At 34.3% G+C, this 60,948-nt stretch overlaps 1 protein-coding gene across 1 annotated transcript; it reads right to left on the bottom strand.

Moving 5' to 3' along the window:
- Positions 1-8,268: 8,268 nt before the first annotated feature.
- Positions 8,269-51,683, bottom strand: LOC142871916 (putative uncharacterized protein ENSP00000383407). The gene is made up of 7 exons (XM_076005102.1): positions 51,660-51,683; positions 46,032-46,160; positions 28,758-28,798; positions 26,059-26,096; positions 23,923-24,009; positions 17,104-17,183; positions 8,269-8,364 (listed from the first exon to the last, which is right to left on the bottom strand). Exons 1-7 carry the CDS (start codon positions 51,681-51,683, stop codon positions 8,269-8,271), a joined length of 495 nt encoding a protein of 164 aa, XP_075861217.1.
- Between the last annotated feature and the right edge of the window lie 9,265 nt (positions 51,684-60,948).

Below are 60,948 nucleotides of genomic sequence, written 5' to 3'. Positions count from 1 at the left end.
GTAAATAGCTGTATTCTGTTATATTAACAAGATGTGAGGTAATACATATGAGAATACTTCTTTTTCATCCAGAGAGCTCTGGACTCAGAAATATTTCTTCACTTTTTGTCTCATTCTTTTCAATGAACCACTGATAAATGACATGTGAATAAATACTGCAATTTTCTAAAGGCCAATGATTTGCTTCCTCATTAATGTTTGAAGGAGGTGTATTTCTAATAGTGCTCTCCAATCCTTTGACAGAAACTATAAGCCCAAGAAAATGTTTGGAAGTAAAGGCTATATGGTATGCAAACATTTCCAATCTTTATACTCAACTTTTATTTTTGGTCTTTAAGAATAACTTTGAAAACTTAATATAAACTTGGTGTTCTGTCTCTACGTAACAGCACCTAAGTAGAAAGTGTGATGTTTTGTCAGAGTAAGCCATACCTGGTTGCATTAAATAAATGAGAAAATATTGAAATCACTTTAATCTTTCAGAAAGGACTGCAATGAGATATTCTTAGATATGCAAATTCCTCCCTCTCTTTCCAAAGGTCATGCTCAATTCAACACAATTTTTATTGCTGTTTATTTTTTGTATTATTTTCTCTGTATTCCTTTCCAGTGCCTTCTGAGTTATTTGGTTTTATAAACCTCTTACAACTCAGGAAGAGCCCTTTTCTAATCTTTAGACCATTCCAGAAGGGATAAGCTGACATTGCACAACCATTTTTTTCTTTGCTGTGCCTCGTTTCTTATGGCAACTTCTTCTTACAACCAAAGCTTGATTGTTCCATTGAAACATTGGCATCAGAACCAGCCTTCTTTCTCTCCCTTCTTTATGAAAATGATTTTCACTTGATTTGGAGAAAGGTGTTACATACCCGGGAAATTGAACTTCATATTAATGACTTGCCACCAGGAGGAATGGAAGCATTTGGAAGGTGTCTAAATTCAAATGAGTGAGATCTCATGGCAATAAGCTTTTAAAACCACCTAACCCTTCATTGTTTTGTTCACACTCTATTATTTAAAAATTTAAAAACAATATTGTTAATATTTGTATCTTTATTCACTTTATCTTTGAGTTACTAGACATCAGTCTACTGTATTTTATTCATTTTTTAATCCCATGTGCCTAGGATAGTGAATGGATTAATAAATGTTTGCTGAATGTAAATGCACTGCTAATTTTATATGTATGTTTTATATAACAAAAGGATTATCTAGAGTACATTTTTGATACTAGACTAGCTAGTTTCTAACAGCAAGTAATACTTTGGGACAACTTCCTCTTGCTATTAGGTAGATATACCTGAAGGATAAAAATTAGAGCTATTATTATTTCATAAGAGACACAGAATCATTAAGACTATGTATCAAAAAGAAATCCTCTAGAAAATGTTTAAAATAATAACCTTATTTATCTCAGTTCCCTAATTTGTTCCCATATATTTGTGCTGAATGTGATTAAAACTTATAATAATGTGCCCCTTAATTTCTATTTTTTTAATTTCAAAGTATTATGGAGGTGTAAATATTTTGGGTTACGTGGATCACTTTTGTAATGCTTGAGTCAGGGTTAAAAGTGTGCCCATCACACTCAGATAGTGTTCACTGTACCCATTAGGTAGGTTTTTGCCCATCCCCTCTTCCCCCCTGCTTGATTTCCTTTAAGATTTACTTCCTTTTATGCACATGTGTGCTCAATTAGTTCTAATTTGATAGTGAGTACATGTGGTGTTTGCTTTTCCATTCTTTCACTACTTCACTTAGAATAATGGTCTCCAGTTTCATCCAAATTGTTGCAAAAGGCTTTACGTCATCCTTCTTCATGGCTGAGTAACATTCCATGGGATCTATCTATCTGTCTATCTATCTATGTATGCGTGTATGTGTACACACACACACACACATACCCCACATTTTGTTAATCCGCTCATGAACTGAAGGGCATTTGAGTTGATTCCACAACTTTGCAATTGTTAATTGTGCTGCTATAACCATTCAAGTGCAGATATCTTTTTGATAAAATGACTTCTTTTCTTTTGTATAAATACCCAGTAGTGGGATTGCTGGATCAAATGGTAGGTTGGCTTTTAGTTCTTTGAGGAATCTCCATGCTGTTTTCCATAGAGGCGGTACTAGTTTGTACTCCCATCAATGATGTGTAAGAGTCCCTTTCTCTCTGCAGCCAATTTCTAAATGTGTTCAAAGAATACTGGTCCATAAATTAAACTTAGCATTCAACCAATCTGTAAGCTTTTATTGAGCACGTACTATATACCAACCACTATCCCACATTCTGGGGATATGGCATTGAGCAAGTAAGATGAGATCACTGGTTTCATTGAGTCTACGTTCTAGAGGGAGGTGGTAGACTATGAACCTATAAACAAATACATAAAACAAAAAACTGTGAAACAACAAGTGCTCTTCCAAGAATTAACAGGGTAATTGGGTGGGGATGTGAGAGGGCATTTATTAATATAGACTGAGTGATTTGGAAGAGCTTCACTGAAGATACTAAAATTCAGGTCTGCCTGATGAGAAGGAACCAGACATGTGAAGATTTATAGATGGTTTTGGATTCAACAGATAGTCAGGAAGGATGTTTCACCTGAGACATGAAGGACAGAAAGGGGTCAGCCAGGCAAGCAGCAGAGAGAAGAGAAGTCCTGGAAGAGGATACAATTTGTGCAAAGGTTCTAAAGCTAGAATTCCTAGAAGAATTCTTATTGTGTGCCTAGGAAGGGAAAGAATGAAAGAGTACCATGAGATGAGACCAGAGACCACCTGGTGTCCCTCAAGAAGGCTTTTGTAGAGCAGACTGAAAAATATGTAATATTAAATCAGGGGAGTGACACAGCTTGGTTTACATTTGTGGTCATATTCTCTCTGTGTTAAATTTTGATTGTCTTCCCAATAGCATTCAAATGTGCTCTGATCTTATCCATTTTCACTATCTTTTATTCACCACTTTTTCTACTCCCTTTTCTAAGCATGCATCTTAAAAAAATTAACTGTGTACTTTTCTTTGAATTTAATTCCATTAATTTCCTATCCTTTCAGCCCACCTCATCTACTCAACAATCAGTTTTGTCTCTACCATGCCTCTTAAATTGTTTTCGTGGTCCAATAAACAATTTTCAAACTGTTTTACTACTTGATATCCAGCAAATGTTGACCACAATGAACTTCTGGAAACATTTTCTTTTCTTGGCTTCTATGACAATATGTTCCTCTGATTTTTTTTTTTTTTTTTTGTCTTTTGTGGCTGTTCCTTCTTTAACTCCTATTTGGTGATGCCTTCCTTTTCTTGAAATTAAATGCTTAAATTCCTTTAGGATTAGCTCTGGGCTCTCTTCTTATATCACCAGCATTGTCTTATCATGTGCATACGTGCTCACACATACCACTTTTAACACTACTTATATGCTGATGACTCCTAATTTATTTCTTTATCCAGGCTTCAGACTCACAACATCCAACAATCTGTTTAAAACCATCGATAAATACAATCAGGACCGACCTCTGGACCTTTCCCCAAATCTGATTCTCATCCAGTCTTCTTCAACTCACTAAATGCCATCTTCATCTACCCAACTCCACATTCCATATCCTATCTCTAAAATATATCCTGAATTTATCTTTCTCCGTCTCCATTGTTATCTCCTTAGTTTAATTTACTTTTATTGAAACTATTGTCAAGTCTCTAATTGGTTTTCTTTTTATTTTTGCTTTCTAAGCTAAAGTCCTCTTTGAAAGTTGTGAATCTCCATCAAAATGGTAATTATATGGGACTGTAAATGTAATTTTCATATGCATATATAATATGCATATACTTTATCTTTTATATATTTATATCTATAAATGTAAATATCTTTACTTCATTTTGCTCACTCATCCTTAAATAATGTAAAAATTTCATTAGAAGTTCTAGGTTAAATATATCTCATTTTCTTACATGTTGTTTGACTATTAGGAATATAAAATAATTTTTAGACAAAAAGCATCAATGAATTGTTGAACTGAACTGTTCTTACAATCATATTTTATGAGCCGGGATGGAAATTACTGGACATTTAGTCTACCAGCCTACTTTAAAAAATGAGAAAAATACAAAGAAGCTAAGTGTCCTACTCAAAGAAAGATAATTTATTAATAAGAGAGTGAGGATGAGAATCAAGTATTCTTACCTTTAATCCAATGTTCTTTCTTACAAGATTTTTTAAAGCCAGTTAATTACTAGTTACCTAGTATTGACAGCCATATTAAGACCAACAAAATTCAGGGATTTGATTTGTAAGTCAAATATGGTTTTCTCATAGGGAGGATGAGCATCAGGTTGACACTCTCAGATTTATAAGTCTATCTATCTATCTATCTATCTATCCATGCACACACATACACACACATATTTGTGGAAGGGCATTTAAATCTTTTATGATTTTATACCTTTTTTTCACACAGGAAAAACTTTGGCTTATGGGGACTAATTAAACCCAGATCGCCTGTCTGTCTGAATTATGTTCTCTTTACTACATTAATGAAAACGAAGCTGGAAAGTAACATGACAGACCTTGAATGAAGTTGAATAAAATTCCCTTTGTTCTTTCTTTTGTTCTTAAATTCTGATTTAAAAAAAAATTCCTCTGTAGTGTCATCTTTAACAAGTATTCAAATAGAAAATCCTGATCAACTGATGTCTGTTTTACATAATTTCTTCAATAGGAGAAATGGAGATTTTTCTAAAATTAATTTTGGTTGATTTTTAAAGAAAGCTATAATGAAAACCTTGAAGTGAAACTTCAGGTAGTTTCAGGTGTTTTGCATTGACAATTTTCACTGAGCTTCCTGGTCTTATGACTCTGCTTGGTTATTAAAAATTTACCAATGTACAGAGCTTTAGAAATTACTTTTTATGCTCACAATATATTAAGCAAAAATCAGAATAAAAATTTATATAAAAATATAAACACCACTATAAGTGCCTTTTCCCCCCTTCTTTATATACTGTGTACTTCCAAGTTTTCTACAATGAAAATGTATTATTACTTCTGCAATTGGGAGAAAGTCTATAATTTAAAAAATGTATTTAGAATGCAGGTTTCAATAATTAAACCTGTCCCTGCCAAGAAGGACAGAAGTACCCAGTTATTCTACTATGAATTCTTTTCTAGCCACTTGAAAGGAAAAGTACCTAGAGACTGGATAGAAAGGAGAAAGCTATTTTCATGGTAAAAACAAAAACAAAGAATAAGCTTTAAATAGTGAATTATTAAACCCCCAAATCTGTATCTTCATTATCTTCTATACAAAAATGACTAGTCTCTATTCATGACCTAAAACATACTCTAAAGAGATAATTTGTAAGGTCAAAAAGATCAATCAACATTTGGTATGTCAATAGACAGCAATAAAACCAACAGGCTTGTGAACTAGAATCAATCAATGCAAACACATGAAAACAAACACATTTCATTTCATAGGTTTATTTTACTGCTTTCTTGTAACTATGACTAATTAAAAAGACAATTTGAAAATAATTCAATTATGTAAATGAAATATTGATTGAAGAAATAATTACAGTTGGTGGGAAAATTGCCATGTTGATATTAAATATTCATATATAATTATAATTGCAAAATTTATTATTTTTTTCAGTATAGAAACTGAAATTAAATTAAGACTACACTAGCACTTAAAATAGAGGTAGGCACAATTTAAAAAGTTATTGAATGAATTAATTAATAAAAATCAAATATATAGGTTTGATTATAAGACATTGACTTATTCTTTATCATGTATTTATTTACTGAGCACCTAATCTGTGGGAGATGCAAAGGAGAATGAGACATTTTTGTCTGCCTGTGATGCTCATTGCTTAAAACGAGAGCTAAGAAAAACAGCCATCTATTTCTGTGGCTATCCACTTCTGTAGAAGGTGAGCTCTTTGGGGTTCCAGCGCTGTTTTTTCATCTCGACTCCTAGCATTAATATGTTCAATAAATATATTTGAACTGAACAGTTGGCCAAAAATACATCTGGAGGAAAAGGTTAATGTATGTCATATGAGACATATAAATAAAATTCAATGATTATTTGCAGGAAAGAAAGGCTGCATCAGGTTTAGGTAGGGAGGGGAAATATGTTTGGCTAAATGATTAGCAGGCATTAAAAAGCTAAGCAGTATAATTTAGGATGTCCAACAAAGCCATTTATGTAAGAATCTTATCCTGCTATGTAAATATAAACCACCCACTCAAGTCCTAATACAGACTTCTAGCTCCTTTTCCTTTTTTTCAAGCAGATTCTGAGGTTCATAATTCTAATGTTGGAATAATGTGCCCTCTGGGAATGCAATAAGGATGGAAAGGGGTTTTCAGAAGTCACACAAGCCATATTTTCCATGTCATAAAGAAGTTGCAACTTCATGGCCATCTCTCCATATTCCTGTAGAGGAAACCAAGACTTCTTTTTGCTCATTGACCCATAGATTGAGGTCAATCTTTTAATATGGAGATACCACCAAGCCAGCTGGAAGTTTCCAGGATTACACAAAACAGAGATGCAAATGGCGGATGTGTTGGTTTAAGAGGAAAGACCACAGAAGCAACATCTTTCTGACTTCCTGTGTAATATCTGCTGCAATGAAATTTTGAAGAAGTTTCTAGAACTGATCATAGGAACATTTCTTTTTATGGGTACATTTCCTAGCTGACCAAAAAAATATGGACCATAGAAAATGTAAGAGCCAGTACATAAATTAATTAATTTTTATTAAGCACCTATAGGATCCCTAGCAACAGGAGTAGCTATGGGTGTGGAAAATTTCATGGTAAAAAAAAACAACAAAAAAATAAAACAAACAAACAAAACAACCGTTGTATGTAAGAGTTATCATTTAATGTACACACAAACTTTCAGGAAAACCTGGCATAAGAACCAGCCCTGGGCTGCAGACAAATGACTATTCTGCTTTGAAACTCTGCTTTATGAGCAGCCGTGAGAACACTTTACTTCTCCACAATTCAGCCACTTCATGTATAATATGAAGAGTTGGATCATAGGAATTTCATTGGTCTTCAAAAAAGTTTTGGGACATTAGACTAGACAAGTATCTCCTTGTTATTTTACATAAACTCACGGACCTTAGAAAAGTATCAAGGAAAAAGTGGGAATGAGTTACTGTAAATAATAGATTATCAGAGTTTGAATAAATCTTTTCTAGTCCAACTCCTTACTTCAAACGAAAAAACTCAAACACAGAAATGTGAATTGAGTGGCCTAAGTGCATAGTCAGTGGTAGTACCAGGTCTCTTGATCTAGTTCTCTTGCTTATAAATAAGGTATTTCCTAGTTTTCCCAAATGCATAGCTTTATTTTTATATGGAAGTCCTTTTGGTATTCATTGAGATCCATTTTCTTTTTCCCTCAGCTCTTTGATATTTAACTCGTTATTAAAAACTCAAAAGGCATGAGAAATAGGAAAGACAGAGCTCAATAAATATTTTAAGAAATAGACGTAATATTTAAATAGTACCTTTCCATCACCTCTTCCTCCTACCTAGCATAGCTCAGACATCTCTTGGACAAAAAAGTATAGCTGAAAAGAAAACTATTTTACAAACTTAGATGTTAATAACATGTTAATTATCTTTGGGAAAAAAGCTATAAATAAAGATATGGAAACTATTATATGCATACCTACATAAAGAAACATAATTTGTTGAAGGTAGTTATTTGGCACAAAATCTACAAATCTATATTACCATTACATTGTGAGAAGCAATAATCAAATAAGTTGTGCAATTTAGCTTGCAGTGTTCCCCAAACCTGTCTGGAACAAGAATTACAAAAAAGACTTACAGTTTATTCAAGGCCATAATGCTGTAATGCTTATCAATGTACATGAAGTCCTGGAAACCTGCCAGAACTTCTAACACATGTCCTCTCCATAAATCTCTGTTTAGCAATGGATCAACAAAGAAATGAAAGGCAATTGATGTGATTTGAGGATTTTAATACATAAGGGAGATTTGGCACACAATGAAGGTACACCTTTTAACATTATAAAATTTTTCCTATCTCAGGATAAATTGCTAAATTTTATCAAAAAATTTTTACATAATGACCTATATTTCTTTGAAGGAAATGCTTTATGCTTTTCTTAGGTCAAGAGACCTCTCAGTAAGGACAAGTCTCTTTTTATATTCTTTAAAAATACTTTAAGAACTACGGAAAACAGTAGTGTGATTGGGAAAGAGATGGAAAACCCACTTAAATAGTCATATGTGGAGAGAAATTTGTCGGCTTTTCACGAGTAGGCCTAACATATCTTTGATAGTGAAATGGACTCCAACATTCAGAGGTCACCTGTGTTAGCATTAGAAAAAGGAAAGGAGACAACTGATATTAACATTCTTTAAAAAGCAAAGCAAAACAAAAAAATTCCACAAAGCTACCAAAATAATTGGGAAAGGATCCATTGTCTTAATTAGAAATTATCTTGTTATCAAAGTATACTGATTATTGTTGCATCAGTGGCTTCATCTGTACATACATACATATAAAGATAAATACAGAATTTACATATATGTTTATATGTATATATGGTATATCTATGTATATACGTTTATGTATATAAAATGTGTATCTACTCCCCAGATTCACTCCCCAGACTTCACATACTCTAATCCCAATCCATGGTCAAAAACCTAGAAAAAGGTTGGATTAATGGAAAGAGAATTAAGATCAGGAAAATGTTTTATGAAGTAGTCCCCTGTAATCTCTTAGTACCCAACATTGTGTACATCATGGGCATCCATTTCTCAGACTCTGATTGAGTTTAAATTCAAACCAAATATACATTTGGAATTGGGTAATAATACAAGACATAGCTTGGGATATCTTTTATTACATTTGATACCTGTGAGTGTAAGCTCCTTGCTGTCAACTTCTACTTCCTTTGGAAAATCTACGTACCTGGTATCAAACACAGTTTCTACCTAGGGTATGTCAAGACTGCAGCAGAGGGTATTTGATGGAGTTTGTAACAGAATGTGTTTACTAGCCATTTTCTGAGTTGCATAATTCCTTTTAAAAAATGAGTGATGATAATGCTAAGGAATACCATAAAATTCCTCTCAACCTTTTAAAGAGATCAAAAAAGAAAATACCTGATTTTCGTGAGTTCTAAGTATATTCTAGTTATCAGTCCCTTATCGGATGCATAGGATGCAAAAATTTTCTCCCAATCTGTAGGTTGTCTGTTTACTTTCATGACTATTTCTTTGGCTGTGCAGAAGCTTTGTAGTTTGATCATGTCCCATTTATTTATTTTTGTTGCTGCTGTGATTGCCTTTGGGGACTTCTTCATAAACTCTTTGCTCAGGCCGATGTCTAGGAGACTGTTTCCAACTTTTTCCTCTAGAGTTCTAATAGTTTCATACCTTAGGTTTAAGTCTGTTATCCAGCGTGAGTTGGTTTTTGTGAGAGGTGAAAGGTGTCGGTCCTGTTTTAGCCTTATTAAAAAGTGGGCAAAGGACTTGAACAGAAACTTTTCTAAAGAAGACAGAAGAATGGCCAACAAACATATGAAAAAATGCTCAACATCTCTAATCATCAGGGAAATGCAAATCAAAACCACAATGAGATATCACTTAATCCCAGTGAGAATGGCCTTTATCAAAAAATCTCCAAAAAATAAATGCTGGCGTGGTTGCGGAGAGAGAGGAACACTTCTACACTGCTGGTGGGACTGCAAACTAGTTCAACCTCTGTGGAAAGCAATATGGAGATACCTTAAAGCGATACAAGTGAATCTACCATTTGATCCAACAATCCCATTGCTGGGCATCTACCCAAATGATCCAATGACACTTTACAAAAAAGACACCTGCACTCGAATGTTTATAGCAGCACAATTCATAATTGCAAGGCTGTGGAAACAGCCCAAGTGCCCATCAATCCAAGAATGGATCAATAAAATGTGGTATATGTATACCATGGAGTACTATTCAGCTCTAAGAAACAATGGTGATATAGCACATCTTATATTTTCCTGGTTAGAGCTGGAACCCATACTACTAAGTGAAGTATCCCAAGAATGGAGAAACAAGCACCAGATATATTCTCCAGCAAACTGGTATTAACTGAGTAGCACCTAAGTGGACACATAGGTACTACAGTAATAGGGTATTGGGCACGTGGGAGGGGGGAGGGGGGCGGGTATATACATACATAATGAGTGAGATGTGCACCATCTGGGGGATGGTCATGATGGAGACTCAGACTTTTGGGGGGGGGAATGGGCATTTATTGAAACCTTAAAATCTGTACCCCCATAATATGCCGAAATAAAAAAAAAAAAGAAAAATGCCCACATATATTAGGAATAAGAATTTGACCAGAAAGTATAGTTTATTCATCAAATTCATTTGTTATAACCATTTTCTCTTAGAATAAAAGTTAAAATGGAAGGTTGCTTAAACTATTTTCCTTCCTTTATAAGGGAAAGTGCCCTTATCATAAATGCAGTATAACTTTGGACATGGAAATGAGAAAATCTAATATAATTTTAATTTCACTTCACCAGAAGCAAAAGATGTGGATTCCATATTAACATTCTATATTTCTTTAACAACAACAACTAAAGCCACTTTTTAAAGTCTTCTACTTTTAAAGAGAGATTAGATTTTCTTACTAGATAATAAATATAGTCCTATTTTTTTTTTTCTGTCTAGAAAATGAGTTATAATCTTGCTCTTGAGAGGTAGGAAAACTCCTCTATCTATAACCTCAATATATTATTAGTAGTTTTAATGGTTTTTACATATGCTCACAAATTCTTTCTAATTTTTAAATTTTCAATTATTATGGGTATATAATAGTTGTATATATTTATAAGGTACAAGTGATATTTTGATGCAGGCATATGATATAAATTAATCACATAAAATTATTGGGGTATCCATTACCTCAGGCATTTATGATTATTTTGTGCTAGGAACATTCTAATTCTACTCTTTTGGTTATTTTAGAGTATATCCTAACTTATTGTTGATTATAGTCACTTTGTTATGCTATCAAACATTGTTCATTCTAACTGTATAACTATGTTTTTGTACACTTTAACCATCCCCACATTATCTGCCCCTCTCTGCTACCCTTTCCAGCCTCTGATAACCATCATTCTACTCTCTGTCTCCATGAGATCAATTGTTTTTAATATTTTGCTCCCACACATGAGTGAGAACTGAGAGATATGTCTTTCTGTGGTTGGTTTATTTGTCTTAACATAATGTTCTCCATTTCCATCCATATCACTGCAAATGGCAGAATTTCATTCTTTTGTGGCTATATAATATTCCATTATGCATATGTATCACAATTTTTTAATCCATTCTTCTGTTGTTAGATACCTCGGATGATTCCAAATCTTGGCTATTGTGAATAGTGCTGCAATATACATGGAAGTGCCAGTATCTTTTTGATATACTGGATTCTCCTCCTTTGGATATATATACCCAGCAGTGGGAATGTTGAGTCATATGATGGTTATATTTCTAGTTTTATGAGGAACCCCCATACTATTCTCCATAGTGGTTCCCACCAACAGTGTACAAGGGTTCCCCTTTCTCCACATCCTTGCCAGCATTCTCGATATTGACTATATATGGAACCACATACATAAAAGCCATTTTTACTGGGGTGAGATGATATCTCATTGTAGTTTTGATCTGTATTTCTCTGATGACTAATCATGTTAAGCATTTTTTCATATACATTTGATCATTCGTATGTTTTCTTCTGAGAAATGTCTGTTTAGATCCTTTGTCCATTTTTTAATCAATTAATTTGACTTTTTCCTATTGAGTGTTGGAGCTCCTTATATATTCTAGTTATTAATCCCTTGTCAAGTGGGTAGTTTGTAAATATTTTCTCCCATTCTGTGGGTTGTCTCTTCACTTTCTTGATTGTTTCCTTTGCTGTGCAGAAGCTATTTAATTGGTGTGATCTGATTTGTCCAATTTCACTTTGGTTGCCTGTCCTTCAAGGGTATTATTCAAGGAGTCCTTGCCAAGACCAATTTCCTGAAGTATTTCCTCAATGTTTTCTTTTAGTAGTTTCATAGCTTCAGGTCTTAGATTTAAGTCTTTAATCCATTTTGATTTGATTTTTGTATATGCTGAGAGATGAGGGTCTAGAAGTTTCATTCTTCTGCATATGGATATTCAGTTTTCCCAACACCATTTACTGAAGAAACTGTCCTTTCTCCACTCTATGTTCTGGGCAGCTTTGTTGAAGCTAAGTTCATAATATCTGTGTGGATTTATTTCTGGGTCCCCTATTCATACATAAGGACTATCCTTTGGTTGACACTTGCAGGTACTCTTTGAATATAATCTGTCGTCTGGTTCTCCTTTTTTTTGTTCTCCCGTTTTCCTTTTCTGCCTTATTTATTGTTCACACTTTTGTTTAGAACCATCCCAAATTTATCTGATAAAACCTAGTGAGGTTGTCTCTCCTGATTGTTAACAGATCACAGCACAACCTTAAAGTATTTTCCCAGTGACCCATTGACAGGACCTTACTTAAGCTCAGCTAAAAGCAGTTTCATTTGGGTCCATATATCCTAACAATGAGGTGCTCCACTGGATATAGTTTTAAGTCTATATATAGCCAATGGGCTGTAAATAGCTAATATTTTGTTAATAATCCAATTTTCATTTTAGGGACTAAATTACCAACTCTAGATGATTACACTGCATGTGAACTGAAGGAATGTGAACTGAAGGAAGTTAGTCTAGGTTGCACAATCAAAGGTGAGTCTAGACACCATCCAACTATGTGGACACAGTTTTTTTCTGATTGCTTAGCTACAGCAGTTAGAGTTTAGCATTAACAGAAGTGATTGTTTTAAATATAAGATGTATTGGTTAGGAATGTATTCAGCTTTGAGAAACAGAAAACCCAACAGTAGTGGTTTAAACTTGTATGGGGCTTACATTTCCATAAAATTGAGCTGCAGACATAGGCAGTCCAATGCTGGTGCAGCTCCTCAGGACTGTCACTGTTGATCCAGGTTCCATGTATTTGCCTGCTCCACCACCTTTCATGGGTGCCTTTTGCCCCATGGTTGGAAGATGGCTGCCAACTTGTCAGGTATGACTTTCAGCTCCAAGCAAGGAGGGCAAAGGACAAGCTTTACCCTCATGAGACTTTGACTTTTTTTTCAGGAAAGAAAGTCCTCTTTGGAATTTCTGCCTATATTTCATTGGCTAAAACTGGTTTCCATGGCCAGCCCTAACTATGTGGAGGCTGCGAATTCAAATAGTTAACTTTGCAGTATCCACAGTAAAGGACATCAAGAAAGAAATTGACTGAAATGTATCTGGAGTGATCTAAGCCTTCATACTTTAATGGCTTCCGTACAAGGGAACCTCAGGGTTTTAGGGCATATATATATATATATATATATATATATATATATATATGTACACATACACACATATATGCGTTTTTAATTATTTGATTCACTCAGTGACACATTTTCTCCATTAAAGGAGCTCAGGGAGAAAATGTTTTGTTCAGTCCTAGGTAGGTGTGCTTGACAGTGCTTAATATCACCAGCACTGAAGGTAATAAATGTTATCCTTTTTTTCTATCATGAATATGAATGACACTCTGAAGGCTGAATGCAACCTAAGAATTTACGTGAGAAATGAAGCATGCAACATTTTTGAAAATATATTAGCCCGAAGTCTGTATTACTGCATATTTTATACCCTTTTCAATATGCTACAAAAGGTTTGAGCCATCAACTGAATGCTGCCAGAGAAGAACAAACATGAACAAGGATACAAAAATAAATGCTGGGAGATGAGTTTTCCCAAGATGTTCTTTATGGTTGGTGTAATGATCACAGTACTAAGCAGACTGCTTTCCTTCAAACTCTCCCTATCAGCACTTCTCCTGCAAACGTGGTTCTCCAACAAGTTTATCCCAGTCCAAGTATGCAGATATATGCATGCAGCAGAGCAAGTCCTGGAGAAAGCATCCCATGAACATCTCCTGCCCCAGTTGTTTGGTGCCTTGTACCTTCTTCCATGCCTGAGACCTTCTCTCCCATTTCCTTTCCATGAAGGAAACCCATCTTCTTGAGTACTTTCTGATTGGAAATCCAGTTGTTTAAATCTTTTATTCTGAACATTTTTAGTGTCTAAAATATATTTTGTAGGTAGGTATGTTTGTATGATAATTATAGCTACTAAAATGATTTATGTTCTATGAACTTTATACCATGTTACTAATATTCAGAAAATGGCCATGAGAAATTATTTACCCTGAGACATTATTCATTCTTTTAATCCTTTCTACTTTTGGATAGTTTTTAAAAGAATTCTATAATGAATATATATCATTCCCATAATAAGGAACAAAAATCAACGTCATTTTTTCCAGGAGGCTGTTGTTTTCCAGGATCATACCTGAGTCAAGTTTGGACTTGTAAAGTGAAAATGCATGGGGCATCACATCTGTGGACAAGTGCCCATGGCTATGGTTTGGATGTTTGTCCCCTGCAAACCTCATGTTGAAATTTGATCCTCAGTGTTGGTGGTGGTGTCTAATGGCAGGTGTTTGGGTCATGGAAATGAATCCCTCGTGTGTAGATTAATGTTTTCCCTCAGAAGTGAGTGAGTTCTCACTCTATTAATTTCCAATAGAATTCCCCTAAGAGCTGGTTGTTAGAAAGAGCCTAGCACTCCAGGTCTCTCTCACTTCTCTCTAACCATGTGGTCTCTGCACAGGTCAGCTCCCCTTCATCTTTCACCATGATTGGAAGCAGTATGAGGTCCTCACCAGATGCAGATGCCCAATCTTGGTCATCAGAATCATGAGCCAAATAAACCGTTTTTCTTTATAAATTACCCAGTCTTAGATATTCCTTCATAGCAACACAAAACAAAGTAAGATACCACCAACTGTCTCTATTCCAAGAGTTTCATGGTTCATGTACTGAACACCATCCAGAGATTCACATAACAATACCCATTCCCAGTCATGGCAATTCAGGTAGAGAGGAGTGAGGCACAGAAGTCTGCATTTTTAACAAGTCCTCCAAGTGAGTCTGATACAGACAGTCCCCAGGTCACACTTGGAAAAACACTGCTCTGATAGTTATTTGCCCACTGGTGGGAGGCCAAGGTCAGTGCCAAAGTCCACTCTAATGCCCACAGACAAGCAAGTTTCCTCTTTACACCAGACTTGCCTCTCTACCTGAGAATGGTTCCCTTCTTCCCATCTTTTAAAGGGTAAATTGCATCCACTTCTTCTCAGTCAGAAGGAGTTATTAAATCACTATTTTGTATAATGCTTCTTGTTAAACCCAAGTATTCTGTCATACAGATGAATGTTTCTTAAATTCAATTGAATGCCTACTATGAATAAGAACGGAGTTATTAAAGATAGATACGACCAGTGCCTACCCTCAAATGATAATTTCTAGATTAGAAGGCTTCTGCTTCCCTGTCACTGTGTATGAATTCCTTTAATTGTTAGTGATAAACTATATGGCACAATAGAATGGCTACCATTCTAGAAGCACCATTTTTTTTTTTGCCAATTAAAACTTCCAAAAGCACTGGTCTCAGGGTAAAGACGTGTCTTTCTTCTAAGAACATTCTACATGATTTTCTTCTTTCAAGAGATGGTTCTATTTTTCTACTAACCACCTAAATAAAGATTTCTTTTGGTATAAGGCATATCTGGGGAGTTCTTCTTGTAAACCAGCCATTATTTTTTCCTGGCTATCAGACAATGCTTCACTTAGATATTATATCTGAGGTCTCATCTGAATTTAGGAAAATGAGACTGCATATTTCACAGATATATTCAGCTGTGCTTGTGAAAGTGTCATCAAGCCTATGCAAAGAGGAAGAGGAAGAGGAGGGGTAGGGGGAAGAGAAGGAGAAAAAAGCAATGACAACTGAATTTCTTTAACCATCCCCTAAATACCAGACATGAAACTCAGTGCTTTAATGAAATATCTAACTGAATACTCATGAAAGCCCTGAGATAGAGGTTTCTAATAGACCTGTCTTACAGATGATGAAAACTGAGGCAGAGGGAGACAAGATAAATTGCACAAAGTCACAGAGGTACTAGGAGCCAAACGAAGATTCAAACTAATTCGTGTCTGATTACAGAGCTCTCATCCATGCACTCTGGGAGAAGCCACTGGAGGTGGAGCTCAGCCAATGTGTTAGCATGCTTTGTCACATGGGGGATAATCCTGGCAGCATCAGAGCAACCAGCGGCAACTGAAGCCATAGTGGATCAAAAGTTATGTTCCACTGTCTAATTCATCAGAGACCTTCGACAGCCTCAGAAATCAGGTTGGGTATAGGAATGCAGGCTCTCTATCCTCTGCCTGTAGATCAATCTACTGCAGCAAGGAAGGTCAGTTATAAACTTTCTAATAAAATATCAGAATGATTAAAGTGATCCTCATGGCTGTCAGAAAAATATCAAAAATCAGTCTGATTCCTGAGTTGGCCCTATTAACTCATTTACTCTTTCTTGTTACAGGATGAATAGCAAGTGTCTGGCAATTAATTAATGTTATGTTGTTGTTATTAGGGAGCATCAACATTCAGGTAGTCTTAATTTCCCAAATTCCTGGGATAATTAATGTAATTTTTAAAGGAGTAGGTCAGGAATCACAGTATAGGTTTTTATATCGAATGTAAAAGCACAAGACATGTGCCCCACACTGAGGGTTGCCATATAGTTCTTAGCACTTAGCCTAAGTCTAGTCAAAGAACACCTCAGTATGTTAATTTAATAGGCCAGAGTTACTTATCAAAAGGCTGTAGAGTACAATGTTTTGCATAATCAACATGGTTTATTGTCTCGTCATTTGAATTTTTTTCATTCATATTCTAATTCACAGAAGCATGAGCATATCAATTATAAAACAACCTATAATAACTAAATACAAAACAGATACAAGGCTGTCTAAATGTTGTACAATACATATAACATATTATGGAGCTCATTAACAAGATGATTTTCACAAAGCACCATGTGAAGGTTGATTATTCATATTACCTGATCGGAAGTTCTTTGCAGTTTTTTTCCTTGAAGGGTATGTATGGTATTACTCAAAAGAAAATCATCATCATTCTGATCTATGAAAAGAGATAAATGTTACATGCAGATTACCATATATTACAGGATTTAGGAAGTTCAGATGCCATATAATACTCATTATATTTTTATTTACTCTATTAAGGCCTTATATTGGCTAGGTCATAAATGTTTCTTTTCTTAAAGATTTGATTTTTTATGTAAGAGACAGATCAAAATAGAAATAGAAATTTAACAAAACAAAAACCAAGAATTCCACTGACCAGTAGTGTCCCTGAGAAAGTCATGGAACCTCAGTGGGACTCACTTTCTCTCTTGCTAATAAAAGGATAGCGTATTACCTACAAAAGCCACTTCTAACTCCAAAGTGCTATGATTCTATGTGGTTATCACCTCACCTGTTTCTGTTAAACTAAGCTTTCCATCTCTGGCATTTTGAGCTTCATTAGCCTAGGTCTCCTCAACATGAATTATTTATGTCAAAATTGCTCTATACATGCTTTAGTAAAAGCTTTGGAATGTGGCATCCGTGTGCTTGCAGCTAAATGAAACCTTTTCAAAAGCAGCACTTCCTTTTCAGCTCCTGTAAAAGGGGGTTCATTATTTAAATCTGATCCATACATTGTGTTAAAAGAGGAAAAACCTTTATGGATCACTCAATTCAGGCCTCTTATTTTATAGATGGTTATACTGTGACCCACAGAAATCACCTGGCCCCCAGTCCAATGACTTTTCCTTCACTTTCACTCCTTTCTACTTGCAACCACTGCTTCAATTATCCACTCTTCTTCATTCTCATATTATGTGGGAGAAGAAGGGATAGGCAAGGCCTATCCTTCATGCATGGTGTAAAATAGGTTCAAATATTCCTCTAAATCCTCATCACAGGTATGTTTAAAATATATGCTAAATTCACAGCTCAGACTATGAGTTATTTGTATTAATAACTTAATATTTAAAGTCAGAGTAACCATGCTACAGGATTTTGGAAAGTACTTAAATTTCAAAATGAGCTGGTTTTATGATATTATTCTTTGAAACAAGATCTTTTATCACAAGGTCAGGCTGCTAGGAGCTGAGTTTTTGCAGCTTGTTTTTGTTTTTAGTTTTTGTATTTAAAAACAAATTTATTTCCTCTCTTTTTTTTATTTTCCATCTCTTCTCTTTTTTGATCCCTTTAACATGAATTTTGGATAACCCTTATTATAGGCATTCATGTAAGTATAGAAAAAGAAGGTTAAAGCGGCCTCCTATGCTCTAGAATCTAGAATTGAGCTGAAGAAATAAGATATGAATATGTACAGTGCACTTCTATAACAACACAAAGCAATAAAATGAGTGATTCAGACACAACTCTGAGGGGAAAGATCATTATGATCCAGAGAACTTGTAGGAGAGGCAGGGCCAGAATGGAAGCCTGAAGAATGGAGATAGTTTGAAAAGGTAGAAGGAAAAGAAAAGGTACAAATATAGCAGCAATGCTATGTACACTAGCTTATAGTAGAGAATAAATGGAACATGTTTAATTAAAACTAGTTCAACCTCTGTGGAAAGCAATATGGAGATACCTTAAAGCGATACAAGTGAATCTACCATTTGATCCAGCAATCCCATTGCTGGGCATCTACTCAAAAGATCCAATGACACTCTACAAAAAAGACACCTGCACTCGAATGTTTATAGCAGCACAATTCATAATTGCAAGGCTATGGAAACAGCCCAAGCGCCCATCAATCCAAGAATGGATCAATAAAATGTGGTATATGTATACTATGGAGTACTATTCAGCTCTAAGAAACAATGGTGATATAGCACATCTTATATTTTCCTGGTTAGAGCTGGAACCCATACTACTAAGTGAAGTTTCCCAAGAATGGAAAAACAAGCACCACATATACTCACCAGCAAACTGGTATTAAATGAGCAGCACCTAAGTGGTCACATAGGTACTACAGTAATAGGGTATTGGGCAGGTGGGAGGGGGGAGGGGGGCGGGTATATACATACATAATGAGTGAGATATGCACCATCTGGGGGATGGTCATGCTGGAGACTCAGACTTGTGGGGGGAGGGGGAAATGGGCATTTATTGAAATCTTAAAATCTGTACCCCCATAATATGCTGAAATAAAAAAAATAAGTAAAAAGAAAAAAAGTTCAGATTGAGACTGGTGAAGCCAGAGGGCAATTCTGTATATAAGGTAGGGCTGGATGGGTGAGTATGCTCTATATTCAAATTGTAACGGGCCTTGTGTACCAGGACATAACCCACTAGGTCAATATTGCAAGTATAAATATCTACAGGAGTCAAATAAGTAACTTAACTAAATGAAGTGTATTTGGTCAAGGAGGCAAAGGGAATTCTTTAGTAGGGAGGAAGGACAGCTCCCAAGCCAAAGGGCTGGTTATTTATTTGTGATTTCTCAAATATTACCCTACAAAGCGAACATTTATAAGGACAGAAGTAATTGAGTCCCAAGTGGCAAGAAATACGTCAGTTGAATTAGGCAATATACCTAGGTTGTTTTTTCTAAAGGTGGCCACAACCATATCTCCCATACCACTTGTTCTTTTGCAATGTGACCTTGCCACTCCTCCATCAAGAAATGCAGTCTAATTCCCCTCCTATTGAACCTGTGCTGATCTTAGTGACTCACTGTCACAGTAGACTGCAGTGGAAGGTACACTTTGTGATTTCCAAGGCTAGATCAGAAGAAGCTTTGCAGCTTCTACCTTGGTCTCTCGGGATACTCATTTCTAGACACTTCATCAAGTGATGTGTGAAGCTTTCTTGCATGTTGTTCCTTCTTGAAACCCAGCCATTAGCCTAGGAGAAGCTGAAGTCACATGGAGAGGCCACATATAGGTTCTCTACTAGAGTTTTCAGTTCCAGCAGAGCCCAGCCTAACTCAGACCAGGTGCCAGACATGTAAATGAAGAAGGCTCTAAATAATTGCAACTACCAGATGTTTAAGTTCTCCCCAGTCCTCAAGTCTTCCCAAATAAAGCAGTACCCTGACTGAGTTCCTGACCTGCAAAATTTATGAGCCTAACAAAATGTTGCTTTATGCCAGTACGTACTGAGGTGGTTTGTTGGAAGCAATAGACTATCAAAACATGCATGAACTATATGGTGGATCACAAACATCAGTGTGCCTAAAAATGTAATATCCAGCATAAAAACAGATACTTCAACTGCCATTGGAGAGGCAACAAAAAAGGGGAGGATGAGATAATGTAGATACTTCTGACCATATTAATTTTCAAACAGGCAATTATAATCCTAGTAAGAACTCCCCTAAAAAACTGATAGATCCCAAGATTCATTTGTACAAAATGCTAGAATTCTCAGTGTTCTCAACATTCAATTCAGAAAGCTTTCTTTGGAAATATAAGAGGCACCACACCACTGCAGCAGGTAGCCCTTGCTCAGGTAGTTTATTATCATAATGTAAGTGAGCATGGAGGTGTGAATAGAACATCCCTCTGGCATTCCTCATGTAGTCCAGTGTAGCCACAGTTAAATTACCTGCTCTTAGGAAACAATTATTTTAAATTAAATGTGCATTCCCTGAAAATTAACCAGAATGGTAAATACATTTGTGACTTTATAATTTGCCATCTTGAAATTAAGGTATCAGATCAGTAAAGAAAAAGAATAAAGTCTTGAAAAATTAAGCCAAAATATTTATATGTTTATATTGAAGAGGCTGGACAAATAGTGATATTGACTAGAATTCACAAGAGAAGGGAGGTTTCAAACCAATGGTAATTTCACTGGTAGACTAGAAGGCCCTAAGAACCCCTTCCTCCCCCAATGGGTTTCTCCTTTGATAATGAATCTTATCAAACCCATATGTAAAGATGACTTATTTTTAAAGTAATTTTACAGTAGTGTGGGTGAAGTTAATATTCCTTTTATTATTAACCATGTTTTCTGACCTTATTTGGTCCATTACTTCTTTGACTAACAGATACCATTTTTTTCCCCAAATCTTTCTTATGGAATAGTCTATCACAGTTACACTGATTGTTTGAAAAATCTCTAAATCTCCAAATATGTTGTTTTCTTTTTATTATTTTTTCAATGTTGCTTTGTTTTTATTCTTTTTACTTTCTGGTATAAAATATGAAAACCCTGTTCTTCAAACTATCTTTACTTAAATCATAACTTAATCTTGGGTTTACTCCAATCCATAGATTTCAGGAAGTTAGTTCTTTCTTCTCACTTTTTTTTCATTAAACTAAAGCCAAAATAAATTTAAAGATTTTAAAATGTACTTTAACTTACTAAAATTAATATTATGAATATTCCCCCTGTTTTATAATGCTGAAAATGAAACAATTAACATGAATTACAGATTAATTTCCCTCGTCACGTAAGCTATGCCAATTTTTTAGGTGTAAAGTCCTAAGCACGTAATTTATCATACATTTATTTTACAGATGTAATCTCTTTTAATACACACAGATGTAGGTTTAGATAAAAATCTTAAACGAAGGAAATGGACTAGATAAACTAAAAATATGCTTCCGGCACTCAACGTATTCCGATAAATTTTGTCATAACCTATATAGTACAGTAATGTTGTTGAGCTCTGTGAATATCTTTATGGATTAAAACACCAGGCACAAGTCCTCAGCTAAATACAGCCTATGGAAGTTTTTCATCAGGTCTCAGTACTCTTTAGGGCTGAAATGCTATTAATACAATATGTGTCATGTAGAAATACCATTTTGAAATTGAAATTGAGGAAAATGGCCCTTTTTTGTGTGTTGGAGTTTGTAACAGATTGTTTAGGAGTTAATGTCACTCCTACAGTTTATTTCCCTATATATTCTTTTTCTGTTTTATTGAGGCTCTCTTTACAATTTTGTTATTAATGTCCAATAAAATCATGCTGTGCTGTGGATGATAGCTATGATGCACTTTTCCATCTTCATCCCACTAAACTTCACAGACTGCCTATCTTCAGGTACAGTGAACTATTCTTAAGTAATTATGTAATTAACAACCAAATAGTAGTGTTTAAAATGAGAAAGAAATATTATGGGTTGATATACAGGGCACTAATTGCTTAGAAATACTCTGAGCCTTCCAAATGAAGCTACTACACCCATAAAATTTGAGCCTACAACTTGTGGCCCTGAATTGCCCCCTTCAATTTATAATGGTATCGACAGTCTTGGTCTCAGGCCATCAACTCTTCCTAGCATGGCATTAATCCCTAGGAAATGTCCTGTGACTCAACTGCTACTGATGAAAGGTCAGCTGAACCTCTTGGAGACACACACACACTCACACCAAACATACATGGTCACTAAAGAACCTGAGAAATATTAAAGCTGTAATGGCTTTCTTTTTTCTTCTCCCACAAAGCAATCAGAAGCATCTCAACCTAAGGCTAAGATCCTTTGCTGCCTTGTCAATGATTGCCTGCCTATTATTCTTAAGTTAACAAAACAAGACAAAACAACACATTTCACAGAAAGGTAGTTTTAAGAAATAGAATACTTGAGAAAGTTTATGGCAAAATTTATAATTGAAAATGATCTATAACATAGTTATACCTTCTTTGTCCATAGATCGACATATAATAATGTACAATATAACGTTTTTATTAGAGAGATAGATGAATGGATGAGTGAATAAATAGACAAACTGATGGACAAATGTGTGATTAATTAACTGCAAGTGTGGATGAATATAGTTGGCATCCATGTGGTGAAGACAGAGTCCAACCAAAACATGATAATATTAAATCATTCCCTTTATTGTAATTAAAAGAAAATGTTTCAAATAATCATAAAATATTTCACCTGTTTATTTATTACAGCAAAATTTTAAATATTTAAAAGTTCAAGTTAAAAGTACTTACCAAAATGTTACATAATCTTGCATAAAATAGAAATATTTCAAAGAAAAATTATTATTTTCATAAATAATTGCTTTATAAATCTAAGAGCTTTGTGAAAAAAGTAAAACACAAAATCTGGACAGATTATATAATCAAACTACTAAACCCCCAACCATAAAAGTATATTAACTTTTACTTTGTTCCAAAATATTAAAAACTTTTTTGTTAAACATCAAAAATTCATAAATTTTCAATGACCAATATCATCCATTTTTCTTCTTATTCCAATAACCTTGGGGAGTGTCTACCAAGCAGATCATCTTTTCATGCTGTTGTTCATCTTTGTGAACTCTTAAAACTGTCTGTTTTATTCATTGGCTTCCCAAAGTTAAATAATTTTAATTATGAAGTCATTTATTATTAATAAATTCTTCTATACCTGACTGCTAATTTGCTCTTCCTGGGAATTTTTAAATTATAAAATTGTGTAGTTTTGAATTAATAATCAAGGCTATTTCTCTTGAATGTTTTTAGAAACCCTAAACATAACAACTATTAACATAACTGATGTCATTTTAGAGGGTTTTTCTATGTGCTGATTTTTAATACGTTTTTAAATTCTTTCAGATATTAAAACCTTTCAAATATTATTTGCAATTGATCCTTTGCTTCAACAGGCAAGTTGGATTCCACTTCCCTCCTGTATGTGCAACTATGTGACATATGTATGAACACATGTATGCGTATACATGCATACATCAATAATTTATAACAATATATATTCTACCTTATTTGCTTTTCCTTTTTAAGTAGACCATAGTGCTCTGCTTATTTTAATGGTGAAAGATGTAAATTTTTCTTACCTGCCCTTTAAACTACTTTGGGAAAATGCAAAGTCAGCTAAACTAAATTTAGCAATTACCTTGTAGCTGACAGGGCCTTCTGATGTAGGAATCATTCTCAGGCTTGCTGGTTTCCTGCCAGATTTTATCATTCACAGTTTTTCCTTCTAAAGTAAAGCAGAAGATTGGTTAGCACAATTTACAGTAACATCCAGTAAGTGTAAGAAATTTGAAATCAAAACAAGTTCAGCACACAGTTGTAACTCGGTAAGTGGTATCTTAAGAAAGCTCTGTGGCCTGTCACTGGAAGTTCTAGTCCTTCATAAACAACCCTAGGTGTCCTGTGGGCTGCCCATTTATTTCCATGAACTTCATAAACACCCAGGCATATATGGTAGAATGCTGGTACTCGAGTGCCTCTGTTTTTTTTCCTGCATATTATGGGGGTACAGATTTTAAGATTTCAATAAATGCCCATTCTCCCCCTCCCCCGACAAGTCTGAGTCTTCAGCATGACCATCCCCTAGATGGTGCACATCTCACTCATTACATATGTATATACCCGCCTCCCTCTCCCCTCCCACCTGCCCAATACCCTATTACTGTAGTACCTATGTGTCCACTTAGGTGCTGCTCAGTTAATACCAATTTGTTGGTGAGTATATGTGGTGCTTGTTTTTCCATTCTTGGGAAACTTCACTTAATAGTATGGGTTCCCCTTGATAGCTTATGATTACTTTATTCTTTAAGTAGCTTTCTTAAATTAATAACCACTTATTTTTATTCATAAGTTAAAAGTCCCCACCCCCCATATTCCCTAACATTTTGAACAAGATTATTAAGTATAGAGAGAACATTGAACGGTGATAGTTTCAAGAAACTGTAAGACTCTGAGTGTAAGGACCAGCCTTGACTTCCCAACACCTAGAGCAGGGCCTGGACACATGATGAAGTGAACTAAACCAAATGAAAAATTGGAATTACTTCTAAATTACTTATCAAAGGTTAATCATTCAACATGCTGTACCATACATTTATAAAACAAATTTTAAATAAGACAACTAAAGCTCAGCATGGACACAGACTCAGAATGCTGTGTTGTTTTTAAGTCACTATTTTCTCTTATCTGTTGATTATAGGAAATGCAGTTGATTAGCAAGAATTATGTTAGGATGGAAATGTGTAGTCTTATATACACAAACAGAACAGACTACTCTGAGAATCGATCTAGATGGAAAATCACGTTTTGTCTTACTTTCTTTTACTTAAGACTATGCATTATTCAAATCAGTGTTGATATTCAAAATATTTAGTAATCAGTTCTTTATAAGATCCTGACTAATGACATAGACTCAGAACCTATAGGTACCACTGCTGGAAGAGTATCAAACCTGATTAAAAATGCAGATATCCTTGGAAGATGCAACACTGAAGAATATCGCCTTGGTCAGATGAGCTTTTCAGAACCTGACTAGAAATTAGTTTTTAAAAAGGAGGGAAATGGGGATGAACACCTGACTCCTAAGCTCTGCTGGGGAAAAGGAAAGAGAAAGGGAACCCATAAGTTTGACACACTGCATAAAAAAAATGCATTCTTGAATAGATAACTTTGCTGTTTTACTATTGTGAATGTTTTGTAATTACTGTCTACCTGTATTATATAAAGGAAGAAGACATATATGATCTATAACTTTCTAAAAAGTAATTATTATAATTTGATTTTTACTTTAGAATTAAAATACTCATCAGACTAATTGCCTTTATTATTACTGTGGATGTTATATTACAAAAATTAAATGGAATATCTGGTGTGTGAAATTCTGTGGCATTCTTTTGTAATAAAACCATTTTCTTCTTTTTTCTTCACTCCTAGATTCATAGGTCTGAAAAGATTTCTAACAGGTCACCTTGACCATAACCAGCCAAGCTAAATGTGGAGAGCTGGAAGATAATCAGCCAACAAACCACCAAAGAGAATTATTCTTTTTAAATATAAAAGGAAATTATTCTGAATAAATCAATGATTTCTTTGTCTTTGTCACTTAAAGTTAGAATTGAGCCACATCTCTTTGTTTTAATTTCTTCCATAGAATTCAAAGACAACTCAATTTGACTTTCATTAATCACTTATGGTTGCTTTATAGCAGTAGCAATAGAAAAGAACTTTTAGCGAAACAGAATATATCATTTTAGGAGTAACCTTATGAATCACTAACCAAATATTTTATTTTCAGACATAAATCTCCGGAATGACCTAGAAAAATAAGAGAAACATATTTAAGTCTAGATTTAACAAGTAATATTTTAATCAAACAGAAATTAGAATGTGTGCAATGCTTTTGAGAGTAGAAATTAATTGTACCTCTAAATAAAGACTACTTATACTCTTGATTTCCCTAACCTTAGGTGGCAAATTACAGTTAATATAAATATAACATTGGTCTGAAAATTTCCATGCAATATGGAGAAACTAATATTCATAAAACCTAAAAAAACGATGATGCATTTTTACATGAATGTATCCAAGGAAAACCAAGAGTTAATGGGGAAAGTTCTTTTCCAAATAATTCTTTTTAATAAATATAGAAAGAATGATGCAAATTGAATATAACCATTATGCAATTCTTACTAAAACAATAGATACAGAAAATAATCAACGATTTCTGCTAAAGCCTTTAGTTGAAGAGCTGATGGGCAACTTTGAGCTACATTGATCAACCTGATACCATCTGAACCCACTGAGCAATATCACCATAAAAATAGAGATGACCAGATATACAACTTACAGTGCAATGCAGTGGGAAGTACACGGTCACTGAAGACCTACTTTTAAATATATATATTTGAATCTTATCACACTTTGTATATACTTGAATCTTTAACTAAAAATGTACAGGAAACATAGCATATACAAGAACATGTTTTTAAAAAATCACAAGGATTCAATTAGCAAAATTCAAAAATTATGGAAAGTTCCACAGGACACGCATCCCAGTTTCTTCAATAAATAAATGAAGAGACCTGTAAATTAAGAGACATGAGCTGAATGTATGACATGGAGTTCTTTGGATCCTGATTCAAATAAACCAATTCTGAAAAATCACTTGAGTCTGTCCAAGAAATTTTAGAATTGACTACCTGTTTTTTGATATCAAGTGATTTTTCTTATTTTGTTCTAGTGCAGTAGTGGTATTGTGATTATGCTTTTCTAAAAAATAGTTCTTTTTTTATAACGATACATACTGCAGCATGAAATTATATATCTGGCATCTGCTTTATTAAAAAAAACAGTGAGGGTGGAGGAAGTAGGGTGGGTAGAGATAAAGTAAGATTGATGAGAGGTTGATACTTGTCCAAGTTTGGCGATGTGATCTCATCATTATCTCTTCCTGTGCATATGACTTAGAATTTCTGTGATGCAATTTTTAAAACAGAAACAGAGGATGGAACTTTGCTGACCTAACTATGCTAGTCAATTTACTCATGCAGTGAACACACATATCCCCTACATATAACTAACCTTATTATAGCTTAAGTGTTTTCCACTATTGATATCCTTGATAGCCATTAAATTAAAAGTTCATCCTTTTCTATAAGCTCAGAATTATAAGCAAAAGCCTGCATATATAAGGTTTCTTTTTTTCTTAACCATTTTTTGGGTTTGTTTTAAATTTTTTAACGCAAATTGCTTTGGACATCCCTTGGCATATAGCGAGCATTAAAAAAGCTATTTATAATAGTATAAATTGAGGTAGGTATTTAACAACATGACATGTTATTCCCTTCAGGGGAGTGGTGGGCAAAAAAAAATTGAGAAAATCAAAAGGTGTTCAATTTTATTTTAGCTAGTTGTAATCTGAGGAGCATCTTTATTGATTTGCTTTATATTGAAAAAATTATAATTTGAGCAGCATCAAGCACTTTCTCTTTAATATCCTCCTTCTGCCACTCCATGTTTTGGAATCTTCTAATCTCTAGTGGTATAAACCAAGCCCACAGCTACAATTTTGTTTAGGTATTTGCTATGGAATTCATGAAGTCTTTATCTACAGAAAGAATAAACAGCCTGTTAGGTGGGTCAGTAAGACTGAGAAGGGCTCTGCCACAGCCCCTTCTTCACTCCAACTCATGCTTAACATGCCAATGTTGTATTTTAGGTAGTTAATTATGGCTAAAGTACAACCCCTGCCTGGCAGGTGCTCTAAGCTGTTACTCATCCAGTTACCTACTTACTATGAATGTGTCTTATATCCTTAACTGGGAGACAGCTTTGAGCAGGAAAGAGAGGAAAGAATATGACAAGCACAGAGTGCCTGAGTGGGGATAAAGTAAGGGCTGCTGAGAAAGAGGACACCCAGAGAAAACTTCATGTAATTCACGAGTTCAAGGAAGCCATTTTTCTGTATTGTCAGCAACCAATCTGGAAATTTCCCCATAAACCAACTTCCTGCCCCTGTGTATTTCCTGCTTATTAGTAAAAATCCCATTACCTTATGCAACATGTCTATGTTACATCCTCTGGCAGCTGGATGTGCTCAATGTAAAGCCAGGCCTGACCTAAATAACCCAAACCTCTTTGCAAACACATTTTTATGTGGATTAGAAAAAATTTTCAGATTTATAGGTCACTGATAGAAATATGTTTTCATGAAGGCTCCCACTTTAATCTGAGCCTAGTTTAAACACAGGTTTCTTCTTCTGAAAATTTAATTTTCACATCCCTGTCTACAAGAATGTCACAACACATTTCCTATGCATCAGCATAAACAGAGAAATGGTAGCAGGGTAATACACACTTAGATTTGTACATGACAGTTTAAAAAAAGTGATCTGGCAGGAAGCCCACTAAAATAATCATATTCAACACTACAGAGCTAAGGGAACACATAAAGTTTATAAAGTAAATTTGACTTACTTTCTTTTTTTTGGTTTTGCATTCTCCAAATTAGAAACTTCCTGTAAAATAAAATAAAATAAATAAAACAAAACTACTCCAAGAAATCACAAAGAGAATTCAAGTATAGTTCATCTTTGAGTATAATCCAAGTTTAGTTCATTTTGCCTTTTTCCTGGAAAAAAATAAAAGGTTATGTATTCTACCTTGTATTTTAGTAATGTGTCGTAGAATCTTGTCTCAAGTTTTTATGTTTTTCTTCTTTTGTATTTGTAACTTTGAGAAAGATAAGATGGTTCCTTTATTAACTAGAGCTTACACCTTATTTTAATAAAAACAGGTCTTTTAAATAAAAACATGCAATTAAATCCTCACAACCTCAACCTCCCACATCAACCCACCAAATCCAAGGGAAGAGATACATACCAGGGTATGCTAATCACATTATATAGTACCTTCTTTTGAGAAAGATGGAAAGTAGCCTATCACGATGCCTGAGGGTATTAAAACACATCTCTGATTCATCTGACCTTTTACTTCAGAGCAAAAACTGACTGTTGTGTAAAATCTCTTAAACTTTTGGGGAAACGTGTCACCACATCTTTCACCATCCTTGAAGGAACTTAAACAGCCCCCAGGCACCTTTAAGAATCCTTCAGAGTCTCTATCATTTATCCACTCCTTGATTTAGAAAACATTTGCTGAACACTGAACATCTACTACATGATAGGCAACAGATCATATTCTGGAGAGGTTTGTTTGTTTGGCATGGTAGAAATTTATGACCAATTTTTTGTGAAATTGGTGACCAATATTTCACTTAGGGGAAAAAATGCAAATGCTAAGGCTAGGAAAAATGGTGAGTAAAAATCAGAAAAAGGAAAGTTGTTCTATTATTCAAATGGTTAATAGTATCAGACTGAGCACAGTCAAATCAAATCAGAAAAAGGAAAGTTGATTTTATTCAAATGGTTAATAGTATCAGTCTGAGCACAGTCAAATCCATGGTAACCCTTTCCTATACATAGTGATTGAGGGGCCCACTTCTCTAATTCTCGTTTTGTTTGTATCCAGATTTAACTGTCATAGGACAATTTAAATTTTCTATTTTCCCAGTTATTGAACAGAGCTTCAGTGAAACCTTACATGCCAAAACAATCAGTTCCTGAACTTTAGAAACAAGTTTTGCCAAGTTTGAAATGCCTGTGGATCAACCAGAGGGCACTGCTAGTAGGGAAGTAAGGGAGGAAGCCCTGACATGAATTGAGATGTCAAAGACCTTTGAGGAGTTAATGGTCAGACTGACCACTCCTTCCATTCTCTATGTTTTGTCATCATGTGTCCTAAGAGTACCAAATCTCTATTCAAAGTCTTTTAAGGATATCATTTAGATCTTGGCCAGATGTTTCTAAACCTTAGAGCAGAAGCTAATTATGTTTCTTTCACCACAATCAGCAGCCACATACATTTAACCAGCTTTGTGACAGACATCAGGAAAGAAGATAGCCATCCATCCTTATAGTAAAGTTTCCCTATCATAAATACTTGGAACTTACTAGGAAGGAGCAAGCTCCATGTTCACACAATCTATGCAGTCTGGGCCAACTATGCCTCAATAGTCAGAATCCGTTGTCCTGGGTCTCATTAATTTGTTATACAGTTTACATAGATCTCATGGGATTACGAAATTCCACTCTTCAAAATAGAAACTATATTTTGTGACAATAGAAAGGGTATCTAGTCTAGAGTTAGAAAGCACAAAAGTAGATTTTCAAGAAGGAAGATGGGAAACATTAGATACCTTTTGTATTTTCAATCATTCAAATCACAGTACTTTTGAATCCTTGTTTATATCAGCATTTCATTGTCTTTCTATCAAAGAAATTAATTCCAAATGTCTCACAAAATTTATGTGCAATGGAACGAAAGTATTTGAATCAAGAACAGAGAGTATAATTCAAGTATGGCCTCCTGTTTCACCTGAGTGAAGCCTTTGTTAATATTTGCAATCAGGTGCTGGACCCACATGAAGCTGGTTAAATACCTGTGATTGCTGATTAGGGTGAAAGGCACACAGTTAGCTTCTGGTTGAGTTTTGGAGACATCTGGACCCAAACTGAAAGAATTTCATAAGACTATGGATAGAGATTGGTTATTTTTAGAATATACATTTGTCATAACATCCTCTAGGTACTATCCACTTTGCTCTGTTTTACTGGAATTGGAGTCATCTAAATTTTGCTTATAATGAATCAGTTTAGGTTTAGGGATCTTTTGTTAATGAACCTTCTTGTAGTGAATACTTTGGAAAGAATGTTGAGCTAAAACTTCTTTTTAATCTCTATTAAGATGAAAGAGTTAACGTAGTTCTCCTTAGGCAATCTGCTTCCTACAAGGATAGGGAGAGCCAAGCACATTAAATGCAGGTCTGAAGTGTGATTGTATGAGGAAAAAGGATTATTTAAACAGGCCAGTATTATTCTACTTACTTAGAATAATAGGTCTGTTCCCTCGGTGTTGCCTAGTTATAGATTACTACTAAACTGGTTAAGCAGTTTTTAGTATTGCTTGTACCAGACTCAAAGCAGCTGTGGAAAATGTAAACGGCTCTCAATTCTGACTGCTGCTTACATAAGCAGACTGTCACGTACCTTGGAGTTCAGACTCTGGGTTCTTTATTCCTAGAGGGGCAAGTCAAAGAAAGGCTACACACAGCTTTATTTTTAGAACTGCAGCTGTGTGTGTGTGCATATGTGCGTGTGTGTTCATATGTGTTATACTCAGAACTCCAAACGAAAGGCACCATTTCAGAGGGTTAATGAAATGATTCTGTCTAGTTCATTAATTTGACGTGTGCCATAAATACCAGGTAAAACTTACTCCTGTTAGCCTTCATTACATTATCCCCTAAATCAAGCACTAATCATCGGTCTTACCTTTCATTCACTAGGGAGTTTGTGTCTTAATTTAATTTTTACCCCTGGCAGTTGTTGGGAAAATAAAAAAATGAAATGTAGGTAAAGTATTATAAATGGACCAACAGAAAGTAAGGAATATGTCCAACCTGTGTTATTTTTAATGTGAATAAGAGTAGGCTCCAGGAGTAAAACATTTCCATATAACTATGAAATTAGGTCAAATTTTTAAAAAATAGAAATGGAGAAAGAGAAGATGTGCCTTAAAAGAAGAGATAAATTTTATATATCAAATACCATATTTCTATTTTCATGCAGTGGTTACAGATCCTTTGAGGTTGAGTCTAATATGTGCCTGTTTCTTGCATGATTGGTTTTTAAATCTTACTTTCAAATCACAAAGTCAAAGGAAAATGAAGTGAGTATGTCAGAAGCTGTTTTTGCCTAACTAATGGAAATGTGAAAGATGTTTCTTCACCAGAAAAAATTGATTGGCAATAATTGATTGTGTAAATACCATAGTGAATTTTTAAGACCATAGAGCTGATGTGATCTCATTTTTAATTTGAAAATAAATACACTGAGGCTCAAAGTGGTAAATTGACTTATCCAGGGTCATGTCTATGGTGCTTTACTTTGATTAAATGTTGGTTGCTTTTTGTGAATTCTAATATATTCCTTTGAAATTTAACAATTCATTGCATCCTTCCTGCATTCACATTTCAGACAATAAACACTTACTGAGCACCTACTATATACCAGACACTAATTGTAGGAGAGAAAATATTTCTTTCCTCATCCATCATAAAGTTCATGGCTGATATGCCTATGAAAAAAGACAGATTAACAAGACAAAAGATACACATTTATTTAATAAAAAATTTATGTGGCACAGGACCAAATAAAGACCTAGGGAAAACTGTGCATTTTAATGGACAGTTCTGCAGAAGTATGATTAGAGGACAAAAGGGTATGTGTAATGGTAATAAACTGGAGGGGACTTAGCAAGCCTGTGTGTTCAGATTCTTTTTGGTCTCTCTGTATGACACTCCTTCCCTCTGTCACCTGAGGGTATTCAGGGAAGGAGGGAAGGGGAAGTTCAGAGAGTGACCTTCCTGGGCTTTATGGCAGGCTTCAGGGAAAAAGGGGTGGAAAGAATTCTAATTTCTACGTCCTGCTTCAGGGGAGAAGGGGCAAGAGGAATTTCAGTTTCTATGGTCCACTTTAGGAGAGAGGGGGCTGCTTCTGTAGTTTTCTTAATTGTCTTCAGCTTAAGATACTCAGTATGCCAGGGTGCCATATTTTGAGATATTTTGAGGTAGTATTTCCTGTACCCCATCACTGTTTTAGATGCAAAGGCTTTTAACTGAAATGGTCTTTCTCTTAATTACTTATCTCCAATGATAAGTTGATCTCAGGAACTGTTGGATTTCATTTTCTTAACTTTGAAGGTTAAATGAGCTAACGTCTATAAAATCATTACACGATGCTAAATACATTGAAGATACTTATAGATGAAGTTTTTTCTCATTAATAAGTTATTTCTCACTAACACATAGAATTCTGATATCGTGGAAAGAGTTGAACATAAATGCAAACACATATATATCTATATGCCGACATATAACTTCCCACTAAAGTAAGTTAATTCAATTTTGTCTTGTTCAATTCATTATCTTGCAAGAATGAGATTATTCACTTGCATAACTAAAACGATTTTATTAGTATTAAAATACAGGAATTTTAATCAAGCACGTCCTGTAATCATACTTCTGCACATCCAAACTGAATGAGTGTGTTTCTGGACATTTCTAAGTTTCCTCTCTTTCAACAAAGTTCCTACAGATGTTTGAAAAAGGCATTTCAGTTGATAGATGTTTTTTTTTCTTAAATTCTAATAGACATATGACAGAGAGGATGATTATGATGCTTCAAAGTTGACAATGTAGACTAATTTTACAGTATACCTATAGCTACCAGGGAGATGAAAAAATTTATATCGAGCTATTAGCTCTGTTCTCAAAACAAGGAGGAGATTAATGTGATGGAATAACAAATAATCATGAATGTAAAGGATTTCGACCACCCATGAGCTCCTCTGCCTTGCCTATACACCTGATTGCAAATGTGTGGAGAAAACCCATAATGGAGAAGTCTTTTAAGTTATGGAACAGATCACATGGCAGAGGGAAATATTGGTAAATGTACCTAATCTGAGCCCAGTTGACTCAAGCAAGTTACTAAGAATGACAAGGTTTAAATTCCTTTTCTAATTTCTTGATTTTACACATTTGCAGAATAATAACGGTGGAACACTCATACAGTATTAAGCATAGTTCTAAAGGCTTTATGTGTGTTAATTTATTTAATCCTCACAACATTCCTATGAGGTTGATATAATTGGGCTCAACTTATAGATGATTAAACTGAAGCACAGAGCAGTCAACCTTCTTGCCTAAGCTGGCATAGGTAAGTGATAGAACTTGAATTTTATGCATGATATCTTCACTACTGCATGATACTACTTCTATGCTTGACTGCATAGATACAGAATCCACCTGTCATCTAGATCAGAGATTTCACAAATAAGCATTATTGGCCATAAGAAAGATCAGCTACAAAATTGCAAAGAAAATGTGTTATAATATGCTATGTCACTACTAAATAAACAACTCAGAAAGAACACCCTTCTCAGAGCACTATTACTAATAATTTAGTACTATTTGAAGACAACTGTGTAGACAGCACACTTATATGTTTTAAGAGCATTAATCATTTTGTGGAATCCATAATCACCATCAAAGAATGCCCAGGAATTTATGACAAATCATTTAATTAAAAGTGGGAACTTCAGGAATCAATGGATCTAGATGACACTCTGCAAATTTGAGACCCCTAAGTAAGTATATTACTATAATAATATTATGGTTCTCAGGGAAAACAGATTTCATCTCCCCACGAGGATGACATGAATAAGAAAAAGCAATGGTCATCTCATCCTGTTGGAAAAGTAGACTTTCTTGCCAGCCTGTCCAGCTCTTGTCTTGGCATTACAACCCTACACAACTAATGAATTCTGGTTTCCCTAAGAGGGTAATGTACAGCATCTACACGTGGCCTCTCATCTCAGGGCAGATCATATAGCTTGTAGTGTCTGGAGAATGCACAGGGACAATACCTAATCCATCAGGGACAGAGCTTGTGAATTACCTATGAACTTTGCCATTTGTCTACTTGTGTGCTTAGTGAGCTTTCTATCAATCCTGAAGTAACAAACTCTTCTCACAGTACTATAAATTTCTAGGTTGGCAAAACAGAAATGGGATGGTTATTTACATGATAAAAGATTTTTCCTTTTCAAAAAGATTCCTTTGTGGATTTCTTGAAATAGAGAACTCTCTTAAGTATCCATAAACATGTTGTGATTTATGATATTATATTTACACAAGGTTTTAAAAAAGGAAATGAAAAATTAATGTTTATTAAGTGTCCTATTTCCTGCCACTTGTATCATTATCTTATTTAATCCTCATAGCCACAAATGAAACAAGAGCAAGCCAAACAAACCTGCAAGAAGTGTGATAGGAAATCAGATGGGTAAAAATATCAAATTCCAACCTTAAAATGGAAAAGCACTGAATCAGTATGGCAGAACCTGGCTTGCTCTCACAAGCATACTACTAAACTGGGCAAGATCCCAGGACTCTCTCAGAGCCTTGTTCAGGTGTCCACATCTATGGAATGAAGGTTGGTAAACAAGAACTTTAAAATCCCTCCCAGTAAAAACAATACATGGTTCCTGATCTACAGTATTTCAATCCAAAGTCAATAGTGGTGACAAAACCTTTTAAGAGAAAATTAAATTGGGAATGGGCTTTTACTTTACAGCTTTTTAAAATAAAGGGATTAAAGAGATAACCAGGCTTTCATTAGATTTAATTAGTAATTGTATCACAAGCCTAGGAGAATAGAATACAATTAATCTTAATCCATTGATTTCATTTTATTTTAACATAAGTCTATTTACAGGAGGAAAGTAACTATAACCACCAAAATGTGTTAATGTATGAATTGATGGCAGAATGGCTGTATGTGATCATAGATGTTAATATAATAGAGAAAGATTAAAAATGAAAGAAAAGTGCAGTCTTTTTAATGAACACAATCTATGTTTGATACGTTGGTTTGTTGTGAGTCATTATAGAATCTGGAAATCAAAAAAAAAAAAGGATTACATGCACTGTTTTGACATTGACTCGTCTTATTCATGACTTGATGAAGAGCTAGCTGATAGGATGCCATTGTTAATCTCATTTTCTTCCTTTAGTGTCTATGTTATTAATAGATATGTCAATGCTGATGCTAATATAAGATAGAACAAAAAACTCCCAATTTTATTAAATAATAGTTTGGAGCCAAGTAAGAAATGAAGTTAAGTGGTTAGAATACCAACCTGGGAATCACCTACTTTGACTTCTCCATTACTCACCTATTCTAAGATGACATGTCACGTTTCAATGTGTCCATTTATCCATTTATAAAACACTAGACTCTAAGTGCTTTTTAAGACCTTTTGTGAAAGGTGCTAGGACACTGAGCAATAATGTCTTAATGACCTCCCTGTCACCATTTTTAACTCTAGTTCTTCTTGTTTTAAGCCCAGTTTAAATCTCATCTTCTCCATTAAACTTGTACTGTTAAACCACAAACCACAGTTACGCTCTTAGAGTTAACACCTATTATTGATCATTTACCTTGTGCCAGCCACCCTGCTAATAATGTGAAAGACATTGTCACTTTTTATTCTCACATGATGATTAAGAGGTAACAAATAGTTTCTCCATTTTATGGGAGATGAAACAAGAACTTAAAGAGTTTATCAGATTTGTCCAAGATCACAAAACTGGTAAATTTCAAATCTGGGATGTCTGAATCTTTGTTTGAGCCTCTCAAATTCTGTGCTCCTGATTACCATATTATACTATTTTTTGGAATTTCTTCTGAAAATTCTTATAGAAGTTGTGCTTGATATCTATAGTAAAGAATTTAATTACATAGTCACTTATATTACTCTCTAGATGTTTGGGGTATATATATTTCTTACTGAAGTGGGTATCTGTGTGATTCATTCATCTTAAAATCAATGTGTAGAAGGGGGAGAAGGAAGTAGAGCAGAAGAAAAAAGAGAAGGAGGTGGAAAGAAGAAAGGAAGGAAGGATATTCTCTAACTTCCCTTGTCACTAGTAATAAGCTGTGTTATTTAGGTCCCATCCATCACATATACCCACTTAAGACACTGATGCAAAACTCTCTAACATGAGGGAAGGGCAAAGTGTGAGCAACAATTTTTAACATAACAAATCTCAGCAGAGACAGTGTGGCTCTGGAGCCTGCCACTGTGATGGCAGCTTCTGGACTTGGCTACTTTCTTATTGTGGTAGCAGCAGCAGCTCACATACATGGCTGGATTTGTAGGATGCTTCTCAGAGTAATTCCTGCAAGTTTAGAGTATGTGTCTTCAGATTCCAACAATTCTGATCTCTCTGTAATCTATAGTTTATTCCTTTATGCTTAAATTATCTAGCATGGATTTCGTTTTCTTCAAATAACCCTGATCAATATCTCACCATATTAATTTTAGTTCCTATATTATCTATTGTGCAAAAATCACTCCAAAATTGAATGGCTTAGAACAATTCACATTTATGATATTGTAGTTTCTGTGGGTCAAGACTATGGGCATGAATTAGATGGGCTCTCTGTTTCATGGTCTCTCATAGGGTTGTAATCAATTTTTGGCCTAAAAGTCTAAGATCTCATCTGAAGTTTCAGCTGGGGAAAGGATCCTGTTCCAACTTAATGATTATTGGCAGCTTTCAGTTTTACGAAGGCTGTTGAGCTGAAGGGCTTTTTTACTGACTGTAGATTGAATGCTACTCCCAGTTCCTTACTATGGGCCTTTTCCACATGGCATCTTGCTTCATTATAATGTGCAATCCAGTAAGGCAAAAGAAATAGTCTGCTAGCAAGTCTTTTGTAACCTAATCACAGAAATGACTTTCTATCTTCCTTGTCACATTCTATTGGAATCAAGTCACCTTTAAGGGTGAGGATTATACAAGGACATAAATACCAGAAGGAAGATGTGATGGCTAATTTTATGTGTCAACATGGCCAGGCCATAGAACCCAGATATCTAGTAAATCACCAGTCTAAATGTCACTGTGAAGGTATATTTTAGATGAGATTAAAATCTAAATCATTACCAGGGGCCCTCAAACTTTTTAAACAGGGGCCAGTTCATTGTCCCTCAGATGGTTGGAGGGCCGGACTATAGTTTATAAAAAAACTATGAACAAATTCCTATGCACACTGCACATATCTTATTTTGAAGTAAAAATACAAATGGGCAAAATCACCTGCATGCGGACCACGGGCCGTAGTTTGAGGACACCTACGTTAGACTTTGAGTAAAGTAGATCCTCCTCCATAATGTAGGTTGGCTTCATTCAGTCAGCTGAAGGCCTTAAGACAAAAAGACTGTGGTGCTCCAAGAAAGAAGGAATTTTGCCTCCAGACTGGCTTCAGACTGCAGTTGCAGCATCAACTCTTCCCTGGGTCTCCTGCCTGCCAGTTTGTCCTACAAATTTCAGACTTGCTATCCTGCACAATTGTATAAGCCAATTCCTTAAAATGAATCTCTCTGTCTATACTCCTCAACACATACACACACACACACACACACACACACACACACACACACACACACACACACACACCTATCAGTTGTAATTCTCTAGAGATCCCTGACTAATACAGTGAGATTCCTTGGAGGCCATCACAGAATTCTGTCTTTTGTGGCACCAAAAGGAAAATAATAGTGTTTAATGTTGGACACCACCTTCCTTCCAAAAAAAAAAACTTAAATGTATTCAAATGTATTCATGGAACCATTTTAGAGCAACAAGCAGCCTTAAAAAACAACTGGTCTAACTCTATTATTTTACAGAGGTGGAAACTGAGTTCCAGATCAGGTAAAGACTTAATCAGTGCTATTCAGGAACCAAGCCAGGGCAAGAACTCAGTTTTCTTTCTTAATGTTCTCATTATTGTCCCATAAATTATCCTAAGTTGAAAGATGAGAATTGTACCTGGTGGCCTAAGGCTGATTACAGTGAAGGAAAAATTTTGTGAACAAAATGAAAGCAGAGTAGTTCTTACTTTGAGTTGCTCTTCCCATAGCAGATAGTGGCTTTGTGCTGGTGGCTCCTGTCCTCCAACCCAGACTCCTTAATGATCAATGGTGGCTGTCTGGGGTCATGGGTGCCGCCAGTGACTATGAAATAGAGCAAAACTAACCGGCTGTAAGGGGCTTAACCCCTTGACCTTGGCCTCATTACTGCTGAGCTCTAACCAACTGTTAGATATGTATTGCATTGTTTGTCTTTAAAACTGTGCTTGAATCTGCTATATTACTCTCTCATTAACATGTGGTAGCTGGGAACAATTTAGTTGATTTCTCCAGTGCTTTCTATCAGTGCAGAATGTTGATGAGTGAGTATATAAAAAATTAAACTTGCATTTAAAGATATTTAAGTCATAAAGGAAAAGAAAATTCTGATCAGCAAATATCACTATGATAGATTTTCTTATTTACAGCTGTCTACGGATGGTGGGAAATCTAAGGCTGAATTGGCAAACATTAAACTAAACCTAGTGTTTGAGGCAATTTCTGGAGATTAAAATCTCAGGTTTCTAATGCACATCAACAATAAATCCTATTGCTTCTTCTTGTCCAGCCTAGAAAAAAATCAATACTTTTAAGGTAAGGAGTGTTGATTACAAATTATTTTGAGCAGTTATTTTAAAACAACATTCAAGCTCAAGTGAGAGTTTGACTTAAAGTCATTTAATGAAGGGTATTAATTAAAAGATCACTCCGCCCTCGTGTGATGGTTTGCAGAAGGAAGGGAAATGATTATTAACATGCACTATGCCAGGTGCTTAACATGTGTTATAACACTTGCTCCTCACTACAAACTAAGAGATAGACATTTTCGTCCATATTTTATTGCTCAGAAAGCTTAAGGTCAGGGAAGTTCAATAACATTTCCAAAGACATACAGTTCCCAGTATGGGAGCAGAAATAAAATTCAAGTCTATTAACTTCATTCCTCATTCCAAGTTTTTTCTGCTATGTCCTCTAAGTATCAGACTATATTCAGCACATATATTATAAGGTTGAGTTCTTTCTCCTACTGTTTTCTCTCCTCATTTCTCATCTTCCCAAAGCCTACTTTCCTCCTTTCCCATTTAGTCTCTCCCACTCTTATGTACATGTTCATGACTCTCTCTCTCTCTCTCTTCCCCCCTCATCTCAACACAAACACACACACACACACACACACACACACACACACACACACTTGTGGCAGAGACCAAAAAGCAAGACAAGTATTTGGGAAGCCAGAACTCCAGCTTTGACTACATCTGTCACTGCAGTCAAGCCACTAATCTCAGCTTCCTCACTGGTAAACACCTGTTCCCTACCACCTTATCTCTTTTTAAGAGCATGGAACTAAATATTTATCATCAAATATTATGATACTTTCATATCTATGCTCATTCTAAAAGTACATAGTTAAATCCTTATCATCAAGTATTTTTATAATTTAATATCTGTACATCCCTAAATGAAATTGAAAATTGATATTACCTGGTTACTTTGGCACCTGAATACCATCAGCAGTTTCAAGCCTCTAATCCTACCTTGTCTAAAATGGAAGCCATCCGTACCCTCATGTTGCTATTGAGCACTTAATATGTGGCTATGTAGCACTTAAGTGCTATTGAGCACTTAATATGCGTAATTTAATTTCATTTTAATTTTAAAACCTACAATGTGTAAAAAATACACAATTTTTATTATTTCACTAGGACTGATTTTACTTTAGCTATTGAAATCTTAGCATCTAGATTGAGATGTGCTAAGTATAAAATACACACAAGATTCCAAAATTTCATAGTAGTTTAAGAACAAGAATATAAAATATCTCACTAATTTTTATATTACTTATGAAATGATAATATTTTGGATATAGTGACTTAAATACAATTAATTATTAAAATTAAATTCATGTTTAAATATTTTTATAGTGACTACTAGAATGTATAAAATTGAATATGTAGGTCATATTATATTTCCAATAAACAGGGCTGCTGTAACCAGTTTTAGCAATGCAATAGGGACAGAGTGGGCACTTAAAAACATCTCCCCAGTTAGACCTTGAAATGTGTGTAGTTCAAATGCAGATAGCAAGTAAGTGTAAAATATATACCATGTTTAAAGACTTCATACGAAAAAATAGTGTAAAATAGCTTATTAATAATTTTATATTGATTATTTGTTGAATGATAATACTTAAGATATATTAGGTATATTAGATAAAAATGAAATTTCACTCACTTCTTTTAACATGGTTACTAGGTGTGGCCTCTACTTTCACATCCCACCTTCTGAATTTCATGGGAATGTATGTGTTCTTCAAAATATAAATCATGTTTGTTAACATACTTTTTCTGTGAAAACCCAGATAGAATAATTCTAGGTTTGTGGGCTACAGACTGTTTCTATTGCAGTCTCTTGTTTCCTTTATTTTTGTTTTCGTTTTTAAACAAAATTTTTAAAATGTAGAAGCGATTCTTAGCTCCGAGACAGTACAATTACAGGCTGCCTCAGGCTGTAATTTGAAATCCCTCTTCTAGAGTACGAAATATCAGCCCTTCTGATAGTTCTCCAACTTCTGTGCTAAAACCCTTTCTGCTTACATTAGCAGGAATGGATTCTGTTCTCCACAATTGAACTTTGTTGAATTTATACAAAGGATTATTCTCCTCATTCTACAGTGGAAGGAAATTGAGGTTCCAAGAATTCAAGCTGCCTTCCAAGGTCATATAGCTTGTAAGTGGCGGAGCTAGAATAAGAATTCATATCTGTCCACCTCCAAAGCTCATACTTTTAGACACTGCATCATTGGCTCTCCATTATTATTAAGACTTTCTGTAGCTTGAGTAATGAACCTTCACTAACCCATTCATTTAGCTTACAAATATTTATTGAATGACCACTATATGCAAGATATAAATAATAAGAACATTGCCTCTGACACACATTTAAGCGCGTTTTTGAAAAGGCTCAAATTTCTTATCAATTTAACTTATTAGATACAAAATGAAGTGGAAAATTGACAACTATTTGCTTACTTCAATCAACATAGATGGCAAACCAGATAATTCAGGCTTGATCCAGTTAACCCCAAATTGGCAGAGAGAAAAATATTTTGTTTTCTCTGTGTTAGTCCATTTTGTGCTGCTATAAGAAAATACCTGAGGCTGAGTAATTTGTAATAAACAGAATTTATTGGTTCACAGTTCTGGAAGCTAGGAAGTCCAAGATTAAGGGGTTACATCTAGTGAGGGACTGCTTACTGTCTCATCCCATGCCAGAAGGCGGAAAAGCAAGAGGGGACAAAAGAAAGACCAACAGAGGGACGAACTTGCTTTTATAACAAACCCACTCTCATGATAGCAACATTAATTTGTTTGTAAGGGCGGAGCCCTTATGACTTGATCACCTCTTAAAGGTCCCACCTCTCAACATTGTGGCATTGGGGACTAAGTCGGTAACACATGAACTTTGGGGGACACATTCAAATCAAAGCATTCTCACTCTTTTTCTAATTCAAGATATATTATTATCTTCAGACATTATAAGGTGATACAAAATCAATGTAAGTTACAGCTTACATTAAAATGATGTGATAATGAAGAGTCAATCTTTAGTTAGGCTAGTATGTTATTATATTTTATTTTGGCACATTTATTTGTATGGATGCTCACTCCATACAACTATTTTACCCATTGTATTTTGTCAGTAGTCTTCCAAAACTCTATGGCTTTGCTAATATACTACAAGTGAATCACTTATTATTCTTCTTTTAAAAGTTTAATAAAGTCCCACTTTTAAACTGTTTCTTCTTTGGACCAGCTCTCCATTACTAACCCTTCATGAAATTGCAATTAGAATACAAACTAGATATTTATGATGTTCCTCATTTAAAACCCCAAAATAAACATCTTCACCTTGACTACCAACACCTCTACTACCCTTAATTGTGCAATCAGTCTACACTCCATCATCTCCTTTGAGATTCTGAATGATCTTATATTCATCTATGGAACTACCTACTATTCATTATCCAAATAGTAAAATTCCTAATAAACATGTGTAAATAAAATATGTGGTATATGTATACCATGGAGTTCTACTCAGCCACAAAAAACAATGGTGATATAGCACCTCTTGCATTATCCTGATTAGAGCTGGAGCCCATTCTAAGTGAAGTATCCCAAGAATGGAAAAATAAGCACCACATGTACTCACCATCAAATTGTTATTAACCGATCAACACTTATGTGAACATTTAGTAGTAACATTTATTGGGTGTTGGGCAGGTGGCGGGGGAGGAGTGGATGGGTATATTCACACCTAATGGGTGCAGTGCACACCATCTGGGGGATGGACACGCTTGAAGCTCTGACTTGGATGGGGCAAAGGCAGTATATGTAACCTTGTACTCCTGTAATATGCTGAAATAAAATAAACAAATAAATAAAATGTTTCATAAGGGAAGCCACAAGGCCAAGAATTTTTCTCTTATTTTGATACTTTTTAATTCATGTGGCAATTGACATTATTTTTATTATGGGCTATAGTTTCCACTGTAACAACTAGATGTTTTGTCAGATTGGTTTCAGAAATTTTGAGAGTACCTCTCCTCTATGGAAAGGTTACAAATACATTTGAGTTGAGGATTGGAAGCTTGTGGCATAACTCTATTAACTTTACAGTTTTCATAGTATTTCTAGAGAACCAGTCAAGATAGAATAATCTTTTTCTGATACTGTCAAGACTGATTCAAAACTCTTTTCCTTAAATTAGGAGTGGGGAAAGAAAATACAAAAACCAGGAGGAAAAAAAATCCATTCTTTAGAGGCTTAGAGGAAAATTCAGCAAAGCTCTTACCAATAACTACAGATACTAAGAAAGCAGATGATTAAAATCTTTAATTTTATTATTAAAATATTGAATTTATTTTATCCAAGCTGTGAAATTATTTCATAAGGAATATAATAAGTATCAATAATATTTTTATGAGATTGGTATAATTCAACAATTAAATGGTGAACTCAATGGTTGAGCTAAATTTTCGGTATGTATATATTCATACATTTATACATATATTTGTAATTAAACACTGAAACATGTTACAGAGAGAGAACTATAGCAACTTAAATTATATTTCTATTATTCTCATCTACTTTGGCAATATAAGTGAAGTTTGAAAAATATTCTAGTAAACTAGTTGGCCATGAACTTGTTTATTTTTCATGCATACTTATTAAATTGACATATTTAAGGAAACATTTTCAAGATTTTTAGCCTATTCAATTTTTCTTTTAAATTATAGGGTGAAAATGCTTATAAACATTCTACAAGGTCAATTGATAGCCTCTATGTAAATGATTTACCTCTCTCATATTAATATGCACAATATATTATTGCCTCTTCTTATGCATGTCTGTCAGCATCAACATCTTACGGATATTGCAAAAGTTGTAGATTTGAAGGAAGAGTTTCCACTGCATTTAAAAATATTTTTGTGTTAATTTCTAGTTTACAGAGATGTATTAAACTTGCTCACTAACATTGCTTTCTAGCTGCTGTAAGCTTCTGGGAAACAGTAACTTTTTGTAAGCTATCAAAATAGGCAGTTTTCAATGTACTAAGAAAACAAAATAGGTATATGTGAAGGTAGGTGCAAAACTGAAAAGTGCTTTGTTGCAACCCTTTCTCAGAGTAAAAAAAGATCTGGATTTGAATCCTGACTCATCCTCCTTTTAAGTGGACACGTTATTTCACCTTTCTCAACATTTCTCAACCTCTCTAAAATTACTGTGGGAATAAACATAATGATTTCATATATATATATATACATTAACCAGTGTAGTGCCTTACAAAAAAGAAGGGATCGAATAAATGATAGCTAATGTAGATTGTTTATATCACTATCAGAGAAAAGTGTGGTTCGAAGAGCAGGAGGTAGTATAAATCTATAAGTATAATGAAGTTCTTTATTTGCAGTAGGCATAGGCTGTTTTGTATTGTCCTAAGCCACAATAGAAACAAAGTAAGTTTATTAGTATGGAATTACAGTAGACTTTTGAACAACACAGGGGTCAGGAGATGCCAAACTCTTATGTTGTCAAAAATTTGTGAATAACTTTCACTCCCCCAAAACTTAATACTAATAGCCTACTGTTCAGTAGAAGCCTTACCAGAAACATAAATAGTCTATTAACACATAGTCTATATAACATACACGTATTTTGTATGTTATATATATTATAGACTGTATTCTTACAGCAATGTAAGCTAAAGAAAATGTTATTTAGAAAATCATAAGGAAGAAAAATGTATTTATTATTTATTAAGTATAAGTGGATCATCATAAATATCTTCATCCTTGTGGCCTTCAGTTTGAATAGGCTGAGAAAGAGAAGGAAGAGGAGGGGTTGATCTTACTGTCTCAGGGATAGCAGAAGCAGAATAAAAATCTATGGTATAAGTGAACTTGTGCAATTCAAATTCATGTTGTTCAGAAATCAACGATATTTTAAATACAGTGCAATTGACTAGGAATTAGAATAGCTGGCACTGTTAAATGAGGACACAGACAATTTTGCATAGTGCACAGTAATTTGTGTCTAGTAATTTTAAAGATAATTCACAAAAATTATTTGCATTTGCCTTCTGTAACACTCACATTTTGTAAGCTGATGGTGTGTTTCCATAAATTCAAGAAACAGTTTGGTAAAGTGGTTAGAGCACAGGCTTCAAAAGCAGCCAGTGATGTGCTGGAGTCGCCACTTGAGATGATTAATCATTAAATATTCAGATATTGCAAGCCTATAGTTGAATCATCAGTTAAAATCGGCCCTGGAGGGAGTATTTTCACCACGGAAATTGACAAATGCTATACTCCTCATGTAGGAAATGTATAATTATTTTTATATCATAAGGTGGCTTTGAATATTGAATTAACTTATATACTCACATAATATATACTCAATAAATGATGGTTCATGTTAATAAGCCAAAATCATAAGAGAGATAACAATGAAGAGAAAATCAGAAATTAAAAGTGAAGGAAAAACTTTCCAAAATAGTGGACTTTTGCTGTATTAGCAGGTATTATTGAGCAAGTGATTGTAAATATATAATAAAGAAAAAATCCATTCAATTCATGGCTTCACTCACCATGAAGAGATTGTTGTGTGCTTGTTCACTCTCTTCAAAGGGAGAGATAGAACTGGCTGTACCAGAGGTGCTCTCTTGGTTAGCTTGTTGCGCTGGGATCGGTTCATATAAGTTATCCATAGAGCCCTCCTAAAATACAGAGATTTATGAGTGAAGAAATAACAGGATAACAATTGTCCTTGAAAAGGCACCTAATATATCTTCCACCTTTATATACTACCACATTTAAATTTTCCTGGGCATAGAGATGAAGAGTTATATGGTATGCTAATTTTCAGCAGGGAATAGCACCATAAAGAGAGGCACTCTCACCAGTTATTATAGAGTCTGGAATTTAAACCAGATTTTAAATGCTGGGGAGGCATGTACAAAATGATGAGATTCCTCAGGAAGCATGATTGAGACATCAGGTTCAAAGTCTAAATAAAGCCCTACTGGAGACACTGATAAACTGTGTTTGACACAGGTTTTAGTCACATGTGTGTCTTTAATTAGTACCACATTCTTGTATGAGAAACACAATCTGCTGTACTTTGGCTTTCTGAATTGTGAAATAGCAGTTTCATTCACCTTACAGAAGAGCTGTAAGGATAAAATGAATATGATGTATGCCTTCAAATAGTAAAAGTATTCTATAAGTAGAGTGAAGGAATTAATATTAATGGTTAGAATATTTATGCTAATAATCAATATATTTATGTGTTTTCATCATTTATGGAATAATGAATTTAAAAATGTATGAGTTTGGATTTTAAACTATTGTGAACTATATTGTAACTTTTCTTGTATTGGGACACAAAATTATTAATTCAATTGACGTGTTTGTTTTCCTGTGTTAGACAGAATTGATCTACTTATGGCATCATCTAGAAGCAGTCTTAAAGGAGAGACATATATAATCAGTATACTGAAACTTTTTAGACATACTAAGCGATGGCACTGATAATGGTGTCATCAATATGAAAGTCTCCTGGATTATGAAAAAGGCTTCTTTCTTGAAATGATTTTTAAAATGTAGTGCAGTACATTGCATTAAAAATGTTCTCATCTTTAAAAAGGTATTTTATTAAGCAAAGTAAAGATTGAATGCATTGTCTACCTTAAAAACTTCCAACCAATGTGCTTTGCAACTTTCTAGTTTAAGTACATCTTGCTCCAAACACATGACAAATTATTGGAAAAATTATAAAGACATAAGGAAGATATGAGTGCTGTAAAATACATAAACATGTAGGGAGACCCAAAACCTAACAGAAATGCAAAGTTGTGAGTGAAACTAAACCTTGGGGCCTATTAAGAAGCAGGCAGCATTGACCAGATCTTAAGCCTTTGTCGCGTAGCATGAAATCAGTGTCCTCCACGCAGGGGAAACTCCGTGATGAAATCCAGGGGCCACAGCAACACTCACAGCTATAAAAGGAGGATGTAAAAAGCTTCTGTCAACAGCTGCTAGGGCTATTGCTTATGGGCCAGAAAAGCAAAATTAAACACAGTCAGCAATATGGGATACGAAATAAGTTACCAATGAATGGTTCAGTGGCTAAATCAGTAATATACCACATATCAGCTTTTAGTGAGAACTCAGGACAAGAAATGTAAGCCCTAGTTTAAATTCCAGCATCACGGAGACTTGAGATTTATGCCTCACAAGTAGATGAAGAAACCTGAAAAGTGAAGAAGCTGGGGTGGGGTTGGGAAAAAAGAGAGAGAGAGTTGTCATTCCAAATTAGCCAAAACACATGAAGAGATCAAATGTTGAGAAAGACAGCCAATGGAATTGACAATCTGAAAATAAAACCATTTCATTCCAGATTAAATTAAAATCATAAAACAGATGGAGAGATAATTTAAGAAAGAATATTTATGATCTTCACAGAGCTAAATGAAAAAGTAATATCTGATTAAAAATAAATAATTTATGATGAAATCAAAACAGAAATGAAACAGGAACCACTAAATAGAAACAAAAACCAAATAATTTAAAAGTCTTGAAAATGAATAATATAATAACAGAAAGCTGTATTAAATAATCAAAAATTGAAATGAACTCTAGCACTCTCATGAGAGAGAATTAGAAAATATTGACAAGTTCAGCCAGAGTGCAGCACAGAAAAATAAAGAGAAAATACAAGAAACATGCAGGTAAACTGTGGAGGGTAAAGTGGGGAAGAGATGACAACATAAGACTAATAGGAATTCTAGAAAAGAAAATTTGGGAATTTTCTTGTGCATGCAAGAAAACAACAGATCAATTGTACTTATTAACATAGTTTTAAAGTCCTAAATAAAAAGTCAACAAAATTAAATTTACTAGTATATAGAAAAATACATTATGACCAATCAAGGTTTAATACAGGAATGTAAGAATGTGTCAACATTTAATTATATATTAAAATATTACAAAGAAATTTTATCTCAAGAAATATTCTAAGGCACTTGAAAATTTTAACATTTATCCATAGGAAAAAAATCTTAGCAAATTGGGGAAAGATAGTAATTTCTTAACCTGATTAGTGTAATTTAATAAAAATCTTGATAAGACTGACTGAAAAGTAATTACATGACATTAGAAATATGACTAAGATGACTGCAATCATAGCATTCTTGCTTGTCAATGTTAGAGAAAAAATTTGAAAATAGTACAGTTGCTAAAAAAAATTATAGATTATTTGCATAGAAAATCTGAGAAAACCACAGACTGCCAGAACTTTTTAAATTCAGCAAAATTATTTATTTGCATATTAATATATCTAAAATTAATAACTTATCTGTAAATCAGAAAAAAAGAGAACTTGGAAAAAATATTTATAATGGCAGCCAAAATTCTTAAGCCCCTAGCAATAAACTTAAAAAAGATATGCAAGAATTTTGTAGAGAAAATTATAAAACATTATTAAAGGCTTTGAAAGAATTGAATAAATGAAGAACTATAAATGTTTGTGGATGAGAGGACACAACACCATAATAAAGTCAACTTCCCCTTAAAGTGATGCTTAAAATTCAAATCCATTTTAATCAAAATCCCATCAAAGATTTTCACATAATTTGAAAATATTTCCTAAATTTATATAAAAGAACAAAGACTTTAAAGGTCCAAATTTGGAAGAAAGACATGGAAGGGGTGTTCTTCTGAGTAAAATATCTATTTGGCATTACAATTATTTTAACAGATATTTAAAGAACAAGTAAAAGGAAAGGAGTAGAGATAAACCAATGGGATAAAATAGAAAAATTCAAATAAAGATAGAGGCAGCATTTCAAATCACTGAAGAAATGGTGCAGGGATAATTGATTTGTAACCTCATGGGTTACAAAGTCACGTTAAACTCAATAACTAAATGATGAGCTTAACAAGAAAATCACCTTGCTTCAAATGAGCAAGCTTTCTAAAAGCCTCATCACCACGTAAAACTCTAAGAAAAATTGTGGAGTCAGATTGGCATATATAAAAGGGTATTTCTGCCTCTCTTTTGAAAGATAGATCCCATTTCAAGTTTATAGATCCAAAATAATAGCAATCACCTTTAATGGATTATTTATAGTATCCTTGGTTTAAAACGGGTAGTTCATTAAGTTTCTGCCTTTATATTTCTCTTAAAAATCCCATTTACTAAAAGATTTACAATTTCCCCTTACACTTAAATAAAAGAATGTTTAACTCTTTCATTCTTTCCCTAGTGGTAATCTTTATGTGATAATTAATATTTAAGATCACGTTTCCCAGAGATTTAAAGGTCAATATATTTACATATACTTTCATTTTTTAATTCAGTAATCTTTCTTTCCACTAAATCAGAGGTTTTTATTCTCTTTTCTTAAATGTGATGTCCCATATGTTCACATTCCTACAGGCACAGATAAAATATGTTTTGGATTATGCATAAATTCTTGGCAAAAGCTATAATCTCACCCCTTTTTCACAGCTCATAACAGTACAGTAGAGTGTCATAACACCCTGGTTGAGAACCCACATGCTAAATTATTTCACTTATTTACTCTATGAAAAAGAACAAAACACACCTAAAATAGTTTTGATTTTTTTGAAGTACTTCATGTACATTTTCTTATTAAAGCAATTAATTTTGAATAAACTTTAGAATGCTTCAACAAAATAGTCCCGCATTCATGATGGTTTAGTCCAGTCTAATCAAATATGTTTCTGAGCACATACGTAACTTCTTAAGGACAACTTTAAAAGATGGAAAAGAGTTACAGTCATATAGAGTCCATGAGCCAAGACTTGAAAGTATTCCTTTTTGAGTATGTGTGCCCTTCCATACATCACAGAGAAAGACAATCAAACTCATTATATGGTTATATGTATTTAGTGATAGGATTATAAATGTATGCCACGCTATGCTGAACCATGTTATGTTATAGAAACATTAGCATACTGATTATATTACCATTCAAAATGATTTCAGAACACAATCATTTTTGATGCTACCCTGCCTGTTTCCATGGGAAATATATTCATATAAACCACATATAGCTCTTTTAGATCAACTTGAAAAGAATGCACAATACCACTTAAATCACCTGAAATGGAATTTCTCCCGTCAGATTTATATGGAACAAAGCAAAGTTGAGAGCTGGCAGTTATTTTGTAAATTGGACTATATAGGCAAACCGAACTTGATGATTCAGCCTCTCACAACTCACAATTGCATTTTATTTTTCAAGATGCTCTAAGATTAAATCCCTTATCTTGGCTTAAAATGCCTCCTGTTTAGGTATTACAACGTATGTCAGCACCATCTCTACCGCTTATGTTAATCTTATTTGCAATTTGGAAAGAAAACAAACATCAAAAGTAGTCTATTTTATTTTCCCAAATGAGAGGGATCTCCCATCGACATCTTGAAAAACCAATAAATAGGCATAATGCCCTGCTCTAAAACACAGATAGAAATGAATAAAATTATTTTTGAAATCCATTTTTAAGCATTGGCAGATGGTTACAATTGCAGGTTAGTGTTATAAAATATTTCTAGATCTATGACTACCTGATAACTTTCACTGATCCACTTCGGGCTAAAGAAAAAAAAGTAGTAATGTAAAAAAGAATTTGAGAGGTGCTTATACCCTTGAGTAAGCACATCTCCAGGACTGGATTAATCTATTGTATCTTGCGTTTACAGTGCAATGTAACTCAGAAAACTGTCTCCATGGAAGTTTAACCAAGCCAACATTGAATGGAATTCATTACTCAAACAACAAAGAAGAAATTTTGATTCCTGGGATGTCTCAAAAGCAAAGCAATCAACATAAAGGCTGAATATTTTGCAAAAATTTTTCTCATACTCATAACAAATAGAAGAAAATAATTTTTCACAAATACTCTTCACAGAAGATTATACTTAGAAATTCAGCATTGCAATGTTAAATAACTGGTAATTGTTGTAGATAAATATTTTTTAAATAACTTGCCTTTGAATAGAGTTGGCTTAAGCGCTTTAGTGAAAGCATCCTTTCTCTCTGTTCTTTTTCATGTGAACTTTCTTATGAGATGCTAAATGTATTAATATCATCCCCTAGGAAGTTTAGCATATACACTAATTTCATTTCTTTTATCTGACACAATAAAGTAAAAATGGGAATATAAATGGTACAAATAAAGAAACTTACCAGTGAAATGCAGAAAAGATTCATTTTGGTAGGCTTCAGTTCCTTGTTGTTGTGCTTTAAAGAATACGATTGCCCCCGTTGCTCTCTCTTGCTTCTACAGCTGTTTGGCCAGTTCTCGTGGGAGATTATTACAAAGTAAAATCCCTGCCATAATCCAGGGGATTTGGAGACCATTATCAAATAATATAGGTCTTTATTGAACAAACAATTTCCTAAATTAATGAAGAACCCTGACTAATAAAATGAGAGAATGAGACTTACCATGATCTGTGTAAATAGATTTCAAAGGTAGCAATGCTATTCCTAAAATCTGCAGAGAAAATGCAGTGAAAACAACTATAGGCCTAACTAACTAAAGTGAAAATTTGAAGTAAACCCTGAAGAAAATGTCATGTTTCAATATTAAAATGCCATCTTTCATTTAAGTATGGTAGATCAAGGTTCTATCTTTTTTTTTTTTTTTTTTTTTTTTTTTTTTTTTTTTTTTTTGAGACAGAGTCTCGCTTTGTTGCCCAGGCTAGAGTGAGTGCCGTGGCGTCAGCCTAGCTCACAGCAACCTCAAACTCCTGGGGTCAAGCAATCCTGCTGCCTCAGCCTCCCGAGTAGCTGGGACTACAGGCATGTGCCACCATGCCCGGCTAATTTTCTATATATATTAGTTGGCCAATTAATTTCTTTCTATTTATAGTAGAGACGGGGTCTCGCTCTTGCTCAGGCTGGTTTCGAACTCCTGACCTCGAGCAATCCGCCCGCCTCAGCCTCCCAGAGTGCTAGGATTACAGGCGTGAGCCACCGCGCCCGGCTAAGGTTCTATCTTATGTTCCTCTCCACCTCTCATTCCTCTCTCCTCTTGTATCTCATAACAAAATTTTGATTCTTCACATGACAAGATACAGAAAGAAGCACATTTTTATGGTGGCAAAATATACATAACATAAAATTGTACCATTTTAATCATTTTAAGGGTACAGTTTTATAGCAGTAAGTACATTCACATTGTTGTGGAACCACCACACCACTCATCTCCAGAATATTTTCACCTTTCTTAACTGAAACTCTTTACCCATTAAACACTAATTCTCCATTTCCCCTGCTCCTCAGTCCCTGGCAATTACCATTATACTTTATGACTCTATAAGTTTGAGTACTCTAATATATATATATTCCATATATATATATGGAATTATAAAATATTTGGATTTATATGGAATTAAAATATGGAATTATAAAATATGGAATTATAAAATATTTATCCTTTTGTGACTGGCTTATTTTACTTAGCATAAGGTTTTCAAGATGCATCCATGTTGTAGCATGTGCTGGAATTTCCTTCCAGTTGAAATGGCTTTTATTAAAAAGTCCAAAAACAATAGATGCTGGTGTGGACACACAGAGAAAGGATCATTTATACACTGTCGGTGAGACTGAAACCTCTATGGAAAAGAGTGTGGAGATTTCTCAAAGTACTAAATGTAGACTTATAATTTGATTTAGCAATCCTAGTACTGGGTATCTACCCAAAGAAAGAGAAGTCATTTTATCAAGAAGATACCTGCACTTGAATATGTATTGCAGCTCAATTCATAATTACAAAGATGTGGAATCAACTGAAGTGCCCATCAATACATAAGTGGATTCACAAAATGTGGTATATGTATATAATACCATAAGTACTACTTAGCTATATAAAAGAATGAATTAATGCCTTTTGCAACAATTTGGATGGAACTGGAGACCATTATCCTAAGTGAAATATCTAAAGAATGGAAAAACAAACACGACATGTACTTAGCATTAAAGTGGAACTAACTATTAAATTGGAACTAGCCCACATGTGCACAGAGGAAAGTAAAATCCATTGGAAATCAATTGGGGGGAGGGGGAAGAGGGAATGCATGAAAACCTACCTAAGGAGTACAATGAACACTATTTGAGTGATTGGCACAATTATTGCCATGGCCATGACTCAAGCATCACAGAAGCAGCCCATGTAACCAAAAACATTTGTACCCCCATGATATTTTGAAATAAAATTTAAATAATAAAATAAAAATCAGTAAGAAAGAAAATAATAGGCTTTTATTTTTAAATTATTTTGAACTATATTTATATATTCATCTATGAGTTCTTGGTTAAATACACATACTGCAAATAAAAGTCACTTTTGTAAGCAATGATACCAGCCATTGATTCCACATCTTAAGAACTGAGGAATCTGGCTATTTACTCATGTCAATGAAGTCTTTTTTACATTATTAACTCTAGAAAGATGAGTTTCCTTTATAGATTTTCTAAGATTAGGAAACAGAAAATTCAGAAAGAGCCAAATTGGGACTGTAAGGTGGATGCTTAATGATGTCCCATTGAATTTTTCACAAAATTGACCTTGTTTGATGAAAGCAATGAGCAGCATTATTGTGGTGCAGAAGGGCTCTCTGGTGAAGCTTCCTTGGTGTTTTTCTGCTAAAGCTTTGGCTTTCACAAAACACTCTCATAGTAAGCAGATGTCATTTGGCCCTTCAGAAAATAAGCAAGCAAAATGCCTTGAGCATCCTAAATAACTATTGCAATATCTTTTGCTCTTTACTGGTTCACTTTTGCTTTCACTTCCTCTTAGTAGCCATCACTTTGACTATGATTTATCTTCAGAATTGTTTCATCTCCTGTTACAATTTCTCAAAGAAATGGTGCACAATTGTGATTCCTCCTTGTTTAAAATTTTCATCAAATGTTCTGCTCTTGTCTGCAGCTGATCTGGGCACCACAGTTTTGACACTCAGTGAGTGGAAAGTGTGTGCAACTTTCATTATTCAGTCTCAGTTGTATAAGCTGAATCAATTGAAATATCTATGGTGTCAGCTATGGTTTCTGCTGTTAATCATTGGTCCTCTTCAATTAGGGTGAGGAAAAGGTGCATTTTCTCCTGGCAAATTGATGTGGGTGGCTTGCTGCTGTATGCTTTATCTTCAATATCATCTTGTCCTTTCTCAAAATGAGTTGTCCATTTATAAAGTGCTGATTTCGTAAGGACATTGTCCCCATTAGCTTTTTGTAAAGTGCCAATGATTTCACCATTCTTCCAGCCAACCTTCACCATATATTTGATGGAGTTTTTGTTATTGTTGTTGTTTTGCTTCAATTTTAGCAAAATTCATATTGCTCTGATAGGGGCTTTATTCGAACTGATGTCTTATCTTTCTTAGTGCTTCAAACTAAATCCTGTTCAGACATGTTAAAACAAGTTAGCACAAGCTTATTTGGGTGCAAAAAAATTGAAATCCATGCATAGTTTTTTACAATATGCATTTTTCCATGAACTTTTTGAATATACTTCATGTGTCAATGAGGAAGCACTATACTGTTTTCCACAGTGGCTATACCTTTATACATTCTCACCAAAAGGGCACACACGTTCCAATTTTTCCACATCTTGGACAATCCTTAGTTATGTTCTATTTTTTTATTAGTGCCCATCTTAATGCCTGAGAAATGGTGTCTTATGGTTTTGATCTGCATTTGCCTAGTGACTAGTGATGTTGAACATCTTTTCATTGCATATTGGCCATTTGTGTATCTTCTTTGGAGAAATGTTCATTCACATCCTCTGTCTATTTTTAAAATTGGGTTGTTTTTGTCATTTTTGAGTTGTAGGAGTTCTTTACATATTCTGGATATGAATCTTTCTTCAGATATATGATTTGCAAATATTTCCTCCCATTCTGTGAGTTGTCTCTTTACTCAGTTAACAGTGTCCTTTGATGTACAAAACTTTTTAATTTTGATAAAGTCTAATTTATCTATTTTTCTTTCATTGCCTATACTTTTGGTGTCATATCTAAGAAAAAAATTGCCAAATTGAATGTAATAAAGATTTTCCCTTATGTTTTCCTATAAAAATCTTATAGTTTTAGCTCTTTAGGACTTTGTCCACTCTGAATTTTTGTATGTGGCATAATATAAGGATCCAACTTCATTGTTTTGCATGTAGATATCCAGTTTTTTGAACACCATTTGTTAAAAGACTATCCTTTTCCCATTGAATGGTCTTGACACCTTTGCTGAAAATCATTTTTCACATATATGAGGGTTTATTTCTGAACTCTCTGTTCTATTACATTGCTCTACATATCTGTCTTTATGCCAATACCACACTGTTTGATTATTGCAGATTTGAAATAAGGTTTGAAATTAAGAACTTTTTGTATATTGCCTTACTCCATCTTCACAAAAACCTTGAAAAGTGTTTTTTTTTTTTTAATTTTAAGGATAGAGAAATTGAGGCTCAGAAAATTTTGTAACTTGTCAATGTCAAAAACCAAGTAGTAAATCTAGACCTAATATAGGAATATCTGGTTTCAAATTTCATGCTTTTCTCACTAATCATCCTGTGTAAACTTTAGGAATGATATTTAGATTCTAAATCTTCAATAAACTCTTCTGTACAATGGCCATGTTATACCTTCTACCTATCTGAAGGCAGAAGCCGGAGCCAGGTGATTCCTTGATATCCATTTAGTCCTTTTATTTCTGGATATGCTGAAAATCTAATTATTTTATAAATTCACTAATTTTTCTGAATGTTTAGATTACTTTTTAATTTTTTCTTATTTTTAATTGACAAACAAAAATTGTGTATACTTATGGTATACAACATGTCATTTTGAAATATATACATGAATGGTTAAACAAGCTAATTAGCATATATATCATCTTACATATTTATTTGTGGTGAGAACACTTAACATTTACTCTTTTAACAATTTTCAAGTGTATAATACATTGTTATTAACTACAGTCACCATGTTGTACAACAGATCTCCTGAGCTTATTTCTCCTGTCTAATTGAAATTTTGTGTCCTTTGACCAGCATTTCCTGCTATTACTCTCCCAACTCCTCAGGTGAATGAGGTGCTGCCTGGTAATCAGCATTCTACTCTTTGCTTTAACTAATTCGATTTTTTTAGATTCCACATGAATGAAAACATGAGCTATTTATCGTTCTGTACCTGGCTTATTTCACTTAACATAATGTCCTCCAGGTTCATTTCTGTCCCAAATGATAGGATTTCTTTCTTTTTTAAGGCTGAATAGTATTCAATACACTATAGTGTATAAATACCACATTTTCCAACAATCCGACAGCTGGGTATACATCTAAAGAAAATGAAATCAGTATGTGAAAGAAATATTTGTACTTTTAGGCTCATTGCAGCATTATTTACAATAGCCAAGATGTGGAATCAACCTGTGTCCTTCAGCAGACAAATAGATAATGAAAGTTAAATTTAGATAATGCAAATAAGTTTCCTCTTCAGCTGGTCCTAGACTTATTTTCCTTTTAATTAACATTTATTATAATACCCCTGGAAAGGGCATCTACAATTGTCCTTATTTTTAATCAGCAGCACCTGGAGATTTATATTAGCATTTTCTGTCTTAGGGTGCTATCAATTAAGAATGCTTTGAGTTGAAAGTGACAAACTCACCTGACTGAGAGTGTTTACTCAAGAAGGGTTATTCTCCTCATATAAGAATAGATGCATGGATTGACCATTGTTGGCATTGAAGCAGAGAGTCAGTGAGGTCAGTGTCATGGATACTATCTACAGTCCCCTTGCCCTTCCTTTTATGGTTTGAAGATGGCTGCAAAAGTTCAGATCATTTAAGTCCTCACACAGTTGCTTTCAAACATGAGAAACAGACATCGAACGCACCAATGTCAAACAGCCCTTCACGTTTGGCTCTTCTTCCCTTAAGTCTCCCAACAGCCTCAGCACCCCTGTAAAATTTCTCTATTTCTGCACACTTTGCCATATTAGTACTTTTGAATTAGACAAGTATTATTTAAGGAATATTTTTTACTTTTTTATATTTTTTAAGGAATATTTGATATTTAATATTAATATTTAATCAAAAGAAAAAGCAGTTGAAAGTAGAACTTTGAGTTTCTTCCTTATAATCTTCTCTCTTAGGAGCAATAACATTATTTCAAATCCTGTTTTTTTTTTAAATGACTATGAAAATTTTCACACATACTCAAAAGTAAACTAATCCCTCCATATTCCCCTCGCTTATAATTAACAATTATCAAGGTATTGCAACAGTTACTTTAATCTATCATGTTTTATCCTTACCATTTTTCTTTCCTGTTAAAGCATTTAAAAGCAAACCCCACTCATCATGTTATTTTACTCCTACATACTTCATTTGTATCTCTAAAATTTTTTGACATTTTCTTAATCAGAGTGCCATTGCTAAATCTAAAAATTATTTCCTGATAACTTCAAATACCTTTTTGTGTCATTCCCCCTACAGAAAAATGGAGTCTATTTCTCCAATCCCTTGAATGTGGGCTAAGACTATGTCTACATTGATAAATTAAGTATGGCAGAAATACCACTGTGTTAGTTCTAAGCCTAGAATTTTTCTCTCCATGCATTTCTTTTACTTTCCCCAGCTTTATTGTGATAAAATTGACAAATAAAACTTATATGCATGTATGGTGTACAGCATGATATTTTGATATATGTACACATGTGAAATAAATAAATCAAGCTAATTAACATATCAATCACCTAATATAATTAGCCTTTTGTGATGAGAACATTTAAATTCTAATCTCTTAGCAATTTTAAAATGCACAATTATTATTAACTATAGTCACTATCCTGTACAACAGATCTTCAGAACTTACTGCAAAGTTTCAGTTAAAGCTAGCTATTAAGAAAACTGCCAGCTTCCATTTCCTCCTCTTTAGAACCCGCTTGTCCTATTATGAGGAAGCCCAAGCAACACATGAAGAGACCCATATGAAGGAAAATGATGGGCTTCAGTGACAGACCCATCCAGTCTCCGAGCTGTAACCTGCACTGATAGGCTAGCCCTGTGGGTGAGGCCAACTTGGAAGTAAATCCCCAAGCCTCAGATGAGCCACCTTAGTTGATATTAGGTAAAACAGACAGCCATCCCCCATGAGCCCTGAGCAAACTGCAAAATTGTGAAAAAAAAATACATGATTCTTTTTTTAAACCACTAAGTTATTGGAGGATGGTTTGTTATGTGACAAAATCAACAAAACACCATTCATAATTAAAATTCCCCAATAACCTTAAAGAAGAAGAGAAGAAGAAGGAGGAAACAAAGATGAAGATGGAGGAGGCGGTTGAGGAAGAGAAGGAGGAGGAGAGTCTTTTCATTTGTTCCATGTGAATTAAGATCCAAATAAGACTCACATTTGACATTTGGTTATCAATGTCTTTCAGGTCTTGGTAATCTAGAACTTCTGTCTCTCTCTCTCTTTTCCTTTTCATTAACTTGTTGCAGAGACTAAGCCCTGCAAAATTGCATCTCATTCTGAGTATTTTTTTTAACTTGTTCTTCTCTCTTTCTGGCATTTCCTATAAAAGGAAATTAGCTCTTTCCTACAAATGGAAGTTAATTAGACTCTGAGTCAAATTTTTTTGCAAGAACATTTTCTAAGTGCTGGGTGTTATACTTTGCATCATATCAGAAGGCACTCGAGTTTTCCTACCTTTATTGATACTATGATAGTTTTCTATTGATTATCCTAATTAAATATATTATTTCATTGGGAGCTATAAAATAATGGCTTTTTAATTATATAAGTCATCCTACACTAATTAACTAGAAAATTTTTTAAAGTGGAAATTTTCATTAACTTGTGCTATGGTTAACATAAAATACAGTTAATTGGGGGAAAAAGGACATGCTACAATTTTCAGAGCAAGGAATTTGTGCACTAGTTATTTTTAACAAATTTATTATTATTATCATTCCCTCTTCTTTCTTCTCCTTCTCCTCTTCTTCCCCCTCCTTTTTCTTCCTTCTCCTCTCTATCTCCCTCTCATGACATTATGAGCTTATAAACTTTTATATATACAGTGTGCTTCAATTAATACTTCCATATTCTTCTTGATGCTCAACTTCATTCTTTCTTTGGCCAATGAGAAACTTTTAGTGAGTGTATTCTCATGTACTTTTGAATTAATGTATTGTTCTTTGAATTTTTAAATTTTGGCACAAGATGTCCCAGATCCATTTTTTATGATTTTTCTTCAGATCTAGAAGATCCATCCAAGGAAAGTCTGAGATATCTTAATAGTTTCCAAAAACTCAAATCTAGGTTACATGGTATTTTGCTGTTCTTTTTTTTTCTTTCTGATTCTCACTTCTTTCTTTTAAAAATACCAGCTATTTTCCACATATTCAGCCCATGTTATTTTACAGAGCTTATTATTTTACAGAGCTCAAACCATCCATTGGTGGTAAAGTGAATATGGAATAATGAAGGTAAGACAAGACCTTTGATCAATTTAGGATCAGAGATAATTCCTTGTAATCCTTCCATTATATGCACTGCTGTCATATGGGAGGAGGTGGCTATTGGGAGAACCTAAATATAATACTATAGTACCTAATTTTAAATCTTTCAAAAAATTTATTTCTCTGTAGTTAGTTTTCAACTTGAAATTTTCCTAACTCCTGCACCTGGTAGAGGCAATAAAAGCAATAAAATATGCAAAGATTCTTTTGCAGAAGGTCCCTGACTTGTTTTAAACTGCTCCAGGATACCCATTCCTCCAAAGCTATTGCTAACCTATTTGCTCCTGGCAGCTACAACAAATGCCCAATTGCCTCCCCTACCAAGCTCTCTCCTATGCTGAAAATCAACTCTATTGTATCTATTTCCTTTGCAGGCAGAATTCCTACACCTTGTAAAATGACAATTACTTTTCATTCCAACAGGTAGTTATCATGATATTGTGAAAGAGCACAAGTTTTGAAGCCAAGCGGACAGACAGACCTGTGTGTGCATTCAATAACTTATTAAGAAGTCCTTATCAAGTAAGTCACTTACTTTTCGGAGTGTCAATTTTCACTTCTATAAAAATATGATAGTCAAATCTATCTTGAAACCTTTTTATATAAATTGATATCAATTAATATAACGTACATACCAGGAAGCACTCAGCAAACTGTTATTGTGAATTAGTTTAGTTGCCTTTTCCAATTAAAATACATACCAAGACCAGCCACTAAATTCTATTGTCTCACTCAATGGGAAGAAAGGAGGGAAAGGAGGTATGTCATGATCAAAATACATCAGAGCAAAAGCCACAAAAATATGGTCTTTATATCTAGTACTAAGTCTAGGGAACTCTGTCAAAAGGCCTTCCAGACTCAAAGGGGTTCAACTTCTTCATCTACAAAAGAAATATAATTGGTGTTTCTCAATACTTTTCATATAACAGCACACACACACACACAC

The sequence above is a fragment of the Microcebus murinus genome, chromosome 1 (genome assembly GCF_040939455.1).
Source record: "Microcebus murinus isolate Inina chromosome 1, M.murinus_Inina_mat1.0, whole genome shotgun sequence".
NCBI lineage: Eukaryota > Metazoa > Chordata > Mammalia > Primates > Cheirogaleidae > Microcebus > Microcebus murinus.
Note: the sequence above shows the minus strand (reverse complement) of the source record. Positions and strands in the feature narration are given on the sequence as shown.

What these genes read in the sequence shown, in the direction of transcription:
- LOC142871916 (XM_076005102.1), bottom strand. Translation starts at nt 51,683, where the DNA reads ATGAATCTTTTCTGCATTTCACTG. An exon ending in CACACAACAATCTCTTCATG is followed by an intron (nt 28,799 to 46,031) that starts GTGAGTGAAGCC and finishes TTTATTTTACAG; the next exon opens with GAAGTTTCTAATTTGGAGAA. An exon ending in GTCTGAAAATAAAATATTTG is followed by an intron (nt 24,010 to 26,058) that starts GTTAGTGATTCA and finishes GCTTTACTTTAG; the next exon opens with AAGGAAAAACTGTGAATGAT.